This window comes from Myodes glareolus, chromosome 12 (genome assembly GCF_982192425.1).
Source record: "Myodes glareolus chromosome 12, mMyoGla1.1, whole genome shotgun sequence".
Taxonomy (NCBI): domain Eukaryota; kingdom Metazoa; phylum Chordata; class Mammalia; order Rodentia; family Cricetidae; genus Myodes; species Myodes glareolus.
Window position 1 is genome coordinate 13,500,496 of NC_142037.1, and position 70,961 is coordinate 13,571,456.

The window sequence follows — 70,961 nt, forward strand, 5'->3', positions numbered from 1 at the left end:
GTCAAGCTCTCTGAATAGATCCCTCAACCGCTCCTGAGAGAAAGCCTTTTCTTTAGAGACAGAAAGAAGGAGAGGAAGGAGAATGGGAAGGGAGGGAGAAAAGGAGGGGAGGAGGAAGGAAGGAAGGTACAATACTATTTTTAGTATTTAATAAAATTTTATTTAAAATGTATAAAGTAAATAAATAGATAAAAAAAAAACTTCTGATGGTGTTTGTTTCATTCTTGGGTGTGCTAAATCCCAACTTTGAAATCCACTTTTTGGTTTGTGCCCCTCTGCTTTCTCTGGGTTGACTTTTTCTTAAGAGAGCGGCTTCTCCGGCCGTTCACTTCTCATCACAGGTTTCCTTGTTAGTCCAGGCAGGATGGCCTCCCTTGGACCTCAGTACTTACTGAACCCTGGGCTGCTCTTGCAAGAAAACGGAGGATGGGGACCACTGCCAGGGAAGTACAGCGCTAGCATGGAGGTGAGAGGCAAGGCTTCTTCGGATCCTACGTATCATTTTACAGATGCAGGAAGAAAGCTCCAAGGGTGCAGCGCCTTGCTCAAGTGCCCACCACTAGTGCAAGAGTTGGGATTAGAACCTACCTAAGGAGCAAAGGATGCTGGGATGGTGGAGTGGGGATTAGAACCCACCGAAGGAGCCAAGGACGCTGGGATGATAGAGTGGGGATTAGAACCTACCTAAGGAACCAAGGATGCTGGGATGGTGGAGTGGGGATTAGAACCCACCGAAGGAACCAAGGATACTGGGATACAGAGCGTCATGGCAGCAAGTACAGATGAGCTGTAGGCATCAGGCAGAATCTGAGGCCTGAGACTAGTTGGGTTTTATTCCAGAAACTACTGCCATTGGCTTTTTGTTATTTTATTTTCATTCTCCTGCCACAGACAGAGCAATGATACATAGACATGTTTCCCAACTGCAAAGGAGCACAACAGAATGGAGGACATGAAATCAATGTGGAGCCAATGACCCAAGCATCCCAGGGAGGTGGTGGCAACTAGAAGGAGGAGACACCATATCTTAAGGGACCACCACACTAGTCATTATTGCCATCTATAGCGTTTCACCCCAGCATGGTGCAGGAGAATTGTCTGTATTCTGTCAATCATGTTTTGAATAAATGCTGATTGGCCAGACAGGAAGTATAGGCGGGTCAACCAGACAGGAAGTAGAGGCAGGGCAATGAGAACAGGAGAATGCTAGAAAGGAGGAAGCCCATTCCTCCCAGTTCAGCCCAGAGCACTGAAGAAGCAACATGTGACCTGCACCGCTGTGAAAGGTACTGAGCCATGTGGCTAACATAGATAAGAATAATGGGTTAATATAAGCTACAAGAGCTAATAAGAAGACTGAGCTAATGGGCCAATCAGTTTTATAACTTATGGAGATCTCTGTGTGATTTTCTTTGGGGCTTGCCAACTGTGGGGTACCGGGCAGGACAGAAACCCCAAAAAGCAGGCCCCTCATGTTACACTAGCACTGCCAGATCTTAGACTCTACAAGAGAAGCATGAAATCAGGATTTAGAGTGTATGAAATATTCAATTTAAAAATGTTGCTCCAAATTTGCCAATGCACTATTCAAACTTAAAACAAAACAAAATAAAAAACAAACAAAATGCCCCTCAGGATCCAAGAAGTCATGACGCTTAAGGAGGAATGCAATGCCAGCAGAGTAACATAGGAATCTTAGAAGAAGGGAAAATGCTTCGAGACCTCCTCAAAAGGCAGAAAAGACGCTGTCTCCATGGCTGACTCTGCTATCAAGCCAAGAGGTATTCAGTAGCACATGGAGGTACAGGGGGCACTGAACATGCTGGGCATCTAGTCTTCTGTGACTTCTATGTTCTGCCTGGTTTTCTATCTCCTCTTTTCCAAAGGAACATGATTCCAATGGTGGCATCCTTAGCTTATGACCAATATTCCAGCCTTCTACAAAGGCTATATGGTGCAATGTACATGTAACATACATGGGTTCCTAAAATGTGTGATCTGTGCTGTCATGTACAAGAGTGTTCTCACATACCTGTCATTCTCATTTAGGAAAAAGGAAATTGCTGTCCTTAGAAAAGATCTCATCTGTTCATGATGTTAAGTTTCAAACCAGGGCTGAAGGCCGAGGTGCCTAGTTAATATATCAGAGCCTAAACTGGCCTCCGGGTTCTCCCAGCATCCCTTAGTCCCTACCTAGTTCGAGTACCTCTACTCGAACTCTCTAGCCCAAGGCTGGACTGCCCTTCCCCCAGACTTTCTTCTCCATATAAGCCAGACATTTTGGTTACCCACCCTTCTTATACCTTTGGCCTCCAGGTTGCTACAACTGGTTCTCTTCTCTCTCTTCTCCTTCCCTCCCCATCACCACATGGCCCAGCTCAGTATGGTCATGTCCACTGTGGACTCTCCCGGACAGCCCCGCCTCCGACTATGCTCTCCCATTTACCTACAATAAACTTTTTCCTCCCCCACACCTTGGAGCTGTCATGGCCTTTCCTTTCCTTTTTATTTATTTATTTTTTATTCACATTCGTTGTGCCTAAAATTTGGGAAAAAAATCAAAACAAAACCTTTTTGCCACTTTATTTTCTGCTGTTGATTAATTTTTGTGTGTATCTAGAGTATGCATGTGTATGTGCGCATGCGTGTGTGGATACACGTGGAGGCCAGAGGTTGACATCAAGTGCCACCCTCTATTGCTCCCCACCGTTTTACTTTTTTGAGACAATGTCTCTACCGAACCTGGAACTCCCTGCTTGAGTGACAAGGAGAGTGCTGGGGATTTGAACTCAGGTCCCAATGCTTATGTGACAGGCCCTTTGACCACTAAGCCATCTCCCAAGTCATGTATTCCTTTTCTTAGTCCAACTGACAAGATAGGGCATTGCCTTTGAAACAAGGTTTTACTTTGGCAACCTAATCTGTATTTAATGATCAAAGTAAGTAACAAGCAGAAGAACACTTTATTATATTCCTATTGTCTCCCAATTCTCTGCAGGGAGTGTAACCAGCTTGCTTTCTTTGTATTGATTGATTGATTGATTGAGACACTCTTCCTCTGTGTAGCCCTAGCTGTCCCATAACTCACTCTGTAGACCAGGCTGACCTCGAACTCAAAGATCCATCTGCCTCTGCCACCCAAGGATTGGGATTAAAGGTGTGTGTCACCACCTCCCCACAGGTGTAATCATCTCTTTAACAAAAAGGGAAATTAGGCCGGGCAGTGGTGGCACACACCTTTAATCCCAGCACTTGGGAGGCAAAGGCAGGCGGATCTCTATGAGTTTGAGGCCAGCCTGGTCTACAAGAGCTAGTTCCAGGACAGGCTCCAAAGCTACAGAGAAACCCTGTCTTGAAAAACAAACAAACAAAAAAACTTTCATAACCAATGTGGACTTTATGACACCATAAATGTGGATCACGACACTTTTTCCAGCATTCTCCAGTGACCATTGTTAAGCACGACCAGATGCTTGCACTTCTCTGAAAAATATGCCCAGTTTGGCAGAATCCACAGATATCGACTGGATGGAACACCTTGCTTGCCAGACTGGGTTAACTCTACCAATCTCTGGTGGTCTGCAAAGAGTTTGTTAGCATTACCACATTGTAGAATTTGCATTTTTCTTTTCTATGCTGGTTGCATTTTCTTGTTTCTTTTCTAAAAAGAATGTTCAGATTAAGCAAGTTTATGTTCTCAAATTGTGATCTCTTCCAGTATTAAATACATGTATGACTTGCTTTGCTGTTCTGTTCTACAAAAACCACTGCTGTCAAAGATATAAAATAAAAGGATGTTGGAGGGTCTTGAAAAGACAACTAAGCCTATCAAAATCCCAGCAAAATCTTCAAAGGCCTCGAAAGAACGGTACTCAACTTCATTTGGAAAAGCAAAAAACCCAGGACAGCCAAAACAATCCTGGGCAATAAAAGAACTTCTGGAGGCATCACAATCCCTGACTTCAAACTCTACTACAGAGCTACAGTACTGAAAACAGCCTGATATTGGCATAAGAACAGACAGGAGGACCAATGGAACCAAATAGAAGACCCGGATATCAATCCACACATCTTCGAACGCCTGATATTTGATAAAGAAGCAAAAAAAATCAAATGGAAAAAAAGCATATTTAACAAGTGGTGCTGGCATAACTGGATACCAACATGTAGAAATAGAAAATAGACCCATATCTATCAGCACACACAAAACTCAAATCCAAGTGGATCAAAGACCTCAACATAAAACCAGCCACAGCGAACCTTATAGAAGAGAAAGTGGGAAGTACACTTGAATGTATTGGCACAGGAGACCACTTCCTAAATAGAATCCCAATAGCACAGACACTGAGAGAAACAATTAATAAATCAGACTTCCTGAAACTGAAAAGCTTCTGTAAAGCAAAGGACATGGTCAACAAGACAAAATGATAGCCTACAGAATGGGAAAAGATCTTCACTAACTCCACATCAGACAGAGGTCTGATCTCTAAAATATACAAAGAACTCAAGAAATTGGTCACCGAAAGAACATATAATCCAATAAAAAAAAAAATGGAGTACAGACCTAAACAGAGAACTCTCAACAGAGGAATCTAAAATGACTGAAAGACACTTAAGGAAATGTTCAACATCCTTAGTCATCAGAGAGATGCAAATTAAAACAACCCTGAGATTCTATCTTACACCTGTAAGAATGGTCAAGATCAAAAACACTGATGACAACTTATGCTGGAGAGGTTGTGGGGATAAGGGAACACTTCTGCATTGCTGGTGGGAGTGCAAACTGGTACAACTCCTTTGGATATCATGTGTGGCGATTTCTCAGAAAATTAGGAAACAACCTTCTTCAAGACCTAGTAATAACACTTTTGGGTATATATCCAAAGGATGGTCAATCGTGCCACAAGGACATGTGCTCAACTATGTTCATAGCAGCTTTGTTTGTCATAGCCAGAACCTGGAAACAACCTAAATGCCCCTTGATCAAAGAATGGATAAGGAAAATGTGGTACATTTACACAATGGAGTACTACACAGCAGAAAAAAATTAACAACTCGAATTTTGCAGGAAAATGGATGGAACTAGAAAACATTATTTTCAGTGAGGTAACCCAGACACAGAAAGACAATTATCACATGTACTCACTCATAGGTGGTTTTTAAACATAAAGAAAGCCAGCCTACAAACCACAATCCCAGAGAACCTAGACAGCAATGAGGACACTAAGAGAGACTTACATAGATCTAATCTACATGGGAAGTAGAAAGTAGAAAAAGACAAGATCTCTGAGTAAATTGGGAGCATGGGGACCTTGGGGGAGGATTGAAGGGGGGAGGGGAGAGACAGGGAGGGGAGTAATATCAATAAAAAAAGAAAAAAAAGAAAAGACAACTAAAAAAAGAGACGATGGAATGTAGTTCTGTGACTACAGATCTAAGTGCACCCACTGTTGTCAGCGCTCATGCCTCAGCGTCCACTCTGGGCTTTGCTCTCTGGCCAGGCTTGCTCCAGTGTGCTCAGTCTGACTCCCTGCCTCTCACTGTTTGTCCACCCACACCCCGCTCTGATCTTGTGTGGAATGGACTAGATAACAAGTTTTCGGGTTTATTGAGCACTTACTCTCTTTGTGACTGTGCTTAGAGTTCCTTCTCATCCAATACTTGTAAATCCCATGACAGTGGCCCCGTTCTACAGAGAGGCAAGGGGAGCAGGGACCAGAGAAGTTAACTCAATTGCATAAGTTGGTTGCAGTTTGCACTTTGGATTTCATTCATCCACGTAATTAGACAGGTGCCTCCCCCACAGAGTTGTGGAAATGAGAAGTAGAATGCATCATACGTGGTGACACTCGTCGCCTGCTTTCTTCTCTCGGTGCCTTTTTCAGCACTTAGAAGATTCTTCTTTTGTTTGTTTCGTTGTTTATTTGGTTGTTTTTCCCAGCAGGATTTGTCTTGGTAGCCCTGGCTGTCCTGGAACTCACTCTGTAGACCAGGCTGGCCTCAAGCTTACAGATCTGCTTGCCTCTGCCTCCTGAGTGCTGGGATTAAAGGCGAGGGCCACCATGTCCAACTCAGAAGGTTCTTTTCATTGTGCACGCGTCCAGGACAGCCATTCAATAGTCCCCACATTTCTCCAGCAGTCTTTGCTGTGGACACTTCACTCCTGTTACTTTAACTGTCTTTCTTTTATCAAATGTCTTGAGGGCTGGGAGTCAGCCCTATTATGTGTGCAGGGACACAAAGCCCGGCTAGCAGTAGCCACGCAGCAAATATTTACAAATGAATGGACTAACTGGGAGGTCCTCAAGTGCATCTCCCTATTCTTCCCTGTCCCACCGTGTAAAGTAATGGGCTAATCTCTCCCTCCCTCCCTCCCTCCCTCCCTCTCTCCCTCCCTCCCTCCCTCCCCCCCCCCTCTCTCTGTGTGTGTGTGTGTGTGTGTGTGTGTGTTGCATGTCAGTGGGGATACTAGAGGTCCATGCCCACCTTCCACTATTGTTTTTCACTTGATTGATGTATGTAGTGAAACAGATCTCACTGCCCCTGGTGCCCACTGACTGAGCTAGGTGGGCTGCCCAGTGAGTACAGTCGACCCCGGACCTGCCTGTCTTGGCAGGTCTAGGATTATAGGCAAGTGCATCTTGACTCGACTTTTGTGAGGGTGCTGGGAACCAGAGCTCAGCCTCTCAGGCACATGCAGCATTTGGCCACCAAGCCACCTCTCCAGGCCTTGGTGTGGTCCAACACGTCAGCTCTGACAACCAATGCTGTAAGAAGTCCAGGGTTTTGCACCACTCTGCACCCGAACCTACCCCTTCCTCACGCTGTTCATTCTCTGTTTGAGCTTCCCAGTGACAAAGCCTTGTTATAGAGTTATCTCTCGCTGATTCTACTGCCCCTTGTTCCCAGCATGACTAAATTCTCACTCCGACCTGTCAGTTTCCCCAGGCAGGCCTCCCCTGCCTCCTCCCCTCACTGCTGCTATTCTCCTGGGATGCAGCTCTTCACATGTTTTGGATTTTTTTCGTTTTTTTGTTTGTTTTGTTTTGCTTTGTTTTGAGGCAGGGTTTCTCTGTGTAACTGCTCTGGTTGCCCTGGAAACCTCTGTTTAGGCCATGCTGGCCTCGAACTCACAGAGATCTGCCGCATCCAGTTAGCGCTTCAGATTTTAAAGAAGGAAAAATTTGGGAGAAGGAACCAGAGTCTGTATGCAAAGGCTTTTAAGGAAACCATTTTTGAAGCAGAAAAAAAACATCATTTGATTAAATTTTTATATTATCTGTGAGTAACACAGGAAAAATTTTTGAATAGCTTTTAATTAACTGAGAAAATATTGTATATATCAAATCATACATGTATATGTATGCATTAGAGGAGAACATTACAGCAGACCATACTTCACATGGCAGTCACTGTTCCGAGGCCAGGTGCTTTTTCTTCCTTTGCTGACTATGTCTCCCTGACACACAACTTCCATATTAACAGAACTGTCAGATCTTTACCATTCCACATTTCCTACTAAATAAGAAGTAGGTGTTGGCTTCATTTTCTGGTGATGCTGGGGATGGAGACCAAGGCCTTCCGCATGCTAAACATGTACTCCGCTGCTGAGCTGGACCGCTAGAGTTCTCACGGGAAACAGAGGTCATTCTTGTTTGGTGTTTCTTTTCTTTGTAGGGTCTCAGTGTGTATCCCTGGCTGTCCTGGAACTCACACTGTAGACTAGGCTGGCCTCGAACTAACAGAGATCCACCTTCCTCTGCCACCCCAGACCTGGGACTAAAGAAGTGCACCACCATGCCTGGCATTTGTGTTTCATGTTTTGAGTTAAGACCGCACTCTAACTCAACCGAAGTTGGCCTGGAACTCAAGATGTTCCTTGTCGGGTCCCAAAGAAATCCTGAACAAATCAGGACCAGTGGCTCCACCCAGTACTTCCCACCCCACCCCACCCCAGACCTCTCCAGCCGAGGGATTGGACTTCTCTTCCTTCAGCTTCTGATTTCTGTGTAACTCAAACACATGCTCTCTTGGCTCTGCTTTTGGTTCCCATGTGCTTTCTTGATCTTCTCGCCTCCTCTCTCCTCTGTATTCTCCTTTTCTCCCTCTCTTCCTCTCCTCTCATGGATGTTAGGTCTCAGAAACCTGGAGCAAAGGGTGTCTAATAACTTAACAAAGCAGATGCTGACCAGTTCTCCCAGCATCATTCAGGATCTGTGGCTTCACCCAACCCTCCCAGCATCACTCTGTGCCTGTGGCTCCTCCCAGTCCTCCCAGCATCACTCTGTGCCTGTGGCTCCTCCCAACTTTCCCAGCATCACTCTGTGCCTGTGGCTCCTCCCAGTCCTCCCAGCATCACTCTGTGCCTGTGGCTCCTCCCAGTCCTCCCAGCATCACTCTGTGCCTGTGGCTCCTCCCAGCTTTCCCAGCATCACTCTGTGCCTGTGGCTCCTCCCAGTCCTCCCAGCATCACTCTGTGCCTGTGGCTCCTCCCAGTCCTCCCAGCATCACTCTGTGCCTGTGGCTCCTCCCAGTCCTCCCAGCATCACTCTGTGCCTGTGGCTCCTCCCAGATCTCCCAGCATCACTCTGTGCCTGTGGCTCCTCCCTGCCTGTGGCTCCTCCCAACCCTCTCAGCATCACTAAGTACTGGTGGCTCCTCCCATCACTTTTCACTTCCCCTCACCCTAAGACCCCACCCCCACCCAGGGCAAAGCTTCAGCTTCCCCACCTCAAGCATGATGCCTATATAACTCAGACATTTTGGCTGTGCTGCTGTCTTGACCTCTTGGCCTAAGCCGTCTATCTTAGTCTGTGGCCCCTCTTGCTCCCCACCCCTTGCTCTCCCTCCCAGTCTTGCTCTCTCTCTCTCTCCCCCTCTTGCTCTCTCTCCCTCTCTTGCTTTCCTTCCCAGTCCTTCTTACTCCCCCCCCCCCACACACTTCCTTGCTCTCCCTCCCTGTCTGTTCTCTCATGGTCAGATTTAGTCTGCAGCCATGGTCAGCCTGGACTCTTCTTCTGCCTTCTTTCTCCCTTGAATCTACAAGAAAAATCTTCTCCACACTTCAGGAGTAATCTTGTCTTTTTTTTTCTTTTCTCTTTCTTTCTTTCTTCCTTTTTTTTTTTTTAATTCAGTGGTCTGGAATGTTCTGCTGCTCCAGTTCACTCTGGATCCTTCCAGAAGCCTCTGGCTATTCTCTCCCTCATATCCACAATAAAAGCCTTCTCCTCAAATGCGGCCTAGGAGTAACCATCTCCTTAGTTTAATTCAGTCCTCCCATCTCAGTTCCCCACTACCAGTGCTAGGATTATAGGTGTGAGCCATCATGACAGGCTAGGAACAGGCCTTCATGCTATAGTTTCTACTTCCCACACTGTATTCCAGGAGTTACTACTGCTACTAATTCTACTAATTAGAAATGCTTTTGACTGTTAGCAAGATCATGTCCAATGCAGAGTGGTTTAGGCATAGAGTTATGTTTATTACGTTGTAAACAGTTAAGAGGTCTGAAGCCCCAAACTGGAGCTGCTACTGCAAAAGGGGCCCATACTGCTTCTATTTTTCTATGGCTTTCTTATTATCACCCCATGACCTTGAGATTCACTTCTAGGAATCCAATCCATACTCTCAGAAGAAAAGGAAGACATCAACACGTGAAAAGATGGGAGGAAAATGCACAGGACCAAGCCTGACCTATTGGTGTGGGTGAAGGCCTTGCCAGCGTCCTCACCCAGCAATCTACTCAGGATTTGGCTCCTAAAGGAAGGCTGCAGGTGGGCAGTGACTGCCTGAGGCGAAACTGTGGGGAGTGGGGGTGGGAGAGCCATGCATACTCGTGGTCCACCCTCACCTCATTGTCTTCTCAACTCTGCGGACCTGGGTTCTTCGATCTCTGTTGAGTAAAGTCCCTTCTTTGTTTACAGTCCCCAGAAGACTCTACATGTCGAACACAGTCTTCGTCTTCCTCCAGGGCTCTCCGACAGAAACATCCCCTGAGATCAAGCACTGTTTCTGCCACACAGAACTCTTCAGTCTGCTGTGGTAACTATGTGTGTTGTCTTCTCATGTGTACTTCAGTGTCTGAGGGGACAAGGAACGTGACCCATTCATCTTTGTAGTTAGAAAGCACAGAGTAGGTATTCAGTGAACGCTGGATGGAGCCGTGCATACTCTGCAGTGTCCCATTTAAAACACAAAAGGTCTGCAGAGCCCACGCTGTCCATAATGGACCCTCTGATCCGCGTGACAGGGAAACATCTGCAGGCCACTGTGAATATTGGCTGCTGCCTTGTGTCCTCAGCCAAGGCAGGGACATCTGTGGTGGCGGCATGACTCTCGGCCATGCTTTTTATGTCTCGCTGCTCAAATATGCAGCTGTTCCTTGGGTGGGAAAGAAAGAACCCTGGAAATCGGACAGAACAACGAGTTCAGTGCGGGATTCCAGGCTCAAGAGCCTCAAAATTGTGTTACAACATAAAACACAATGCTACCAATGCCAACTAATAGCATGAATCACAGCTCTGAGTGCCAGACACTGTACTCTCTATGCATAGCTGCCTGCCAACTCCTTATGAAAGTACACTACACTCATGTATGACATTACAGAAAAAGGCATGTCTCAAAGAGTTAACACAAGACCTGCAAGGTTACATGGCTTCTTAGAAGCCTGTGAAGAAAGGGTATGAGCTCTTATTTCTAGATAGGGAACCTGTAACCTGGAGAAGCCAAGTACTTTGCTCAAAGTAGAGCATTTGGCCATTAAAGAGATGGGCTCTTGGGTGGACGTGAGTGGCTGGGACCCAGGGCTACCGTTTGTCTACGTGCTGGGAGAAGTTGTTCGTCTGTAAAAAAGAGACAACCATTGCTTTAGAGAGTTCGTGAAAACATGTTGAAATGTAGTTACAGAGTCCTGCCTAGCAACAGCTCCAGAAAAACACCAAATATCTCTTAGTCAGGGCTGCTACTTGCCCCTCTGACAGGGCAGCCATAGCATAGGCCAGCATACACTTGGGGCTGAACAGAAACTAGTGGGTGATCAGATTTATTGTGGTCATTCTGGAGACAAGGAAAAAATACTGCTTTCTCATCCCAGTGATGACAAAGAACCCCTAGGTTCTCCAGCCCCGCCCATCGGACCATTGGAGAGAATACTTTGGAGGACACAATGGCTCTACCGGCTTTTCTTCCCTCTTCCGACCTTAACAGGATTGCAACTCCAGAGCCATTTCTGTGAAGAGCCTTTAGTGATGAGTTCTGTGAAAGGCCATTGCAATTTTAAATTCATTTTGCCTAGGACACATTTCCCCATTGTGGTACCATCTTTAAAGGAATAACCTAACGCAGGATCCTTGGTCCTTCTACACTAAGTCTAAATGGTCTCTGCACAACCTGTAAAACCCAGTGGAAGTGACATCCTGTGATTGCTGAGGCAAGGTCAGAGGTAGTCCAGTAGCCTCTACCCTGCATCCTTAGAAAGTTGTCTTGGTGAACCAGATGTGGTGGTACATACCTTTAATCCCAGGCAGATGCAAGTTGACCTCTGAGATCCAGGACAGCCTGGTCAACAGAGTGAGTTTCAGGATAGCCAGGGATACATAGAGAAACCCTAACTGGAAAAAAAAAGTTCTCCTTTTCTGTGCCAGTTCCTGTGCCAACAGTTTGCTGCTCTGCGGCTACCAGACTGTGGGAAGTTCCAAGCTACCAAAGTTGAGAAAAGAAGCACCTGGCACCTTCTGGCAATCCAGCCATCCAAGGCTTCCAAACACATGAAGAAGGACATTCAATCCAGGTGTGCAATAGATGTCTGTCACCCCAGTCACTGTCTGATCACAAATGCCCAGCTGTGCCCCGTCAATCTGCAGACCCATGAGAGGTGGTTATTTTATTTTATTGTTGTTTTAACCCCGTCTATTGGAGGACTGTACGGCTGGCTCCCTGAGGCTGTTGGTGCAGTTACAGCACAGCCAAATCCAACTCTGGGGGGACAGGAAGCTGTCCATGCCATTCAGTTAGATTTGGCGGTGAATAGGCAAACCAAACTCAGTAGGAGATGGCACACAAACTGTTCACAATTCTGTCCACTTTTCTTAAATAACAGAAGGAAAACTACGGCTATGTTACCACCTGAGGTCATATTACTGTTTTGTTTCATTACCTAACTTGCCAGTTCTGTGTGTATATTAAATGAGAGCAATGATTTTGCTTGTTTGTTTGTTTGTTTGTTTGTTTTCTCTGTAGTCCCAGCTGATCTGGCATTCTCTCTGTAGACCAGACTGGTTTCAAACTCAGAGATCCACCTGCCTCTGCTTCCCAAGTGCTGGGACTCAAGGCATGAACCACCACCGCTGTGCTTTAAAAAGCTAGTTAAAAAAAATCAGGTCGGGGGCTGGAGAGATGGCTCAGTGGTTAAAAGCATTGCCTGCTCTTCCAAAGGTCCTGAGTTCAATTCCCAGCAACCACATGGTGGCTCACAACCATCTGAGCTGATATCTGATGCCCTCTTCTCTTCTGGCCTGCAGACAGACACACAGACAAAATATTGTATACATAATAAATAAATAAATAAATATTTTTTTAAAAAAAGAAAAAAATCAGGTCGTAAATCATCAAATTCTGTTTAAGTGTCTACGAAGGAAACTTTTTACCTGGAGCTAGCACATCATGGGGAGCAGCCATACTCTGAAAGCTTTCTTAGCCCCTCTACTTGTCAGGTCTTTCTAGAAGAACAGAACTGATAGAATGCATGCATAACAAAGGGAGGATTCATTAGATTGGCCTACATGATATGGTGACCAGTCAAAAAAAAGACTGGAGAGGCTGAGAACCCAGGCCCTGCCCAGCCCACTGAGGCCTGAAGGACTCTTGGAGAGTTTAAAGAGCCTACGTTTGGACACACCCAAGAATGGAAGTGGTAGTAATGAGGGTGCCAGCAACAACAGAGAAGACAAACTAGACTGCAGATACAAACAGGGCAAAAGAACTTGACCAGTAAGCTACGAAAGTATTGTGAAGGCAAGCAAGCAAGAAGCCTTTTCCTCTGCCCCCCCTTTAAAGATGCTCCCCACATTTAAGGTAAGTCTTCCATTTATGTAACGCAGTCAAGAAAATCCTTTACAGATATACCCAGTGGCATATCTCTTAGGAGATTTCAGATCAGTCAAATTGGCAGCCAGGATTAACCATCACATCCTCTACGACTCACTCTGGTGAGCAAAGGCTGCCGGTGCCTATGAAACTGTCTGGCCATGACCTATGAGACTGAACAGCATAGATGCTTATGGGAATGAATGGTAGGAACTCCAGTGTCTTCAAATGTGTTAGTGTTCTGCCACTGTGACCAAACTCCTCACGAAATCAGCTTTAGAAAAGTATTTCTCCACCTCGGTTCAGTGATTTCAGACCATGGTTGGTTGGTGTGGTTTTGGTGCCTGTGGCAACACAGAGCACTATGGAATGGACCGTGTGGCAGGATAACACTGCTCACTACATTGTACTGTAAAGCAAACAGGAAATAACGGAAAGAACCACCCTGATAGTGTCCCAAAGAGGACATCCTCCATGGCCTAACTTTCTTCCACCAGGTGCTAACCCCTAAAAAACATCCCACCATCTTCCAATAGAGCCACCGGCTGGGGACCAAGCCTTAGCACAGGTCTTCGGGGACATTTATGGGTTATTCTATTATGTCTAATTTGTCACCTGAGCTTTGAACACAGTGCAGCAAAGGCACTTCCATTTCTTTCGCAATGTCTAGGGCCTCCCACACTTGAAAGCTGGGAGGACGTGAAAGCTATGTCCACTCAAATGAGTGGTGTTATCTGCTGAGGTCACTTGGCTACTGACCAGATCTTAGGAACACATGGCCTCTCAAGGGAGACTTTGTTCTTGGGCTGTCTTGGGACTCTTGATACCATGGAGAGGCCAGTGGGATCTAAAAGCAAATGAGTTAAGATAACCAGTTGGAAGCAAGCACATTCATGATCTAGCCCCGGGTATTATACACCATTGACTTTTTTGCAGTCAGGTGTTTTCTCTGAAGGTCAGGCAGGATTAATGGTCCCCTACAAAGTCCTCATCTTCATTGCTGAGCCTGTGAATATGTTACCTCACCTGAGAAAAAGAATTCTATAGATGTGACAGAGTTTAGTACCAAGGTATAGGGAGATTATCCTGGGTTATCTAGGTGGACACAGTATAACCCCAGCGTTCTTATCGCAAGTACCCAAAGGGGTCAGAATCAGAAAAGGAGAGGGTGAAACAGGCCTGAGGATGATCTTGGCCATGAGCCTAGGAATGCAGGCAGCCACTCAAAGCTGGAAAAAGCAAGGGAACAGACACCCTTGGAGATTCTATAAGGAATCTTAGCTCTATCAGCACCCTGGTTTTGTTCTACTAAAACCTACTTTGGAAGTTTGACTTTCAAAACTGTAAGAAATCTGTAGCATTTCAAGAAGTGCTGATCATTCGATTCAGCGGCTATGGGGAGCTGATGTACCCAGGCTCAAGCAGAGGAGCACAGACCCCTGTCTCTGGAGAGGAAAAGAGCCAGAGTTGCATTTAAGAACACGTGGGAGGCCAGGATCTGGGGTTTGCACCCGAAATTCCAGTATTTTGGGAAGCTAAAGCAGGAAGACTGCAGTGAGTTCGAGCCCAGTCCAGGGCACACACTGAGACTCTTTGTTTTAATGTATGAACTTGGGTGATATAGTAAACATGTTGTACCAAAGATGGCAAGTATGCTCGTAGCAAGGCATACGTTCATAGTTCTGACCGTGGACACCAAGTTCTCACACCCCTGGCTTCCAAACAGGCACAATATACATTGCTGTTTACACCATCCATGTGCGATAGTTTGTTATGGTAACCGTAGAAAACTAACACAAATGGCCTATGTATCTGAGAGCTGTCGTCGAAGAAGAAGAAGAGGAAGGAAAGAGAAGGGAGAGGTAATGAAGAGGATGGTATGCGCCTCTCAGAGCCTAAGCCAACAGTTCTCAACCTGTGGATCAGCACCCATTTTCTGCTGAACAACTCTTTTGCATGGGTCATCATAGACCATCAGGAAACACAGACATGTACATTACAGCTCACAACAGTAGCAAAATTACGGTTATGAAGTAGCAACGAAAATACTTGTATGGTTGAGGGTCACCACAACATAAGGAATGTTATCTAAGGGCCGCAGCATTAGGAAGGCTGAAAACCACTGGCCTAAACATATAGTGCCCAGTCTTTTCTAGAAAAAGTTTACCAACACTTGAAGTTCTGGACTCACAGAGTTCATGGAACCTAGAAAGAAATAGAAGTCTCCAGAACTACAGTCATGCCTAGTCATCTAACAAAACTATAGCTGGAATGTGCCCCTGAAGACCATGTATGGGAAGTGTGATGCCCAGTGGAGCAATCTGGGGCATGGTAGGTTACAAGGCCTGTGTGCTCACAAGTGAGTGAACGCTACTATGGATGGAACAGTGGTGCCCTCATAAACGACCAGGTCAGTCTCCTTCCCCCTCTCAAGTGGCCTCCACTTGAGACCTTCAGTGCTGCAGCAGGCTGAATGGACCTCGCCAGACATGGTCCCTCCATCTTGGATTCACCAGCTTCCATAACTGAGAGTCAAATGGACTTGTGGTTTATCACTAACCCAGGCTATGGTATTCCTGCGTAGCAACACAAAACAGACAAAGACATTGTAGTGTGGTCTGGTTTCAGCTAAACACTAAACCTAAGACACCTGCTTTCAATTCTATTTTTCTTAAAAAACAAATATAGATGACAGTTCTTTAAAAGCTCATTTCATCAGTCTGTCCACATCTAAGTTCCAGAAGATAAAGAAGAAGCCCATTCTCTCTGGTTCTGAGAAAAGGCCATGCCATGCCCCACAGTTTTTGTTGCGGTCTGTTTTGCTTCTTACTTTGCCCCCCAGAAGCTCCTTCTCTGTGATACTCCTTCAGCAGACATAATCACAGCCTAATTCAAGGTCAAAACAAAGGTTGGCTCTCTTTCTGGAGCTTCCACAAACTGTGTTATACCAGGTTTGTGTTGTGTGTTTATACCAAAGAGCTAGAACTGGAGAACCGCCCATTGAACAAGTCCACATTGCAACATTAAAGTCACAGGAGAGATTTTAAGAAGAGTAGACAGAGCTTAATCGGTTCCTTCAACAGGCTCCAGATTCAGAGAAGAGCAAAAGGAACAGGATTTTTTTTTTTCCATTCTGCAACTTGATGTTGTAGACTGTTGGTTCTCAACCTGTGGGTCACAATTCTGTCACCAAATCTTTATCTCCAAAAAATGTCTACATTATGATTCATAACAGTAGCAAAATTACAGTTATGAAGTAGCAACAAAAATAACTTTATGGTGGGGGTCGCCCAACATGAGGAAGTGTATTAAAGGGTTGCAGCATTAGGGAGGCTAAGGACCGCTGTTGTAGACCGAAAGGGATCGTCCCCTTGTTAACTGGGAGTGGAATGGCTAGCTCTGTCAAGAGCCCTCAGCTTGAGCATCCAATAGTTGCTGGAGAGGACAGCCACGGCTGTAAAGGGCTCCTCGAAGGGTTTGTGGGAATGGAGGACAGGGATTCAGATGGTGGCTTTTAAAGGACCTTGTGAGTGTAGTTCAGTATTAGTTAGAGAAACTAGCTGCTCCCAATAGGGAACTCTGTATATAAATTTGAGGGAAGGTGCAAGTGACCTGAACCACAGAGAAACTGAAAAGAAAGAGAAGGGGTTAAAGAACTTTCTGGCAAAGTTATGAGAAGATTGGAAGTCCCAAGGCAGGTACTTTATTCTAAACTCCTGTATTGTGAGCAAACCATGAAAATTAAATCTACTCAAATCTGAAGTCAGTGCCCTCCTTTCCTAATATTCGCCTTCAAAGAAGGGACTTCTCTTACCAAAAAAAAACAAACACAAAAAAAAAAAACTATAGATTCAATGCAATGCCCAGCAAAGTCACAGCAAAATTCTTCAAGACCTCGAAAGAACAGTACTCAACTTCGTTTGGAAAAGCAAAAAATCCAGGATAGCCAAAACAATCCTGGGCAATAAAAAAACTTCTGGAGGCATCACAATCCCTGACTTCAAACTCTACTACAGAGCTACAGTACTGAAAATAGCCTGGTATTGGCATAAAAACAGTCAGGAGGACCAATGGAACCAAATAGAAGACCCAGATATTAATCTACACTCCTTCAAACACCTGTTGTTTTTTTTTTGACAAAGAAGCAAAAAAATATCAAATGGAAAAAAGAAAGCATATTTAACAAGTGGTGCTGGCATAACTGAATATCAATATGTAGAAAAATGAAAATAGATCCATATATATCACCATGCACAAAACTCAAGTCCAAATGGATCAAAGATCACAACATAAAGCCAGCCACACTGAACCTTATAGAATAGAAAGTGGGAAGTACACTTGAACACATTGGCACAGGGAACCACTTCCTAAATAGAACCCCAGCAGTACAGACACTGAGAGAAACAATTAATAAATGGGACCTCCTGAAACTGAAAAGTCTCTGTAAAGCGAAGGACACAGTCAACAAGACAAAATGACAGTCTATAGAATGGGAAAAGATCTTCACCAACCTCACATCGGACAGAGATCTGATCTCTAAAATATACAAAGAAGACAAGAAATTGGTCACCAAAAGAACACATAATCCAATTAAGACATGAGGTACAAACCTAAACAAAGAACTCTCAACAGAGGAATTTAAAATGACTGAAAGACACTTAAGGAAATATTCAACATTTTTAGCCATCAGAGAAATGCAAATCAAAACAACTCTGAGATTCCATCTTACACCTGTAAGAATGGCCAAGATCAAAAACACTGATGACAACTTATGCTGGAGAGGTTGTGGGGAGAAGGGAACACTCCTGCATTGCTGGTGGGAGTGCAAACTGGTACAGCCACTTTGGATGTCAGTGTGGTGATTTCTCAGAAAATTAGGAAACAACCTTCTTCAAGACCCAGTAATACCACTTTTGGGTATATATCCAAAGGATGCTCAATTGTACCACAAAGACACATACTCAACTATGTTCATAGCAGCATTGTTTGTCATAGACAGAACCTGGAAACAACCTAATTGCCCCTTGACTGAAGAATGGATAGGGAAAAATGTGGTACATTTACACAATGGAGTACTACACAGAAAAAAAATGACATCTTGAAATTTGTGGGCAAATTTCAAGTCATGTTGAAATCAAGATCTAATCTACATGGAAAGTAGGAAAAGACAAGATCTCCTGAGTAAACTGGGAGCATGGGGACCATGGAAGAGGGTAGAAGGGGAGGGGAGAGAAAGTGGAGGGAGTTGAGAAAAATGCGTAGCTCAATAAAAGCAATAAAAATATATTAAAAGGAAGAGAAACATATTCAAAAGCTTGGTCTATAGACAGAGCACGGGTCTTTGAGGAAACAAAACATGTTCTACTAAACCTAAAACTGGATTTCTAAGAGAAGGGTAGTGAGGGTGGGCTCTGTAGGAGCCCAATCACTGTGTAGATCACCACCACCACCACCACCACCACAACAGCAAAAACAACCCTGGTGTTTGTTAGCTGGGTGGCCTTAGACATTTGAATCTCTCTGTATTTCTTCCCTCAGAAACTGAGAAGGTGTATGCTGGAAGCAGTGGTTGAGGGTGGTGGTGGTAACTATAGCATTAAATATAAAGCCATACGTTTTTTCAGGGATTAAGTGAGATAATGAAACACAAAAATGTCTGATAATTGTCAGGGATCCAAAGTATGCTGAATTTTCTTTGTAAGTATATGGTTGGAGAAAACATGCAAATACTCATATAATTATAATTATTCCCATAATTGTTCATTTAATTGTAACTAGCTTGTGGAAGCCCATCAGCATTTCTTCTCCTAGGTGCCACGAGCCATGTGTTTTGTGACTGTGAACTGGTTAAACATACTCTCTAGCATCTGATCTCTTCGCTGGCAGCCTGCATGGATTAGTGGATGACCCAGTTAACAGAGCCTTGAGCTGAGTGATCCTGGGGTCCTTCCTTCTGGGAGGACATGCTGAGAGTGAGAGCTACCTGCCCCTGTGTGTGACCTACCCTACAGGTGTGACCAAGAGGCAGAGCCCTTATGCTGTCAACCGGAATAGACTGACTGCCAGTGTTTGTTTTGGTGAGCTTGTATTTCCTAGTTCCCAATTCACTTGTGGAAGGATTTTATGCACTTTTATACTTGCAATAAAAATTATATGTATCATTGTGAATGTTATTACAGATAATCCCTGAAATCCATCTGAATTATTGAGACAGCATAGCAGGATAATAATAAATATATAAATAATAATAATTTATTAGTAACTATTACAAGTATAAAAGTGTCCTCAAGTCACTTCTGGGATCGCCAGCATATTCTACCATGCCTGGCTTTATGCAAGGCTGAGAGAATCAGTCTATCAACTGAACACATCCCCAACCAGACATAAGAATCTCTAATATAAGAGACTGACATTTAATTAAAATGTAACAAAGAAAACCAACATCCATTATTATTGCTCCTTAAGACTGATCGTTCAGGACTGGAGTTTGATGGCATATCCCTTTTATCCCAGGAGAGGCAGATGAATCTTTATGACTTCAGGTCAGCCTGGTGAGCTCAGGACACTCAGGCCTTTGAAGAGAGGCCCTGTTTTAAACAAAGCAAAACAACAATAACAACAAAAACCTAAGTAAAACTTAAAAGAAAAAAAGGCTACTCCTTTTGCCATGCGGAGTGTCACAGGCTCCTAACTCTAAAGCTGGAGATGGTGGAGCTCGTCCAACTGGTCCCTATGAAAACTATTGAGAGTGGAGGAAGATGGTGCGTTGAAACTGCTCACTTGTTGCTCTGGTCAACACCCTCTTATGCAGAAAAGGAGAAAGGACAAAACTCAGATTTTCAGACAGAAATCAGAGTTAGGATTCATACCCTAGAATGAAGTAGTTTGCTTGTTAGGTTTCATTAACCAGCTCAAAAGAAGGCTCGGGTCTCTAAGAGTCAGCCAGGGGCTGTCTGAAAAGGCCTCTCAACCTCTCTTCTCATCTCTCTGCTTCATGTCGGGTTCCTCCAACAACTTCCTCCAGGCCTTCCAAATCCCACTTTCTAGGAAGGCCTCGAGGCAGGGCTGCTGCTGGTCTTGGTAAATAGAGAGGAGAAGAAGGGGCGCTTTTTTCTTCACTGATGGGAAAACCTCCTGGTTAACCTGTCACAAGGTGGAATTAGCAGTGAAGGGCGGGTACTACCCCTGGCCCCTGTACCCTGTAGTCCAGCCTCCTAGGAGACCCTTCTCTGAGCGAGCAAAATCGGTTCAGGAGCAGTTCCCTCTACGAGAAAGGAGTCTCACCTTAGGTCTTTCTTTCCATTTTATTTATTTATGACTCTGGGAGACCAGTCTCGGTTTCCAAGTGGCGGCGACTTCAAGGAGGTGGGAACGCCCATGTGTAGGTAGCCTCCCCTCTGCGGTGGATGCAGGTTCAGTGCGGGTGGTTCAGCGGTATCGCCCCCCAGCTTACAGTTTGCTCAAGTGTGGGTCAGGTTAGCCTCCTGGGGCACAAATCCTGCAAAACGAGTCTGAGAGCGGGGCGAGCTCTTGCAGGTAGGAGGGTGCAGCCGCAGAGCTAAAAATAACCGGGGCAGAGAGGCGGGCGTGCCCAGGTCGCTAGGGCCGCTTGCTGGAGGTGTCAGAGAATTGGTTTGCTCCCCAGCCTGTGGTGCAGAGCCGTGGAGGTGACCCTGCACCCATCTGCCACACCCTGTGCGGAAATGGAGTGTCTTGGTAGAGACCCAGAATCAGTGTTCAAGGAGTGGGAGCGGCAGCCTCCAGAGAGCCTGGGAACAGGAGCAATGCAAGCGCCACTAAGCTGCTAAGCTGCTGTGGCATCCCTGGCGACTGGTGTTCAGACGGGTTGGTTTCTTTGTTAGCGAAGTTCAGCTGGAAGTCTAATCAGGGAAAGTCATGAAGATAAAGGATGGAAAAAAAAAATGGCCAGGTCAATTAGCGGAGGCGGGACTGGGGAGGCTCTGGACCCGGTGTGCCCGATGATATCCCGGATTTGCTAGTTCACCTGCCATCTGAGAAGGAGTGCGGACATTTCTGGCAGCCTGCTCCATCCGGAGGGTGAGCACTGCGGGCCTTGGGTCTGCTCCCAACTGCTCCTAAAGAGCAGGGTTCTTTGCTCGTTTTCATTCCTCCCTCGTTTTTCTTTACTGGCAGCCCAGGCTCTCGCAACACTTTCTTTCAATTATTTTCAGAACGCTATGAAGTAAAAGTTACTCTTGGGTCCTACACACTTAAGGAAAGATGAGAGATGTGACCACGGTTTCGCTTGTAAAGGTATTGTCTATATATTCTTGCGGCCGGAGAAACACCCCCCCACCCCCACCCCCCCCCACTCCCCGCCCAGCTAAAGAGAGTTAGTGTCTTTATTCAGATCACAACCTTTCTTTGCCCTGGGAGGTCACAGAAAGTCTTACTTCGGAAAAGAATGAAGAGAATGATTTCTTCACAATCCCATTTTCTGTTACTGTCCTCCCCTCCAACCTGTTTCCCCAGCCCAGGGCTCCCAGGATCCGGAGGTGGGTTCATGTCCGCCTCTTTAGCTGTTACCTGCATGCCCTTTTGGCTTTGTACTTGACTATCTGAGGACATGCAAACCCGCCATTTGCCTCCAGACATGTTGCAATGCCCTGCTAGAATCTTTGTGCCAAGAGAAGCCACGGAGGGAAAGAGCCAAACCGAATCTGATTCCCGCACCAGCTTTCCTGGCCCAGCTGGCAGCCGGTCCTCCTGAATTTGAAAAAGAATGAGGGACACCGTCAGGCGTGTGTCATTTATCACAAAATGTTCTAGGGCCCAGAAGTCAGGTGTTGGTGGTGTAACCAACTTTCCTCCACAGAGAGACCTCAGTCTAGATTCCCTGGAGACTCAGGAATGTGGCTTGGATGGATTTCTCAAATGTTACAGCCACCAGGGGATCAGTGGTAGTAGGATCAGGCAATCCTACTACCTTGGGCAGGTAAAGCCGAGGGCTGATTTTGTGGCATATTCTGTGCCTTGCCGGTGGGTTTCAGAGGATGACCAAAGATACTTTTGAAACAGAGGCCATTGCAAGGGCTGGAGATGTATTCAGTCAGTAGAACACTTGCCTCACTTGAGCCGAACCCTGGGTTCTGTCTCCAGCACCTCATAAACGTGGCATGGTGACACACACCTGTTATCCCAGCACTTAGAAGTAAAGACAGCAGGGTCAGGAGTTTGAAGCCAACCTCCCATGGCAGCTTGGACTACAGAAGAACTAGTCTTTAAAAAAAAAAAAAAAAAAAGCCAACCCTACCCAAAGCAAATCAAGCAACCTAATCAAATCAAAGCAAACTAATAAAGGAACAAACACTAGAATTATATAAAATATAGAATTAAAGTAAATAAAAAGTAAAAGAAAAATGAGAAGAGAATTTTGCAGATCTCAGATATTCAGTTTGACAGACTATCACAGAACAAACATCAACAAGTATTTTTGAGTTACTTTTGCTGTGCAGAGGCCCAGGAGAAATTACAAACAACATGGAACTATCCTTCAACAGGACCCCATCGAAAACCCTATCCCCTATCCCCACAGTAAAATACTTGCCCTACCAGTAAAATTGTCCAAGTTTTATTTACATGTTAAAAACATTCTTGGATCACATATCCCTTTGGACAAAGTTTTTCTTGGGTAAGGTTAGGACACTTTTAAGTCTAAATTGAGGAGAGAATGTAAGTTAGTTTGGCCCAGTTGGTGTGTAATTGAGAAGGCAGGATAATTCACTCGGTAGTCAGGCTTCCCCATCGGAACGGGCGTGTCTGGCTCCCAGAACTTCTTCTCTAGTGATACTGCATTCTTGTCCAGGTCACGCTGTTCATGCACACCAAGGAGAGAAGGAGAATGAGAAGGACGTGTGCGCTGAGAACAAACACATTCCAGAGTTTTAAACATTCTCATACACTTGCTGACAAGAAGTTCTTTCTTAACAACGTGTTTGCTATAGAAGTAGGTAGGTGCAGATGACCACGTCAGAGGAGAAGCCGCCTCAGAACCCTTCATTGTGTGAGGAGGGCCTGTTTTGGAAAATAAAGAGCTCCCAAATTTGTACCCTGTCTGTCATCAATGTATACATGTTAACATTTTGTCTTGTCTTAGGTCTGAAATCCCTGGGGCTCAAGTTAGAATTCCTTATCATTTTTGTTTTGTTTTGTTTTTGAAGACAGGATTTCTGTGTGTAGTTCTGGCTGTCCTAGAACTCATTCTGTAGACCAGACTGGTCCTTGAACTCAGACATCCACCTGCCTCTGCCTGGGATTAAAGGTATGCACCACCAACCAGCTGTTTTAAAGGGTTTTTTGTGTTTGTTTGTTTGTTTTGTTATTTTTAAGAAAGAACCATAAAGCACAGGGCTGAAATACTATTGCATTTTCTTTTCTTTCTTTCTTATGGTGGTGGGGATCAAAGCCAGAACTTAGAAGATGCCAGACTTATCTCCTGAGTTATATGTCCAGCCCTAGTTATTTATTTTGACTGAAGTAAATCAAGGTTGATAGTGATCTTAAATGTTGAGAGAAGAAAAACAATGGACAACCGAATTTAAACTCTCCTTGGGGCCAGGGATGTAGTTCAGAGGTAGGGTGCTCATCTAGCATGTGCAAGACCCTGGATTTAATTCCCAGCACTTCAATATGTATTTTTTCAGACCAGGAAACAGAAACAAACAAACAAATAAAAGAAAACAAAACAGAAACAACTTTCATGGGAGAGAGAGAGAGAGAGAGAGAGAGAGAGAGAGAGAGAGAGAGAGAATCCTTAACCGAGAATTCTTAAAAATCAGAAAATCAGAAGCGGCTCCTTTGGACATTGGTCCTTCTTGGTAGGCATGACTCACAGTTATGAATTATCTTAGCAGAGATACATTCATAGATCAAATCTACATGGACATGCCGTCTTAAGAGTTACTTAGTGAGGGCTAGTCATGCAAGCAACAGCTTTTATTCAGTAAGGACCCTCGATGTCTGCAAGGCCAGAAAGACAAAGTATATATGAGAGATCAGACCCCTTCCTTCAAGAGCTTCTCTCCAGCTTCTTTTTAGTTATGATTGTTGTCATATTAATTGTACGAACTCATGAGTTTCATGGTGATTTTGGCACACATGCATATATCCTTTAGTAAATTTCAATACGTTTTTAAAACTCAAGATCAATCTTCATGTCGAAGTGCCTCTTTATGTTCTTTTTGTTCAGTTACTCAGTGCCATTGTAAGGAATAATACAAGCCAATATTTATTGAGCCATGTTGTGCCTGACATTTTATTTTATGAATTCACTTAATGCTTATAAGAACGCTATGAAATAAAAATTATCCTCAGTCTATGAAGGGGGAAACTGAGGCACTGGAGAACAAGCGGCTTACTGTGGCCTGAGAAACTTGTAAGGAACTTGCTGGTCCCTACATTCTTATGAGGAAACCTTGAGTTCTTTCTCAAGACCACAGCCTGTTTTCCGGCAATGCTGCAGGGGAGTCTTGTTCTGAGACAGGCTGTATGTGAGGAGGAATTTGGTTTTCTCAGTCTCTGTTTTGTTCTGTCATTTAAGAACTTGCGAGCCAGGCAGTGTGATTTATGCCTACAATCCCAGCAACTGAAGCTGAGTTGGGGGGAATTCTGTAGGTCTGATATCACCAGTGGCTACAGGAACAGTGTAGCAACTGTTGCTTTGACCTGGAAAAATCCTACAGACCTGTCCATTTTTTGAGACTGTGTCATGGTGTTGTTACCTGCAATGTTCTTGTTTGAGAATCACATAATCAAAGTAGGATAAAGGGAAAAAAAATGCAAGGGGAAATCCCATAATATTTTATGCAAGTTTATGATCTTTTGTTTTGCTGTGCTCATAGTTGCCCTGGATGCATGCACCCCACAGGCTGCAGGTAGAATGCACCCTCTGGGACAAGTCTAATCACCCTGGGTGTATGCAGCCCACAGGCTGCAGGTAGAATGCACCCTTTGGGACAAGTCTTATCACCCTGGATGCATGCAGCCCACAGGCTGCAGGTCAGATGCACCTTCTGGACAAGTCTTGTTTAGCTGAAGTTGTGGTCACAGGCATCCACATTCCTGCAGGACCTGTTCAAGGCTTGTGGAGGAAGAGGCTGATTGACCTGGTCAGGATTTGGGAGCACTTATAAGCTCTGTGACCTTAAGAATTTACACAATCTTCTAAGTTTTACATTCTCATCTGCAGAAAAGGGATTTGATGTGGGTTTTTATGAGGGCTAGAGAGCAAATGAGAAAATATGGTAATATTCATGCAAGAAAACCAACCATCTAGGTTTTGGGGTGTGTGTGTGTGTGTGTGTGTGTGTGTGTGTGTGTGTGTGTGTGTGTGTGATGGAGGGAGCAGGATATTCAACATAGGATTTCTCTGTGTAACAGGCAGGCAGATCTCTGTAAATTTGAGGCCAGCCTGTCTACAGATCAAGTTCCAAGACGGCCAAACAAAAAGGAACTCTCTTTGCTGGTACAGACCTACTTGGTGTGTTCCGATCATACTACAATTGCTTATAAAGCTTCAACAACACAACAACAACAACAAAAATCCCTTATTTATTTAGGAATGTCTTTGTATCTATTTTTTATTTTTTATTTATTTTTTATTTTTTTTAGCAGCATCTATCAGTTCTGGCCAGGCATGGTGGTGTATATATGCAATCTTAGCTGAGGCCAGAAAAGATCTTTAATTCAGCATAGCCTGGACTACCCAGTGACACCTTGTTTCAAAAACAACAAAGCCAAACAAACAAACAACCCCCCCAAACAAAAACAAAAGTAATTTGTTGTTTGGCATAGTGCCCAGTCAAGGAGAATTGGGTCATGGAAGTTGGTGATGGATAGGTTGTTTTGAGACAGTTTCTCTACATTATCCTGGGTGTCCTAGAACTCACCAGGTAAACCAAACTGACCTTGGACTCCCAGAAATCTGTCTGCCTCTGACTACACACCCCTCCACCCAGTGTTGGGACTAAAGGCATGCACCACCTTACCTAGCACCTAATAGGTAGTTTTATCTAAAATGGCAGAAAAGAAGTCCAGCTGTCCCAAGAAATTGCAGCTGAGTTTTCCCATCACTCACCTAGAAATTCGTATTAGTTTCTAAATAAGGTTTGTCTGGTGACTTAATCAAAAACTCCCAGGCAGGGTTTCCCAGACCGACGGCCAATTTGTTGTCTGGGTTTCAGCAAACTGAGATAATAGCTGTCCAACAACGTTTAGGAGGGAAAAAAAAAGCCCACACAATTCATTAATGCTGAAGTCCAGCGAATCACTGCCGTTTGTGAGTTTAAATATTAAAGAAAACCTTGTGTTAACCATGGAAGCAATAATGATTGACGTAGGGGCCTCAGTGAGTACTGAACCTGTCTTTCACTCTGCCCAGAGCCTGATGCCCCAGGAGAGACATTAGTAACCATGTAATGGACTTTTAATTTTGTGTTGTTATTTTAAATAATTAATTGTGATTTTGGCTGTGTTAGCAGCTGTGGGTCCTGTTCTCAGTCATCTTTTCTGGATGGTGTTATTGCCCTACCTTCATTAATCAGAGGTTTTGAGAGAAGGTATACTTAGAAATGATTTCAAACGCAGGGAGGTAGATGTTCACTAAAATTACAATAACATTGTCTTCTAATAGAAAGGAATCACGGAGATTATCTGACCTGACCCTTTTGTTCTGTGAATGAGAAAGTTGGTAACTACTGGAATGAAAGGACTTGACCAGGGGCATAGGGTTTGCTCCAGGCCAGGGAGGGTCAGGGTGTTGTCTTCCTCTCTAACAGTCCTTCCTGAGACCTGACATTCCTTCCCACCCTTTGTCTCTGGTCCGGAGAATACAGGAACTGGTTCCTGTTTTCTAAATGCTGAAGGTGTTTAAGTGCAGAGGTCAGAGGAGCTGAACTAGGTCACGATCTTGTGACAGAGGAGTACAACACCCATCTTAGGGAGCGGAAGCCAAGAACCGGAAATTGCCATCTTCCACCCCTTTGGGAGCTACCTGGTGCTCAGAGCTGCTGGCCTCACCCCTACCCTGCAGCCTTAGCTGAGAGCTCCAAAGCAGAGGCTGTTATTTCCTCCAGACCTGGGGGCAAGTGCTCTTAACCTGGCAGTCCTTCCCCATCCTTGTTTGTAAAACAGAGATAAAACTGATAGTTCCCTCACACCTCCGTCAGAGGCAGTGTGTGAAATTAGTTCCTGTTTGGGAAGGCCTAAAAGCTGCCACATTCCACCTCCCAGCGAGTACAGATTACCAGCCCTGGTTCTTACTGTTATTATTATGAAAGTATCAATTCCTCATCTCCTTTTAAAAACAGACCAAAGGGCACCTTTTCTCTTTTCTACTTTTTCTCTTTTCTACAGGGCCTGAAAGGCAGCTGCTTCGACCTTCCTCGAAGGCCCCAATCAAACACAAAAATAAGTGGGGCGGGGCTTCAGAGTTATAAACACACTTTAAATCGTTAAACACGGCCTAGACCTGTGTGCCTGCTAAAAGGCCTGCAAGTCACCTCTGTCCTCTGAAAGGGCACGGGGAACTGATGGTAGGCACCCAGTTGGGGGGGGGGGGCGCTGTATTTCAGAGTGTCTGCATCAAGAGTTTCCGGGAGAGGCACCGTAAGAAACGTTTAGAGAGGAAACTCAGCACCTAATAGTTGAAGAAAGAAGTATCTCCTTTGGGCACAGAGCCCTGTTCACAGCTTTTTTCTCAACGTTTGGGAATCCTTTAACAGTTTACGGAAGGCCACCCTTTAAACCAATCCCACAGCGCTCCTCTCCATAACCTGATTTTAGAGGTGTTTCATTATCTCTAATTACTCGGGGTAAATGGTGATTACTCAGTGTTTTAATCACCAGTTTGGGCAGCAGTTACTCCAAACTCAGGGAAGCCCAGACTCCCATGGGTATTTTTGGAAGGTACAGAGACTAGTTGGTGCATGCTTTCTAGTACCTCTTGCACATGGTCCCCAGGTGAGCCCAGCCGCTTCCCGAGCTGGAGGCATTGGTGTCCCAGCCAAAGTGGCAACTGAGGGCTGGGGCGTTGTGTAGGCTTCCAGACCCAGGCCTGCCAGGCGAGGCAAGGCCCGGTGGCTGGATGGGAGGATGTGGGCGGGGCTCCCATCCCGAGAAGGGGAGGCGATTAAGGGAGGAGGGAAGAAGGGAGGGGCTGCTGGGGAAGACTGAGGAGGAAGGAAAGAAAGAGAGGGAGGGAAAGAGAAGGAAGAAGTAGACGTGAGAGGGTGGTGTTGGAGGGTGGGAAGGTAGGAGCGCGAGGCCTGGCCCGGAAGCTAGGTGAGTTCGGCGTCCGAGCCGAGGGGACCCTAGCCAAAGACGGCACTGCTACCCAGCCTAAGTATCTGGTCTCCGTCCCTGATGGGATTCGCATCCGAGCCGTCTGGAGTCTGCAGCGACCCAGTCTCTGGCCCTCGCCCAGGTTCCCTGCAGCTGTCTAGAGGTCCCCAGGAGCAGCTGCTGGCGAGACCGCTTCTTCAGCAACCTATGGTGAGTTGGATAATCTGGCGAGGGTTTTCGAGGTGTTATCAGTAGTGGAGAAGTTGGTGGGGGTTTCAGGCTGTAACCGAGGCAAAAGGTGGTCTGTTTCTCCTTCCTTCTCCAACAGTGGTGTTGCAGATGGGCTTGATGGAGCTGAAAGGCTCCTCCATATATGTTACTACGGCTACCCATCTCATTTTGAGGAGGTGCGGGCTTGGAGAGGCGGAATCGAGAAAAGGCTTTGGTAGGAGGTCATTTGGAAGGACTGTGGGTTTGGGATGAAGGTTTGCCGCTGGCCTGGGGGTTTTGATCCCCTGGGACCTAAAGGGAAGGAGAGGAGGGAATCAACTCTGTTTCACCACAAGTAGGGAACTGAGGGACTGCGACAACGGGAGAGAAAACTTAGCCAGAGCTAGTTCTGCAAGAGACGTTAGTCCTGCTTCGCTCTAAAGCGCGACCTGGGATAGAGGGGCTTCGTCGAGGGGAGTGCCACCTAACTTGATTCCCTGAGTGGGGTGCCCCCGAGAGCTTAACTGCAGCTACAGAATTCGAACCCACCTCTAGGAGCTATTTTCTTAGACGTAGGCACCCATGCATCCTGCTTTCTGTCTCTCTGTGTCTTTCTCTCTGTACATCTCCTCTCTCTCTCTCTCTCTCTCTCTCTCTCTCTCTCTCTCTCTCTCTCTCTCACACACACACACACACACACACACACACACACACACACACACACACTGGGGAGGGTATGTAAGGTTAAGGTTCTACGGACCATGGCGGGGATGCCAACAGGCTACCTGTGTCGGTCTTCTACCGTGTTGTGTCTGATGGGGAGGAGCCGGCAAGGCAAATGAAGAGCTTCTTGACTCCCGATGTCCTAAATCAACCCCCAAAGAGTCCGGAATTTCGGGGTCCTAACAAACACTTACCCAGCAGAATTGGACCCCCGAGACTCAGAAAGTTTCCCGCCAAGGCTGTGATTGATGGTTTTGAGTATCTGGGTTTATGAACTGAAGGTTTTGTGAGAAGCTGACTCACACCAATAGGGACATATTCAGTAAACTGAGGCTATCAATTACATTTTGGAGAAGATTCTGGGAAGAAAGTGAAGCCTTAAGAAAGTGAAGCCTAATTGCCTACCACGAGCTGCACCATCCCCATTAAGTCCGGGAGATGAAAATTTTCTTTGGTTAATTTTTTTTAAATTAAAAAACCAGGGGAGGAAAGCGTGATTAGAGAGGAATCCTTGTGAACTTGAAATTGAAACAATTCCTTCGCCTTTTTTCTTGGTTTTAACGTCGGGAGGGCTTCTTTGCCAGAGAGTCCCAAGGGCAGGATTGTCCTGGGATCTCCATCGTCCGCCCCTTCCACTCTCTCCTTGTTCCGCATGAGCCAGTCACCAGCACCTCTATCTCCTTTCCCCCTAAAAATCAAATAAATAAATCAACAGTAAGCTATTTGCTCCCTCCAGCCTGTTCTCAGTTCGTCCCACCAGCAACGCCGGTCGGAAGGGTGAAATCGGCTCAAAAAGCTGTGTGGTTGGTGGTGAGAGCGGCTGTCGCTCAGGGGCGCCCGCGTCCTCCGCACCCAGGCCAGCGGTGTGGGTTGGCGCCAGGCAGCTAGGGCCACCAGGAAGGACATGACTCTATCCTTTACGTTTCTTTCTCAAAGGTTTCCCGCAAGTGACCCCCACATCCCGAAAACCGAGTTTCTGGGGGGGGGGGGTAGTAAGGAAACCAACCAGGCACGTCGGGTTCCCTAAGCGAGAAACAGAACGGCCTCCGCAAAGAGGTCGGGTGGAGCGGACTCTGGGGCGGGAGTCCTCGGACTCGGGTCCTCGGTTGGACTCGCGCTACGACCTGCCCGAACAGGAGAGTTGCGCTTCCCGAGGTTCGAACAGGCCTACGCGTGTGGCATCTTAGAATAGTCAGGTCACCCTAGTCATCGCCTGGGCTGTTTTGGTGAACTTCAAGAAGGAATCTTTGCTGCGATTCTGTAGCTGGTGCAAAGGAGGAAAGGGGTGGGGGAAGGAAGTGGCGTGCGGGGTGTGTGTGGGGGGGCTGGGGGTGGTGGTTTAAAAAGTAAGCCAAGCCGGAGAGAGAGGGACTCGTTCGCAGAGGTCGAGAGCAGGCCGAAAGCTTTTCCCGGTTTTGTAGACTCTTGGGATCGCGCTGGGGTTTCCTTTCCGCGCCGGGTCGGAGTTGTAAAGCCTTTGGAACTCCGAGATCTGAAAATGGGATGCGCTCTTTCTTCGGTGACGCCTGTTTTGGAATCTGTCTGGAGCTAGAAGCCCAGACGTCCGCCCCTCCGCCTTGAATGGCACCGCCGACCGGTTTCTGAAGGATCTGCTTGGCTGGAGCGGACGCTGCGGTCGGCCGACACCGTGCGGGAACTCTGGCGGTGCTATTAGAGAGTGCTTCAGTAGCCGCTCCCTCTAACTTTCCCACACCGCTCACACCCTGACACCCCCGCGGCAGGTCTGCGTTGCTGAAGGGGGTCAGCTACTTTTGGCTGGGAGCTAGATCCGCTAGGGGTCGGATGCCTGTAGCTAGAAGCATTATTTGGCCTCTCGGAGACCCTGTGGAGGAAGCGCCGGAGTATGCAAGTGTGTTTGCGTGTGTGTGCGCGCGCGCTTGGAGGGTCGCCACGCGCTTTCCTTTTCAAGTAACTCTGTCGTGGGGCTTTGGAAAGCTGTCTCTGCGGTCCCTCTCCCGGCCACATTTAAGCTGTGTCGGCGCTGCAAAGTGCAGCGTCTTCCTTGCACCCTGATCCTCCAGCTTCAGATAATCAGCGTCCCGGTCTGGCCAGATGGCACTGAGCACCGCAGGTATAGACGTGTTCCAGGTCCCCTGAGCGCAGCGCCTACGATCGCGGATCGCGCTAGCGGCGGGTGTCCCGCCGTGGGCTCCGCAGAGCAGGCGGGGACGACTCCCAGACGGCTGGGGCTCCAGCTGCGGGCGCGGAGGTTGGCTTCGCTCGCAGGGGCTGGACCCAGCCGGGGTGGGAGGATGGAGGAGGGGCGGGCGGGCTCCTCGGTGAGCGGGGCGGGGCCTCTGGGTCCACGTGACTCCAAGGGGCTGGAAGAAAAACAGAGCCTGTCTGCTCCAGAGTCTCATTATATTCAAATATTCATTTTAGGAGCCATTCCGTAGTGCCATTCCGAGCAACGCACTGCCGCAGCTTCTCTGAGCCTTTTCAGCAAGTTTGTTCAAGATTGGCTCCCAAGAATCATGGACTGTTATTATATGCCTTGTTTTCTGTCAGTGAGTAGACACCTCTTCTTTCCCCTTTTCGGAATTTCACTCTGTTCTCCCATCCCTGATCGCTGTCTGTCCCTCCCGTCGAATTTCCTTTCCAGTGTCCACGCTCTGCTCTCAGGCAGCGCTGTCGCTCTCTTCCTGGCCTCTGCAAGTCAGACGCACGAAGCGTGCGGGTGCCTTTTAAAGCGCACCCACTGTCTTCTCAGATCCGCTGCCTTGCAAGAAAGGGGGAGCTCGAGGGGACCAAAGAGACGAAAGGTCCGCAGGTCTGGGCTGTCTCTCGAGGACTAACCACTCCCTCCCCCGTCCGGTCCCACTCGACTGGGAAGCCAGTTCCTTGCCTCCTCATGTCAAAAAGACTGTTCGCTTCGGAATCACCCCCACCCTTTCCCTGGGAGCAAGACTTTACTGACCATTTTCAACGTATCGACCACAATGAAATAAATCAAAAGTCACGGGGGCAGCCCTCTGACTCCTTTCTCAGTCACTGGACTCTGCCGCCCTGTCCAAGCCCGGTCGGCGCTGCTCTGTTCTCCCTCCCTCCTGCTCTTAACCAGCTGGAAGTTCTGGAAATTGGGCTGGAGGGCGGAGGAAGGGCGGGAGGTGGTGGTGGAGGAGAAGGGGGGGGCTGAAGGTCTGAAGAGAGGAGCGGTGGCATTTTAATTCTCCCTCCCCCACCCCCTGTTACCCCCTCGATGTTAACTGTTTATCCTTGAAGAAGCCACGCTGAGATCATGGCTCAGATAGCAGTTGGGACAGGATGGAGGCTATCTGATTTGGGGTTATTTGAGTGTAAACAAGTTAGACCAAGTAATTACAGGGCGATTCTTACTTTCGGGCCGTGCATGGCTGCAGCTGGTGTGTGTGTGTGGTGGGGGGGGAGGGTGTGAGGGAGAAAACACAAACTTGATCTTTCGGACCTGTTTTACATCTTGACCGTCTGTTGCTACCCCTATATTCATATGCAGAGACATATCTATTTCTCGCTATTGATCGGTGTTTATTTATTCTTTAACCTTCCACCCCCTCCCCCTCCCCAGAGACACCATGATTCCTGGTAACCGAATGCTGATGGTCGTTTTATTATGCCAAGTCCTGCTAGGAGGCGCGAGCCATGCTAGTTTGATACCTGAGACCGGGAAGAAAAAAGTCGCCGAGATTCAGGGCCACGCGGGAGGACGCCGCTCAGGGCAGAGCCATGAGCTCCTGCGGGACTTCGAGGCGACACTTCTCCAGATGTTTGGGCTGCGCCGCCGTCCGCAGCCGAGCAAGAGCGCCGTCATCCCGGATTACATGAGGGATCTTTACCGACTCCAGTCTGGGGAAGAGGAGGAGGAAGAGCAGAACCAGGGAGCCGGACTGGAGTACCCCGAGCGTCCAGCCAGCCGGGCCAACACCGTGAGGAGTTTCCATCACGAAGGTCAGTTTCTGCTCCTGGTCCTGGCGGCCTGGGGTTGGGGTTGAGGGGCTGGGAGCTGGCAGGGAGTGCTGAAGTGGCTGTGGAAGCCCCAGGGGAAGAAGAGTTCAGGTTACATCAAAGCTCCAAGTCCAGGAGGCTGAGAAACAGGGCTGCTTTACCTCCAAATTTCCAGAGCGGCCCCTGAAGGTACTTTTCTGGAGCCCGTGGCGGGGGTGGGGTAGGGGTGTGGGGAGCTTTGGGGAGAGGCGAATGACACCACTCAGACGTGGACTAGCCCCAGTGGTATGCTTTAGCTATATCAAAGCCGGGTTTTCTGCCCGTTTTATTCAAAGCACCTACTGAATTTAATATTACAGCTGTGTGTTTGTCAGGTTTATTCAATAGGGGCCTTGTAATACGATCTGAATGTTTCCTAGCGGATGTTTCTTTTCCAAAGTAAATCTGAGTTATTAATCCTCCAGCATCATTACTGTGTTGGAATTTATTTTCCCTTCTGTAACATGATCAACAAGGCATGCTCTGTGTTTCCAGGATCACTGGGGAAATGTTTGGTAACATACTCGAAAGTGGAGAGAGAGAGAGGGTGGCCCCTCTTTTTCTTTACAGCCACTTGTAAAGAAAACTGTACACAAAGCCAAGAGGGGGTTTTAAAAGGGGAGCCCGAGGGTGGTGGAGTAAGGGTTGACACATGGAAATTATTAGGCATTTAAAGGAGGCTGGGAGATACTTTCTGTCTTTGGTGCTTGACAAATGCAAGCTAAGTTGCTGGTTTGCTAAGCTGCCCCACTTCTCAGCTCCTCCAAATTAAAAGGCACGGCTATTTCCTCCCCTTAGGCTTCCACTATAATCAGAATTTACCCAATTCCGCTATTTTTTTTAATTTTTTTTTCTTTTGCTTTTCTGTCTCAGAAAAGTTCATGGGCCTTTTCTTTTTCCTTTTCAACCGTGCCTAGAACATCTGGAGAACATTCCAGGGACCAGTGAGAACTCTGCTTTTCGTTTCGTCTTCAACCTCAGCAGCATCCCAGAGAATGAGGCGATCTCCTCTGCAGAGCTCCGGCTGTTTCGGGAGCAGGTGGACCAGGGTCCTGACTGGGAACGGGGCTTCCACCGGATAAACATTTATGAGGTTATGAAACCCCCAGCAGAAATAGAGCCTGGACACCTCATCACACGACTACTGGACACCAGATTAGTCCACCACAATGTGACACGGTGGGAAACTTTCGATGTGAGCCCTGCAGTCCTTCGCTGGACCCGGGAAAAGCAGCCCAATTATGGGCTAGCCATTGAGGTGACTCACCTCCACCAGACACGGACCCACCAGGGCCAGCATGTCAGGATTAGCCGATCGTTACCTCAAGGGAGTGGAGATTGGGCCCAGCTCCGGCCCCTCCTGGTCACTTTTGGCCATGATGGCCGGGGCCATACCTTGACCCGCCGCCGGAGGGCCAAGCGTAGTCCCAAGCATCACCCACAGCGGTCCAGGAAGAAGAATAAGAACTGCCGTCGCCATTCACTCTATGTCGACTTCAGTGACGTGGGCTGGAACGACTGGATTGTGGCCCCACCGGGCTACCAGGCCTTCTACTGCCATGGGGACTGTCCCTTTCCCCTGGCGGATCACCTCAACTCAACCAACCATGCCATTGTGCAGACCCTGGTCAATTCTGTTAACTCGAGCATTCCCAAGGCCTGTTGTGTCCCCACTGAACTGAGTGCTATCTCCATGCTCTACCTGGATGAGTATGACAAGGTGGTTCTGAAAAATTATCAGGAGATGGTGGTAGAGGGATGTGGGTGCCGCTGAAATCAGGCATCCCTGAGGACACACACACACACACACACACACACACGTTCCCATCCAACCACTCACAGACCACACAGACTGCTTCCTTATAGCTGGACTTTTATCTTTAAGAAAAAAAAGAAAAAAAAAGAAAAAAACCTAAACATTCACCTTGACCTTATTTATGACTTTACGTGCAAATGTTTTGACCATATTGATCATATATTTTGACAAAATATATTTATAACTACATATTAAAAGAAAATAAAATAAGTCATTATTTTAAAGATAGACTACGGCCTTTTCATCTAATTTCCTGTTCCATTCCTTTCTCTTGAGATGGGGCAGAGGACAGGGCGGAAGTCAGGTGGTAACTGGAGGTGGCTAAATTGTAGGGACAGGAGCACAGTGAAAGCAGAGAGACATGGCAATTGTCGGGATGAGTTGCTGGCCGTTTGTATTTAATGTTAACAAAGATGTTAACAAAGATGCAGTACCCTCCCCCATATGGATGACACATGCCCTGCAGAAACAGTGGGATGAAAGGACTAGTCAGGATTGAAAGACTTCAACTTGGGATCCCTGGCACAGCTTGGCCTTGCCCACCTGTTGAGTGTGTCAGAGCTGCGTCCCAGTGTGAGAAAAAGGTCTCAACTCCAGTGTCCCCAGCCCCGGCAGGCATCTATGTATTATTGAACCAAATCCATCCACACACTCATGAATGTGGATGTATATGTGTGTCTCCTTTCAAATAGGAACTTGTTTTTTGTCCCCTCTCCCATCCAGACAGAGACTTGCTACGCAGTCCTGGCTGTCCTGGAGCTTGCTCTGGACCAGGCTGGCCTCAATCCTCCTGCCTCCACCTCCCGAGTGCTGGGATTAAAGCTGTCTTTCTTTTTTTGAACTGGATCTTATCCAGTAGAACAAACAATGGGCCCTGCTGTGAAAAGCTTTGTAAGCACTCAGAGAAAATGTAGGATTCTCCAATGCTCAGTGATTGGTTACCTTTGCTCCACATTCTTCACAGGAAGGAAGGCTTTTCTCAAGTTCAGAACCCTAACATTGTGCTGTGGGAAGGGACATGGCAATTGGATGAGACACTGAAGGGCCAGAGTTTTTAAGTGGGCCCCATGGCAATTGGATGAGACACTGAAGGGCCAGAGTTTTTAAGTGGGCCCCATGAAAGTGTTACGAGTCTGCTGAGTCAAGAATCTCTTGACTTCTGTTTTTCCACCGTCTCCTCTACCACCCTCCGAAACAAGACAGAATATGATCTGTCCAGTGGACCTGAAATTTGCAGAAGGGGTTCTTCAAGGAGAAAGGACTAATTTGGTGGCACAGGAAAAAGAATGACCTTAGCTGGAGCCCCATGGGCCAAGGGCTTGCAGGAAACATTGAGATGATCCCAGACTTGAGGCCGGGCATGGTGGTGGAGGTGATGCACATGCCTGTAATCTTAGCTCTCCCAGAGGTAGAGGCTAAAGGATCAGAAGTTCAAGGTCATGCGCAGTTACGTAGCAAGGTTTCTGAACAGTCTGGGTCAGGAAGACATAAGACCTTGTCTTTAAGTAAAAGGGGTGTGGGGGAAGATGGGGAGAAGACCTCAGTGTGCTTAGAGGTGGATAAGCTAAGGATAAGGACAGGAAGAAACAAGGGAAAGAATGGACAGACATACCTTGGTCTGTCCTCATTACTCAGCTCATTAAGTCCTGGTCTTCTGAGGCTCTGGCAGGCTTGACTGGATTTGGGGTAGAAACAGTGGAGGTCTTTATCCTCTGGCAAGGGCCAGGTGAAGCGCCTTTCTACATTTGTCTTTGAAGGTGAAGCTCTGGGTGATGTCAAGCACACAACACAGGGGCAGCTTGCTTTCTCTGTGTCACGTGTGCACATCCTGAATTCTTTCACACGTAGTGTTGCATATGCTCCTGGGAGTCCAGTGGATAAACCAGGACTCATTTTTGTGTTTAATTATTGAAGCTCTACAGTCCTGCACAAGGAGCAGCTTAGTGGGAACCAATATAAATAGAAGTGGAGTGGTTGCCAAAGCCCCAGCTCCCTGGAGAGCACAGGTGGAGAGAGGAGATCAGAGCCCCGGGCAAAGGCAACCAGACTCCGTAGCTCCTAACTCCTTCCTAGGAGGTTTCTTTCCTTTTGCTCCACCCTCCCTAGCCACTGCCCCCTCGATGAGAAGTATGGGGCCTGAATCAAGCATTTGAGGCAAGTCCATTGTGGGTTCCCCTTTGGGAGACCTCATTTTGCTTTGCCTGGTCTTGAGAAACTGTCTTGAGAAGTCTGGGTCATTGAAAGAAAGACCCGGATCTCCGGTTCCAATGGCCCTAGCCTGGTGTCTGTTGAGTTCAGGTTATATTCAAACAAGCTCTCCCCACCCCCACCCCTTCCACTGGCTTATTTTCAGGAATGGATAATGTTGTTTATTTGTTCAGCCAAATATTTGGTCTGGGGAATTTACCGTGAAATTCTGTGAATTGCATATACCTAGTTAGCAAAATAGTCCAAGTGCCACAAATGTCAGCATGGAAAACAAGGCACCATGATGGCTTTAACCCTTCAGACTCCTGCTTGAAACACTGTGCTAAGAAGGCATAGGAGGGGAGTGGACTTGATTGTGAGGAGAGTCCCTAAATTAGGTTTTGCTTTAGACCAGGCCCAGGACCTTATAAGGGTTTGGATCTAGCTTGGCATCTCTCCGTTTATAGGTCCCTACCCCCAGAGAGTTGATTCTATTACTTGAAGAATGGGAGGAAGAATCGCCCTCGAGGAGTTCAGCAAAGTCTTTACCACATTAGAAGAGCTGCTGACTCGATCCCTGCCCGCCCTTACACTGGAACCGGCTTCCTTGGAACTTGGTGGGGGAGGGGGGCGTTTGTGTGGGGGCTTTCGTTGCGTAATTCACTTAGAACCTGCCAGGTGACCTGCTGACTTTGTTTTCTGTCGTGACGGTGCTTCATTCCACCGTCCCCTTTGCCCTGGAGCAGCGTCCAAGGGCCCCGCGCGGCCCCGGAGCTGGCAGACCCCACTGGTCACCTCAGGCATTGGAGGAACTTCAAGATCCGACCCCTGAGGTCGCCTCCCTCCAGCTCCTGCTGCAGATCGCCCGCAGCAGGGGCACCAGGGGGCGTCCTTCCCACCGGCCCCGCCCCGCCTCGCCCCTCCCTGCGCGAGCGTGCACCTGGTGGCACCACCCCTAGCCCGGACTGCGGTTTCAGGTCCCAAATTCCAGCCCACCGCGCTTCTAGATCTTCCAACGCCGCGCCGCAGCCTAGGTGAAGCTTGCAAGGACAGACGGTTCTGATTAGCGCACTCAGGTCCTTAGGGCGACTGCTTGGCATATTTAACGTGAAATGGGGTCACTCGGCCGCGTAGGGGCGCAGAGTCTGGGGATCGGAAAAGAGGAGGTTCAGCATGTGGAGAAATGGGAACGGGTCGAGATCTTTAAGAGATCTCAGTGGGAGCAGAGAGCGGGAATTGGAAGTGAGCTCTTGACATTAAATTCACAATAGCTGAACACACTACAGTGACTTAATAGGGACCTGCATGGCCTTGGGAACAAGCCTGCTAGCTGAGGATCCCATGCGGCCGGCCCCTGAAGCTGGCCTCAGCCTCCAGCGGCCATACAGAACTTCGGGTCCTGGCTGAACTTCCTGGAGAGCCTGACTTTTCTCTTCATCAATGTAACTGGTGAGAAGGGGAAAGGTGAAGGCTTAGGGTGTGTAATAGTACAGTGGATCGATTTCCTTCCCGCTAACTCCATCATGCGTGATGCCAGAACTTCCACTGAAGGCCTCTAGAAGCCACGGTACCAGCCAGCTTTCCTCTCCAAAGGTGAGCCTGGGAAAGAGAAGAAATCTCACGCCGAGGCCCAGGTGTGCAAACAAACAATATTTGCTCTCAATGATCTTCTGCCTCTACCCGGCACAAATCTTACACTCTGCACACATTCTCTTTCAGAGTGAAAGAAATAAAGCCACAGCAACAAAAATGACCCAGCCTTAGAAGGCCGTCGGCACGCCCCAGAGGAACTCAGGATGACTTGCGGGAGTGCCTAATTAGAACTGATGGACAGTGTGTACAGTATGAGGGTTACCACGTGGTGCAAACTGGCACAATTCAGAAAATGACAGCTAGAGATGAACTCTAGGTGAAGAAGAGCCCAGGTCTGAGTGGGAGGGTCCCATTCACCTTTGCGCTCAGCGGCTCCTGACCAGTGACAGAGCAAGCCTTCATGTCTGTGACTCTTACCGGTGGGAAAAGTGCCTGGCTTTAGGAAAGATGTTTGCAGGGCCCTAAGGTGACAAAAATTAACATATATGGATAAAAACCGTGAGAAGTCAGAAGTTTAAGGTGTGCAATGTTTAACCAAATCTTGTGCATAATCTTGCGGTCCGGAAGATGGTGAACATCCTTGTGTACCTTAAAGTTCTATGGAAGTTTCCGGTTACCTTTGCCTTTTCGTTCTTCAAAAGACCCCTTGAAAATGCTGACTGCGAATCCACATGCTGTGTAGTAGGCTGCTCAGATCGAAGCATTCAGAAAATATAAGGTTATTCAATCCAGCAATGTTTACCTCTAAAATGTTAAAAAAAAAAAAAAGGAGATTGTTTGGTGAGGAAAGGGGAGACAGGATGAGGCAGTGATCTGCTGAGGTGTTCCTAGCCAGAGTCTCTCAAGCCTAGTTTTCAGTGAGTCTCACCAGTTTCTGAGGAAATCCCGATTTCGTTTCACTTTGTATAACCTGATTTCTACCTAAAACATTTAAGACAATGAAGGCCCTCTGTCCCAAACCCTTGAACTCCTAAGCCAAGGTACTTTGGCAACATTTTGGGACCATAATTTAGCAACATTTTGGGACCATAATTTTATTATAACTTTAGTGTGTGACCTCTCTCTCCCCCTCAGTTTTATTAACGATGCGTTGGCCAACACATGGTTTTCTTAAGGGCTTAAGCCATCCTTACTAATGCTTCCCCGGAGTCATTTCTCTCCTGTCAAGGTAGCAGCTACTGATGTCCTGTTCATAGCTTCCCAGGTTCAGCAAAGAACATGCTACGCGTTCAGCTCAAGCTTCATGCTGATTTAATCTTTTAGTCCTTGTCACTTGGTTTTCAAAGCAGTTTGTTCAGTAGAAAGGCCTGAGGGAACGGTCCAAGCACAGGTTTGGGGGCAGGGAGGTGAGAGGAGATTTTTCAAGCCGACTTACTTCAATTTTATATTAGTTGTTATGGGAAAATTATTGAATGTTCTTTTTTTTTCTTTTTTCTTTTTTGTTTTTTTGAGACAGGGTTTCTTTGTAACTTTGGAGCCTGTCCTGGAACTAGCTCTTGTAGACCAGGTTGGCCTTGAACTCACAGAGATCGGCTTGGCTCTGCCTCCCAGGCTCTGGGATTAGGGCTGGAGAGATGGCTCAGCTGTTAAAGGCTAGGTTCACACCAAAAATATTAAATGCTCTTTTTAAGGATAGCAGCAGCGGCTACCGTCAACATTCTACCCAGTACCCTTGAATTCAGCTATAATTCAGAAGTAGGAAAATGCATCTCCTCTGGAAACTGCCTTATAATGTCCTTTAATTTCTCAGTGAAGGCTATGAAACCTAAAGCGTTCACCCCAGAAGCCTCAGATTGAATGAAGCACATAATGAATGGGTCAGCCTGCTGTTCCTCAGTCCGGCTGGTCAGTTGCAACTGTCTTGTTTTGCCTTTTATGTTTCTAGTTTTTATTTTAAAATGATACTTTAGAAAAACTTGATGAGAAAGCAAATTTCCTTAAAGCAATTATTTAGACTTTCTGGTTTTCTTTTTTGTTTGTATGTTCATGTGTTTTCAGTGCAGTGTTTATTTTGTATTGTTTTTCTTAATTTTTGATCAGGGTCATAACCTTTACATATTTTAAATCCAACTGTGTGATTGACACCTGTGTTAATGTAGGTAATCTCTGCTCCTTTGTGAGTGTAGAATTTAAATTTCTAAACTTTGGCATTTTTAAAGTATCCCAACATCTTATTAGGGCCGTGCACATCATCTCCAAATCTTAATAAAATTCCTACTGACTTCTCAAGGCTTAGCTTGTTCACTGCGTGTCTGGTAATTAAATGCTCTTCTGTGTCTTAAGTATCCCAAAAGTGGGCCTATGAGGTTCAGGTGTTTTTGTTGGCCCATTTTGTATCCACATGATTTGATCTTCATAGTGCATTCTTTCTCTGGACCAAGTCCACCATTAACTGAGAGGAAGACACACGCTAAGAAGTCCATCTCAAGCTGTGGTCACCAACCTCATCCTCATCCTTCATGCTCTTGACTTCACTTGAGGGCGGTGAAAACAGAAGCCAGAGTTATAGAAATGTACTAATTACCAGATTGCAACTTATTGAAATGGGTCGGCTCTTAGTTTCAGTGACCTTGACAATGTCAGCTTTCAGATTCCGGTTGGTTGGGGTCAGACACCAAGGTTCAGTGGTGACTGCTTTCCACCAGCTTCTTTTGTGCGCCTTTATAAGGGCAAACAAAAGATGTTTTCCCAATGGGACTCGCTCTTTAGGAGGCCTGACCCTCACAGAAGCAAGCTAATCTCAGGTGACTGGGGGTTAGTGCATTAAGAGACTTGCCTTGCAGGTGAAATCATTTGTTCAATGGTACCTCAGAAGAATTCATTTACCTTCAAAAAGTAAGCTCTTTTCATTAAATTCTCCCTCTGCTTCCCCTCAGACCAGATTTGTTTGCAAAGTGAAGCATTCCATTTAGCTGGAAAGTGGGCAGTGGGGCTGTTAGCAGTGACAGTTGCTTTTCCCAGGTTTTCAAAAATTAGCAGTGTAGTAAATGAGCTTTATCAAACTTCTCACTCCCCTAACATCCTCCCCCACTCCTCCCAAGACCCCTCAGGCTCCTTAGCTTATTTTGAAAGCAACACGCTTTTCAGGATGCAAGAGCTGTAGGATTTAGCATCTAGCTGTTAAGAGGACGGTTTTGCTAACATGGTTTATTTTGGCAAGTTGTGTAGACTTGCAGGTGAGGCTGGGAAACAAACAGCGACTTCACCGGACTTCACCAGCGCCCTCTTCCTTTCTACCCACTTGTGATTTGATTTAATAACCCAATAGACCAGGAGGGAGCTTTTCACTGGTTGGTGCCACTTTGTATGGGAAGGGGTGAGGTTTATCTTGAAAGTCTGCTTGCCATTTGGCTCCACGGCTTATTCTAGCAGAACTCCTCTACCCGCTCCAGTCCTGGTCTCTGGGGTCCTATGCTGAGTGTAGGCTATGGTTTGCTTGCTTGTCACTTAGAAAGTCTCCAGAAATAGCTCATAACTTGTTTTCATTAAATATGCCCCACCTTACAGACTCCAAAGCTTGATTAAATGGTGCTTTTCAACATTCTAGAAGACTCTACACTCCTGGAGTCTAGTAGGTGTGGGGTTTTACGGGTAGACCTTTGAATGTCTGTTCTTTCCAACCTGGGAGCTTAGAAATTGGGAAATCGGAAGGAAAATACAAACCTTTAATAACTTCTGTAGACAAGAAGGAGCAACTGCAAGAGCAGGAGACTGTTAACCTTTGGAGTATCTGTGGAAGAATCTGCTTCTAGCAATGTCACCTAAACTCTCTAGTGTTAGATGACCAGCCGGGCTTAGTGACACGAAGGAAAGGACACTGAAAAAAATGCTGGAGGAGGAGAATGTCAAACTGGATAAGGCGGCGGCTGCTGCTGCTGCTGCTGGTGGTGGTGATGGTTGGTGGAGGGGGGATCCCTGCTCTATTTGATCCAGGAGAGAGGACTTGACTTGGAGCAGAGTCTCCAAGAACTGCTGCTTTCCTGAGAGGAGTTCATGATGAGACTGTGCTCCAGTTGGGTGTTTGAACCTATCTGAAACTTTAACAGATGTATAATGTTTTTATATATAAAAGTGATTGAATATCTGTGGTTTAATGTTGAGACCTCCCTCCCTCCCTCTCTCCTTCTTTCTTTTTCTTCCTCCCTTCCTCATTCTCTCCCTCCCTCCTTCCCTCCCTTCTTTCCAAGTGGATTTGGAATTAATAGAAGTGTGGCTATTGCTAGGGAAAAACAGCTTTCATAAATGAAAATGCTCCCTACCTTAATTTTATGAGACACTAATTAAAATCTTAAAATATTTCACAGAGCATGAAAGATGCTCAGATAGGCCAACAGAGTGGGGAAGAACAGACTGGCCTTAGAAGACATAAACTTATAATTAAAGGCATCTCTGCTATTGAAGCTGGAGAGATGAACGCACCAGTGCAGAAGCAGAGAGCTGAGAGGTGGGAGGTGTTTTAGATCATCAACAGACAAGCTAGAAGAAAACCACAGACCAGGAGCTACTAAGAAGGGCTACTTGGTCAAAGTGTTCTATGTAGATCTTCATGTTACACTAAACTCAAGAAGTGTCTGAACAGACTAAAGAAGGTCAGATGAAAATCACATTTGGGGGCATGGATAAGATGAATTGCCTATTATCCATTCATTCAGCCTTGTTAGAGAGGTAAAGAGCTAGACAGCATATTTAAATGTTTAAAATGTATAGTGAAATATAATAAGAGTAATACACACAAAAAGGCAAAATCCAAAGTCCAAAATATGATAAAATGAACAAGTATTGACCATGACAGGAGCACATTGCAGTCACAGTGAGGAAGGCTTTGTTGTCAAGGTAACCGAAGAGATGTTTTAGAGCAGAGGGTGGCCAAGGTCCGCAAAGCCCAGGTGTCTCCAGCTTTGTGGATTGAAGGTCTTAGTCTGAGCCAACTGTTTGCTTCTGTGGTTAAAGCATAAAAGCAGCCACAGAACAGCGATTGAGTGCACATGACTTCATCTCATTAGTTAGGAAACATGAAAATTTGAATTTCAGGCACTTTTGCTTTTTGTGAAATGGTCCTCTTGATTTTTAAAAACTCTTTTAACTTCCTAGCCCATGGGCTGCACAGTGGTAGGTCCCCAGCACCATAAAATAAAGGACAAACCAACCAACCGAATGAACAAATGACGGGTTGGGTTTGAAAACAACTCGTTCCTTGAAATAGTAGTCTCAGAAACCCTTCGATGGGAAAGGGATGCATGGTACCTGCTTGGAAGATCCTGAAATCAGCATTACCCATCTACATATTTACAATTAAACATCCGCATTTTCAAGGCTTTGAGAAGTCCTACAGTGAGAACCCAGTACAAACTGCTCAGCCCAGGCTCACCTGTCTTAGGTAGGGTTTCGATTGCTGTGAAGAGACTCCATGGCCATGGCAAGTCTTATAAAGGAAAAACCTTTAGTTTGGGTAGCGTACATTCCCAGCGGCTTAGTCCATTGTCATCGTGGTGCAACATGGTGGTGGGCAGACAGACATGGTGCTGGAAAAGTAGCTGAGTTCCTACATCGTGGCTTGTAGGCAACAGGAAGTGATCTGTCTCACTGGGTGTGGCCTGAACATATATGAGACTTCAAAACCTGCCTGCACAGTGACCCACTTCCTCCTCCAAGACCACACCTACTCCAACCAGACCACACTTCCTAACATTGACACTCCCTTTGGGGGCTATTTTCTTTTGAAGCACCACAAAACCTTAACTCATTTGTCCCTGGAACCCCCTTTGTTCCCCAAATTTTCAATTCTACAAGGTCAGTGAAGTCTGGCTAATCGCTGTCTCTCTGAGAGGATCCCATGCCACTGTTCTCATGTCCAGATGCACATCTGTCTGTCTTTCAAAGAACCTGCTACAGAAAATGAATATAATTTAGTTCAGAGAGAGAGAGAGAGAGAGAGAGAGAGAGAGAGAGAGAGAGAGAGAGGAGAGAAAGGGAGGTAGCAGAAGAAGAGATGAAGAAAGAAAATGAGAGAGTATATTATAGACCACATTTTTCATATTTTGGGAGATACTGTGTTATGCCAAAGAAAAGAACAAATGCTAAATGATCTAATTATCTCCTGAAGAAAACCCACATGATGTCATGAGCCGTTTAGTAGGCACCACGTGGATTAGCACTTTAAGTTTGCAGTACAACTAAAGCAAAGGCTATGCAACACACTCATGCTACAACCACCACCAGTTGTTGATATTTCAGTAAATGGTTTCACTTATTTGTTTTCTGGAACATAGGCAACTTGAAATGAGAACTATAAAATTGCTCATGTGCCTGGACATCTGACGGGTGTAAATTTTTCTCAAGAAATTGATATCATAGCCAACGATTGAAACCAGTTTTGCTGTGCTCCTAAAAATGGCCAGAGAGAAACGGTGTTAACACCTGGATGTGTGTTTATCAAGCCACGCTAAGAGAAAAGAGCAGAAAACCAAGAGCATACCGTCTGATTCTCTCTATAAAAACTCACATTCGTTCACTAAACAGCTAAACAAGAAATTACGTTAGTGCAAATCTCACCTATGGTAGTGTCTGCTTGAGCAAGGTACAGAAATTGACAAACGAGAGAAGAGGGGAGGTTGTGGGCTCTGGGGAGAGAAAACCGGTTTTGGACATGCTCTAATTTATCTGAGGTCAAAGATAACTATCCTAAATTAAAGGTGGTAGGGCCTGCCTCGTTTGACTTCCAGCTGAGTCCGTGCCTGGCGTTCCAAAGGCATGCCTATTTCTCAGCAAATTTCACTTTGTTGTATTCAAGGTCTTTCTTAAAGCCCAAGGGGCTTTAACATAAATGACATAGAAGACATTAGTGCCTAGACCTTGAAATTATTAGCTATGTTCTATTAGTTATAAATGGTTAACACACACACACGCACAAAAATAAAAATTATTAAATAAATAATGGTTAACAAACTACCCGCTTTTTGAAAGATTAATTCAAGGGTGAGAGATTGGCCTCTTATTTGCAGATGCTCTGTCGGCCCACTGCAATCAGGAACATCGTAGTCCTGCAGACAGGGCTGTTTGATCTGCAGGGTGAGCAGCCATTGTGTGTACGTGAGCTTGGTGGCAGATCCATGGTAAAAGAAGGACTGTTATGTAATTATAGCATCCATAGCGTCTGACGCGCCTCCTAGCCCAGCCTAATAGTTTGGACTGTGAAGTGGGCGTCATAAGGATAGTGAGAATTAATTAATGTTTATGAAGACTTGTCTAGATTCATGGGCGGAAAGTACTCTACGGGCAAAGTGGTGCAGTGTTTGGGAAAAGATGTCCTCTTTCTCCTAAGCTACAGGTCACAGCTGGCCAGATAGAAGTCTTGCCATTTCAAAGTAAACATTTATAGAAATTTTTTTTTTAAAAAAATTTGGGTAGATTACTTACCTTATGAGTCAGATTTATCTGGAGTGTTTGGTCCTCATAAAACTTAAAGATTTGATGTTTGACAGGACTTAATACATGCCAGATACTGTAATTCTCATCCATGATACATACTGTTGACTGCCCAGTACATACTTGCTATCACACCACTTTACAATGTATATAGTAAATGAATTATAGTATACAAATACAATTGTTTATAGTTCAGAGTAACTTATACCTGAACGCAAAACAGTATATTAGGTAAAAATTCACATTTGAATTAGTCAAGCATAATTTTTTATCTTGTCTTATGAAATTAAAACATTTTGTGCCATTGAGATAGCTCAGTATGTAAAGGCACTAATGATCTGAATTTAATCTTTGGGACCCACGTGTAGGTGGGAGGAGATCAACTCCAAAAAGTTGTCCTGTGTCCTTCACACTTTAGTTATGGTGTGGAGTATAGGTGACTCCCACACCTCCTGCACAAACATGCACACAACAGTTAAAAATGAAACATTTTATATTTGAAGTATTATTAGTGTACTTACACATAATTTCAATAGAAAAGCAATCTCTGTTTACAGTCTTATATAAGAAGATTTGGATTCTGAAGGCAGAAAAAAGCATGCCATTAGAATTGTGATGTCATTGACTCCCCTACATGATGTTACAAATAGAAACCTTTTTCTTTAAACTTCTCAATGTAACGTAGGCTGAAAGCTGTCAGGACAGTCCTCCCCCTGTGTTCTAAGGGAGACAGGGTGCAGGCAGCACAATCCGCTGTCCTTTGTTGCTCTAGTCTCTTAGAAAAACATTGTTAGGCAGACACAGAAGCTCCACCCTGCTTTTTATTCATTTGAGAATGCCCCTTCTTTGTATTTAAAAGACAGACTTGGAGTAACCTTAATATGCTGTTGTGATTTTCCTGTAAAATATGCTTACGTTGGCGGTTTATTATTCACACGTGTTTCATTAGGATAAACCTCTTTAATCGTGGGCCTGCAAAGCGAGGGGTCTTGCTCCAAGACGGACGATTGGCAGCATCAAACACATTTGCACCAATCTTCGAATCCGCTGACGTATTGTTTGAATTTCTTGACAGCTCTTTACACGTCCTTTTCAGCTGCGTCAGTTATTTCCCTTTAAAGTGCACTTTCAGTATAAATGCTCTGGCTCGCCGTGCAGCTAGAGAAATGTAAAATCATTAGAGTCTTGAGTCATCTACTTACAAAGTTATCGAACGAGGCACAGAGTCCTTGAAAGTGTGTTCGCGCTACTCTTTAATTAAGTGCATGTGTGCTCCTGAGGATTCTACCTAGGATTTATGAATTCTGGACTAGCCCTTTACCACTGAGCTACATGTCCAGCCCTATCATATTTCTTTACATTAATTAGAACATTAATCTATGGTATTTATATGTTTTAAAATTAAGGCATACTTTGAAATATTATCATTGGAATGTCTCAAAATGGAAGACTAGGCCAAATTAAGCAGAAGGGAAATTCATTAAAACCTTGATTCTTTTAGGTGTGAAGTCAAAATATTCCTAGGAGAGAGAAGATCAAACCAAGAGAAAATCCAGATGCTACCTTTAATGTGATAGAGTTAAGTTATGACAAATAACTAGGCTGCTTGTTTTAACCTTAGGTTTTATGTATATATTTATTTATTTTTACACTTGGTCAGTGTGATGTAGAAACCAGGAAAGATAATAAATATGATGGGAGATGTCAGAAAAGCAAACTGACATAAATAAGAATTTGTGTATGATTGATGTGGCAGATCCAAATTTGCTGGTTCTGATTATGAGAAGCCTAGGGTTGAAGTATTAGGGGATGCCACCCCAAATGTAAAGCATACCTTTGGAGAAATCAAGAGTTGGAAGACAAAACATTTAAACAAGATAATGAATGCATCTTTAAGTAGGAAATGAACGAGGCTGGCAGCTCAGCTTTAGTATGCAGAAATCTTCAAGTTTCCCATACAGGGTCTCCAATCTGCAGTTCTGTTGAGCAAGTGAAACCTGAGTTTGCCTTTGAAGGTCACAGATTAATCCTGTGTGGGCTTCAAGCTTGTCTGCCTTCTGTTTGTAAATTTTGAGTCCTAACCCTTCATGGTCATTGTTAATAAGGGTCAGTTGGCGTTAGTGTGGGGCCTCCTCAGTAAGAATGAGGTTAGTAATTTTTGAAAAAGAAAAAGAGATTATAGGCCCTTCCCTCCCCCTTCCCTTCTCTTCCATCTCCCTCTTCCTTTCCTCTCCTTCCAATCTCCTCCCTCTCCCTTTCTCCCTCCACTCCTTTTCTCTCACCTGTCCTTCTTTCCTTCCTCTTGGTCACATGAAGCCCTAATAAAAATGCTTGTCAGAAAACCCGGAAGATGGTCTTCTCTAGACACCAGATCTGCTGGGGTCTTGATCTTTAACTTTCTAGCTTCTAGACCTGCAAACCACTCACCACTCTCCCACAAGTATATGGTAGTCTGTTATGACAGTGCAGGCTCACCAGGACTGGCCTTCTCAGAAGCTTCCAACATGTTAGACCTGGCACAGAGGCAAGAAAAGTATCTTCATCAGCATCCTTGGCTCGCATCAGAACATCCTCATCAGCACCCTCGGGTCAGAACATCTCCACCAGCATCCTCGGATCAGAACATCCCCACCAGCATCCTCGGCTCACATCAGAACATCTCACCAGCATCCTCGGAGCAGAGCATCTCCACCAGCATCCTCGGATCAGAACATCTCCACCAGCATCCTCGGCTCACAACAGAACATCTCCACCAGCATCCTTGGCTCACAGTGCTTCTTCCAGATGAATTTGTTTTCCAGGTTCCTCCCGACATCCAAATAATACTGAATTATTAGGGCAGTAGTCAGAGACTGCCACAGAGAAAGGAACAGATTTTGTAAATCGACACCTTGACCTTGACCCTGAACAGACAATGCTAAAACCAACTTAACTAACTGGTCACAGACCTAAGCAGATGAGCTTGGCTGACTGAGAGGAAGCAATAAATTATGTTTGTATTGACCTTAGTAAACCTTTTAATTCTTTCCCACATGATGTAGTTCTCAACAAATTGGGAAAATATGGCATAGCGTCTAGGTAATTGTGCAACGGCAGCTCAATGACTGAGGCCTGCAGCGTGCGTTTCATGCCTTGGCATACTTGAACAATTTCTTCACCTATAGGTAATGAGGGGAGCCTTCAAATCTAGAGAGCATGCTGGCTTTTTCTCCCCCACCATGCTGAGGGAGACATAGTTGCTCCCAATGTGGCATGAGCCAATGTGGCATGAGGAGACCTGAAACAACATTCTCCTAGGAGCTGGTCTGCACGGCAAAATTGGATATACTTTTCCCTCTGCACCGTTCAAGTGGCTCATGACTGTATGTAGTCAGTGCAAGGTGAATCTTCTAAATGACTTTGCCTTTTGTCTGCACCTGACTAGCTGATGAGTCTCTTGTTCAGCCTCTTAGTTGTGAAGAGGAATACCCTAAAATGTATTGGTTGCCAAGAGAGAACACCTGAACAGTGGCAGAAAGCTCATTCACTCCCTCCATGCTGTAGTGCATGCTGGCCCTGCATTACATTGAGCACACTGATGAAAGCTCAGACGGAAGGTCTGAGGGCACTGACTGCATTACCTCGAGATCTGTGCTCTGTAGATGAGCCAGGTGGTGGTGACAGACTCCTTTAATCCCAGCACTGGGGAGGCAGAGAGTTCCAGGCCAGCCTGTTCTATAGAGCGAGTTCCAGGATAGGCTCCAAAGCTACAGAGAGAAACCCTGTCTTGAAGAACAAAAACAAAAACAAACAAAAAGAATACATTCGATTAGTGCCTACCCTAAAGACTTTGTTTCTGCTTCCTCCTCATGCTCCTCTTCCTGCTCCTCCCCTTTCTCTTCCTGCTACTCCTCTTGCTTCCCCCTTTTCTTGTTCTCCCCCCTCCTTCTCTTCCTGCTCTTTCTAATCAATCATTCTCTTCATTCTCCCTCCTCCCCTTCTTTTCTTCTTCTTCTTCTTCTTCTTCTTCTTCTTCTTCTTCTTCTTCTTCTTCTTCTTCTTCTTCTTCTTCTTCTTCTTCTTCTTCTTCTTCTCCTCCTCCTCCTCCTCCTCCTCCTCCTCCTCCTCCTTCTTTTCTTTTCTTTCTATTTCTTTTTCTTTTCTTTCTTTTTTTTTTTGAACCAGAGTTTCTCTGTAGGTTTGCAGCTTGTCCTGGAACTTGTGCTGTAGAGTAGGCTGGCCTTGAACTCACAGAGATCTGCCTGTCTCTGCCTCCTGAGTGCTGGGATTAAAGGCCTGCATGACCACTGCCAGGCCCTCCTCTTTTTTTGTATAGCTGTGGACTAATCTGTGGGCCCTGCAAATGCTAATCAAGTGCTCTATTCTGAGTTTTATTCACAGTCTCTAAAAATGTCACTTTAACTTAACTGCCTCTTTAGAGTTCAAACAGAGCCCAAACAGAGCCCTATTCTGAGGTGCTTGGTCTGAGGGCTTCAGCACATGAACTTTGGGAGGGACCTAACCCAGTCCACAGGAAAGACACAGTGGTGGAGATGAGTGCCCATAGAGGAATGGAAGCTTCATGTGTGTTCAGACATCTCCTTGGGACCAGAGCAAGCATCAGTTCTCTGTTCTACCCAGAGTAGTAAAGCAGGTGAACTTTGCCAAGTCAGAGGTAGAAACGGGCCTTAAAGACGCGATCTGTCTGAGAAACTGCTAACACTGACGACTTTTAAGGTGGGACACCATTTGCACCTTTGGATTTACTATATCTGCTTGACTCTTAAAAGAATCCATGTTTGCAATTCTTAGCTAAATCTATCAGTAGGAAAAGAAACACTTTGTAAGCCATCCCACTGTTTTTCAGGCCTCCCAGCCCACAGAATCAGTAAGCCATGTTATGCGTGGCACACCCAAACATTATTATCCAAATGTTACTTGTTCGTATCTTTCTCCCTGGCTGTTTTCATCTAGTTGCTCTCTTGCTCAACCAAAATTAAGTGGGCTCACATTTGACTCCAGCTGTTCCTTTCACTACTTTAAGACTTAGCCGGCTTTGAAACCTGCACTTCATATCTTCTTGTTCTTTGTAAACTCAGGTGTATTTATTTTGTTTTGTGTGAGAGTGCTCCATGCAGTTATATATGCCACATGATGATGGTAGTGGTGGTGGTGATGGTGATGGTAATGGTCATATATGTCAGAAGAGGACATTGGAGTCCCTGGAACCATCATGGAAGTGCTGGGGATTGGACCCGGTTCCTCTTGGCGGAGCCAGAGCTCTTAACCTCTGAGTCATTTCTGTAGCCACCCCCATCTTTCTTAAACAAAGCTTTTTCTTGCTGATGTGAACTTGTATCTATCTTCTTATATCTTTAATGTTTATGATGATAGTAGTGGTGGTAGTGATGGTGATGATGGTGGTGGTGGTGATGGTGATGACGGTGGTGGTAGTGATGGTGGTGATGATGGTGTTGGTGGTGGTAGTGATGGTGGTGATGGTGGTGGTAGTGGTAGTGATGGTGGTGGTGGTGGTGGTAGTGGTAGTGATGGTGGTGGTGGTGGTGGTGGTAGTGATGGTAGTGGTGGTGGTGGTGGTGGTGATGGTGATGACGGTGGTGATGATGGTGGTGGTGTTGGTACTGGGAATCAAACTCTGAACTTTACACATGCTAGGTATTGACTTTTTCCAAAGAAAATTTTCTTTGCCCCTTTTCTCCCAATTGTATAAAGTGTAAAAAAGGTGGAGACTGTCAACAATAAACAAAGAAATGCCAGCAATGAGAATGTGAGTTGTTGAAACTGAACTTGTTTTAGCAAAGATTAAAGACTGGTGGTCTGTTTTCAGGAGTGTGGCTAGATGGACATAGTCACATGATTGATGTGGTATAAAATGATACAGTGTTTGGTGGGCAGCCTGATGTGAATTATCACAATTTAAAATTCTACTTCCAGCAATTTATCTCAAATCCACTCATGCATATATTGCTAGGGATTATCATAACATCAATGATGTTTGAAGACAAAAGTAAGTAGAGAGTTAAAAAGCCTGGTTCAAAGTCAGCATTGTGTGTTCATACAACAGAACTGTATGTTGCCATGTGAAAATGGGTTTAGTCATGACTATACATCAGCATGGAAAGGTATTTCAACAAGTGTATTGTCTAGTGGATAAGGCCATTGTTGAAAATTGCTATGTAAAATAAATCCCATCCACATTAAGTTGTGTCTTTGTGTGCATACATGTGTGTGTATGGTGTGTTTGTGTGCATACATGTGATGCATGATATGTGCATGTGTGTGCACCGGGAGATGATTTAGCTCAATGCTCAGCATATTCACAATGATAATGGCTGGAAGAAGGGACTTGAGGTAATTTTTTGCTGATTTAGAGGTTCTTTTAATGTAGAGACTAAATATTCTCATTGTGCTGTCGTTATAACCAGAGAAAGTCATCCTAAAAAGTTTGGGTAAATTGTGCTTCTGAGATATTTACCAAGAATCCCATTTAATACCTGAGTTCGTGAACTTACTTAAATATATTGACTTTGTGTATAGGATGATTTTTTTCATTTAGGATATTAATATATAGGAAATTTCCTCTCAATAAGTATTTAACACTTCAATAGTGGTCAATACTCCAATAAATTAAGAATCTCTCTGCTGGGTGGTGGTGGCGCATGCCTTTAACCACAGCACTTAGGAGGCACAGTCAGGAAGATATCTGTGAGTTCAAGGCCAGTTAGGTCTACAAAACAAGTTCCAGGACAGTCAGAGCTACATAGTGAAAGCCCATCTTGAAAAATAATAAAAAAAACACAAAAGAATATGTCACAAATTCATCAAAGACAAGTGTAATTATAGATCCCCAAATTCATCTGTGTGGTTATTAACCTCCAATATCTCAAATGTGACTTACTTAGACAAAGAATCTTTAAGTAAATTAAAATAATGTCTTCAGCTGTGTTTACAGCTAGAGTTAGCCTAACATATATGGGAACCTAGGTTCAACCCCCAGAACGCTTAATTAATTAAGATAAAATGGTATCCTATAGTTGACAAATGCAAATGGCTGACATTTTTATAGTGCGGGAAGTTTGAACAAAGTTGTATGCAGTGGGGAAGTTAGGTATGGCTGAGGAGAAGACCACACACAGGGAAAGAGGGAAGCCCCAGAAAAAGCTGCGCTGTCTGCTGACACATTGACCTTAGGCTCTTGGCCTTTAGGATTGTGAGAAAGTAAAATTCTGTTATTTAACCACTATGTAGTACTTTCTTAGCGAAGCCGTAGAAGGCCACACAGCAAACAAGCCTACTCAGAGCCAGGTGTGATGGTGCATGATTTTGAGGCAGAGGCAGGTAGATCTCTGTGAATTTAAGGCTAACCTGGTCTACATAGTCAGTCTTAGGCCAGTCAGGGCTACCTAGTAAGAAAAGTCTCAAACCAAACAAAAACCATAGAACCTTCCAACAAAAACATAGACTAATCTCATCTACAATCCCCATTGGAATTCTTACCTCAATTTAGGAATATTTTAAAGTTACTGAAGTATTTTTTATATGAACAATCTTGAAAATTTTTATTAAGTTATTCAAATTAGCAATAGGATATATATGTGCATATATGTGTATGTATACGTGAGAGTGTGTATGTATGCATGTGAATATGTGCATGTGTTTATGTGTGTATGTGTGCATGTGTGTATGTGTGTACGTGTGCATGTGTGTTAGTGTGTATGTGTGTGTATGTGTATCAAGTTATACCTGTAAATGATGATCAAGGGTAGAATCCTAAAATTAACCCTGAAGAAATGACCTAGGGCCACCCATAGAGTACGCGGGATTGAGCAAGGCAAGGTCCGCAGGCAGTCAGGTTGTTCAGCAGTGTTAATTAGATGAAAGTATTTGGAATACCAACAGCCTCATCATGGTCACCCCCACAAAACTAAAGAACTGCTTGATTCTATGCATTTTTGCAAATGTACATGACTCACAAGAGAAGGGAATTTGAAAACTGAGACGAGAGCAAAGTGCCCTAAAGTCTGAGGGTCTTTGAAGACTTGGGGTGACGACCAAAGTTTGTGCAGTGTTTTTTATTTAACAATATCAGAAAGTTTTAGACAAAGGTTTCTAGGTTTTGGGTTATAAAGGCTTATTGAGAGTTGAAGTGCTTGCTGAAGTTATGGTTAGCTACTTGATAGTTACAAAGTATCAGATGCTTTGAGGAGGGGAAGTGATTTTTAGTTAACTGGGTTGGATCTTACGTATTTATAGGAAATGTTTTCATTTAAGACCATTGATACATTAATAGTTTCCAGGCACATTTTATGGCAGGGCCTAAGTTTGTTCTCTTTTGAACATCTAGGAAAGGATGTTTTTAAAGTAAGCACTTAGATTTGCCTGGATTTCATTTATAAAGCAAGGGTCTTAACTCTAAATGCTTCTGAAATCAGGCTATGCCCAGGAGTAGCGAATTTCCCAGAGATGACCATCATATCTTCCACTGAGTTTCTTCCTAAATCCCTGTACTTTGCCTGCGTTTGTCTTTTCGAAAAGCAGGAATGGGTACAGCTCCCGACTGCCCCTCCACATCCTCGGATTTGTTCCTACGAAGCCTGTGATTTTCCTCCTGTATTTCCTTGGAGATGTTCGTCATAATCCTTAGGGCATACTGCTGTACAGCTCCATGGTAACATCAAAGCTGAGGCTGGACTGCTGTCTTTAGTGGGCGTGATGAGACATACAGAAACTAAATTCCATTAGGTGGAGAAACAAAATATATTTTTAAGCGGGTGAGCATGCCTGTCTTGTTCCAGCTTACAGGTAGAATTCACTGGAGTCTTTTGCCTGACAGTGTGTCTCTAAAGCCCCCTAGTGGCCAGGTGACCCCAGTCAGGTGTGGCTTGCCCCCTCCTTTAGAAGAGGATCCTATTTAAAGTCCTTTCCCTCTCTTTAGACCTTTCTGAGTTCCCATAAAACTGATTCCCCATAACTGATTCCAAGTTAATCTGATTCCCTAGTTTCAGGAAATCTCCAGAAACACTGTCTTTAAGCTCCCCACACTTCCGGGAGAAGGAAAGGCCAGAGCTTTCCCCAGCTGCCGGCAAGTTGGGTCTCTGAAGCCACTATTTGTACAGAGGGGTTCTGGGAACTGTCCTGCAGACTGGAGATCTTGCTAAGAAGTCAGGCTGTGGGCTGAGTCCTGAGGTAGCTCCATCGTTTGGGTGTCTTATCTTATCTGTGTGACTTCAGGAGAGGACGGAGCTACATCTCTAGACAGGAACCATGAGAAAGCTCAGAAGATCCTTGGTACAATTATACCCACGCGTCATGCTAAAACAAGTGATCTACAGTTCAGACCCTTGAGACATTCCACTTCTACCAAGAATTCACAGTGCCATTAGGACCCCACCGGTCACAGCCATTTAATAAGCACGTGGCTGCACAATCAGCGGTGGGCAGTTGTACTGTAAGGGCATGCTTTGAATTTGGGGGACTAATGATGTGATTCAATCTTGGTGATGTCTGTTTTAAAGGAGGTTATTCTGAAGCTGTGAAAGATGCACTTTTTAGTGTTTAAATTAAGATGCTATTGGCTGTGAGTATGGTGTGTAGGTGGCAGTGTGGTGGGCGTTAAGGGTGGTGGATTAGCTTCTCTGGGAGTTCTAGCTACAATTGCCTCCTTCTCTCAGAGAAGAAACTGGTGCACTGGAGACCACACGCCTCTTAACCCTGCCCTCTTCAAGCTCTGCTTTACTCTTCTATACTCCTGTCTTCTCTCTGCATCTGAACCACTGTGGAATCAGTCCTTGCTGAAATCATCCTGGAGTGAATTCTGTTTTTAGTCTGCTGCATCTTAATGACCTCCTGAGTACCACCAGGCACCCTGAGTACCACCGGGCTCCCCAAGTACCACCAGGTACCCTGAGTACCAACGGGAACCCCGAGTATCACCGGGCACCCCGAGTACCACCGGGCACCCTTATTACCACTGAGCTCCCTGAGTACCACTGGGCACCCTGAGTACCACTGGGCTCCCCGAGTACCACTGTGCATGAGCATCCACTTCCTGATGGCTCTTTCTCTCTCACTTTTTCCAACTCTTTCAAATCTGTGTCGATATTTCCTGATTTATCTTGGGATCTTCGTTTATGCTTCTTCTCAGGTTACTTTAATCATGGATACAAATTGGAATGGTAGAATGTATCTTTTTAAGGCACATATATCTAAACTCCAGAAATTTATTGGGTTACTGGTTTGCTGTATTTTGAAAAAAACAGAAAATTCCATAGGTGATTTTCTCAAAAAAGGAAATTTATTTATTTATTTATTTATTTATTTGTGTGTGTGTGTGTGTGTATGTGCGCGCACGCGTGTGTGTGTGTGATGTGTGCCGTGCCATGCATGTATGGTGGCGAGAGGACAGCCTGCGTGAGTCACTTTCCTGCTCTCACCATGGAAGCTCTGGGGACTGGACTCAGGTCATCAGATTTAGAGGCAATCACCCTTATCTATTGAGATGAATCTTTCTTTTTTCAAGAGTTACTTATTTTACATGAGTGAATGTTTCTCCTACATGTGTGTATGCATACCACATATGTGTCTGGCATCCAGGAGGATAAAAGAGAGCACTTGATCTCCTGGAACTGGAGTTAGGGTAGCAGGGAGCTGCCGGGTGGATGCTGGAACCAAGTCTGGTCGTCTGCAAGAGCAGCAGGTGCTCTAAACCACAGGGCTGTCTCCTGCCCTCCAAAGTGCTTCCCATTAACGCTACCTCTCAAGTTGTCCACCTCGCATCTACTCCATCTCTGTCTTCTATGGCTTCTGTATGTGCTCACTTCCAAGTAGAAATGTCTAGCCTCGAGCTACCTTTCAATTCCAGATCGCTGTTGTCTCGAGAGGAATGCAGAGGCCGTGTGTGAACCCATCCTGTCTTAAACAGTCATTCTCCAGAGCTGCTCTCTTCCGCCATTTTCATCCCCGTGAGTGGCTCAGTCCTTTGCACGTGCAGACACAGGACTGTCTTCTTTCCTCCCGCTCCCTCATTCACATTCCCAGAGGAGCACCAAATCTCAATTGCTGACAGGTGTCATGTGTTATTATAGATTTACTATAAACATCCATGTTAAATGATTAAATCCAGCAGCCAGCAACTCACGCTCTACTCAGTGGCAATGCACTGGTCCAAGTGTTGGCTCTTTCCTCCTGGCCTTTCGGCATCTTCTCTGTCTGCTCTTTCATTGTCTTCAGGGTGATTTCTAAAGAAACAACCAGGTGCACAACACCTTCACATATAACCCTTTGATAGGCTCTCAGTACACTTGGAATAAATGCTCCAAGCACCTGGAACACCTGGTTCCTTCTCCTCTAGAATTTTACTCTAAGTAATTTTCCCTCTTCTACTTCTTTATGTGGTCAAATCTCACTGGGCTTCTTAAGGCTCCTTCAGATTCAAAGATTTTTTACACTCAAATTTCTTGGCCCAGTATACTTTATCTTTTTAAAGTTTCTTTTTATCTTTCTTCTTCCTTCTGTCCTTGTTTCTTTCTTTTATTCTAGTGCTTCAGATTGATCTCTGGGCTTTTATATCCTAGGTAAGTGTTCGATGACTGCCCAGTACCGTCAACACCTTCAGCCCTTCATCCGCATCTTCTTTGGGTAGCACTTGCAAATTCATCTGTGGCACCCTGACTATTCCCTCCTCTGGGAAGGTTTGCTTCTTTGCAGAGGGCCCTGACACCATGATACTATCTGCCACTATTGCCCATATAAACTTTTCTCCTAATAAATAATCCACTTGTCTCCCCGTGGGACAAGAGCTCCATGTTTGTTTCATTTCCCCAGCATCTTGGCCTTTTCACACTTGGCAAGTGTGCCATGTGTAACGCACTGAATGCATGAGTAAGACTGGATTTCCTACAGGACTGAGATAGCGCACTTACAGGGCACTTGCCCTGCAGGAATGAGGGCTTCAATTCAGCCCTAGCTCTCACATACAAAGTCAGGCACAGTGAGGGTGTGCTGGAACCCCAGTGCTGAGGAGCCAGTAACGAACGGACCTCTCCAGTGTGCTGACCGATTGTTAAGAGCCAGGTCTCTGGGAAACACTCTTCAACAAAAACCAAATCGCCAAAACAAGGATGAATGAGCCCCGAGTTCTGCATGCACACCCATACACACATCCTGGCCGCACAACATGAGTATAAAACCAAATACCAGAATAAACTTTTGCATCATCATAACTAGAAGATGAATAATGCCCAGTGGATGTTGGAAGAGAAGGGACTGTCAGTGAATTTTTTTTTTCCTGGAAAATTTCACACAGAAACAGTAGTAAGTTTCAGATACAAAGTGGCCCTCTGCAAGGCTCATGTATTCAAGACCCCTCCAGACTCACTTTCTGAAGTTACCCTCCCCAGGCTCATGTGCTTAAGGTCCCTCACAAGGCTTATATACTGAAGACCCCCTGCCCACCACCACACAAATCTCATGTACTAAAGGCTTAGTTCACTGCTGATGATCGCAGATTTGATTGGTTGGCTCCATCAGTGGATTCATAACTTGAATGGCATCATTGGGCTATTCTGAAAGGTAGGAAGTGGGGCCTAGTGATGAAAACAGGCCTTGTGGTTTGTGGCAGCAAGGCCTTGGGTAGTCGGTGTCTTATCTTAGCCTCTTTGTCCTGCCCCATTCGGGGCTATTCCTCTGCAGTAGACACAGACTCAGGAAGCTGAGCGAGAACAGACTGAGGTCTCTTAGGCCATGAACCAAGGAGAATCTTCTCCCCCTTTAAGTTGTTTTCTTAGGTATTTTTGGTCACAATGACGAAAGTAATTAGTCCTTCATAGATGGTGACATTTTCATAGATAGGGAATAATATCCCAGGCTGTGGGGGAACCAGGAACGATAGCTTCTAGGCAGAAAAAGAAAGGGTCAGTTTGAGGACTAGCTAGTAATGCTTTCCAGGAAGGAGAAAGCGAGAAAAGGGAGACAATCTTTAGAGACCTTCAGTGTTGTGACGTGAGCCGTATTCTGAGAGAATTCATCTGGATGTGGCACACAGGGGAAGCACGGGCATCTCAAAGCCAGCTGGAAAGTGGGCATAGATTTCGCCAGTGATCCAAAGAGCTAGGACTCCCTTCACAGCAGTGAGAAAAGGAGGAAGCTAGACCCACGGCTAAGATGACTGGAGCAGCAGTGCTGGGGGTTTGGAGACTCATTCCATGCAATGGTTACGGAAAGAGGCTGGGTCCACATGACCCCCACACATCCAGATACCCAGGAAAGGCAAGGCGACAGAGCCACAGCAATCCGATCCAGAGTGATTGGAGTTCTAGGGGAGACCAGGCTACACTGTATCCTTTCTGCAGAACCACAGCTGTTCATTCATGGGGCAGAATCTATCTCTACAAGTGGGGGACCCTCAGGATGGTTTCTCAGCTGATTTTCGGATGGAAAGATTTAAATATGGGGGTTTCTTTTCTGCTTTAATTTTTTTTTTCTCTTCTTCTTTTCCCAGATGGCTGTTATGGTTCAGGCCACTTCACAGGTGCGCTCCAGGGCTGCCAATGACTATTTCACATTTGCTGTGTAAACCAGTGACTCAGTGTGCTGCTTTAGAACTAGATACGTGCGGTTTTGCTTCACTTGAGGAATTCAGTAAAGAACATACTTCATGTCAGCAGAAAGTCTCGTAAATCCACGTGAAGGACAGGACCAGACTCCCCTGCTAATCATGCAGCTGCACGGAACCTGGTTTCCCTTCCTGATGGGAGCTCCTCAAGGCTTCCCCCACGGCCCCAGAAAGATGAAGAGCAGCAGTGGTGTCTTTTTCTCAGATCTGCTCTTCAAGGTTAAAAAATAACTGAAGGAGAAAGTAAAATTGAAGAAGAATGTTTTTTTCCCCTCTATATATAAGAACTATGCATGCGTTCCCCTCCAGATGGGTCCTCCAGGGATGCCTGCCAGAAAAAACAAACAAGGCGACATGGCCCTAGACAACTTCTCTTCCATAAAGGAGAGCTTCTGTACTGGCTGTGTCTATAGACGGTGTGTCCGGGGAGAGAAAGCGTCCCAGAAGCAGACAGCGTGGACGGGAGAGGTAGGAAACAGTTACAAGTTTGAGACATCAGCGTTTTAGTTCGGGCAGAGCATCAGAGAGCTCACCTGCATAGCACCTCCTGATTGTGTTTGGCAATGAGATGTTGGGATTACGAGATGAAGCAAAAGGAGACAAACGCTACAAGGATGGAAGCATTCATTTCTGCAGAGCTGGGTATGCTGGGTAGAGAGACCTGGCAGAAGCTCTGTTGGAACACAGGGGTTGGGCTGCTGACCTTTCATGGCCTTTGTGGCCTGGGTAAACCATGTGGTATAGTGTTCTTTTTCCCAAGTGGTAGGTTTGATGTCTCTCTAGATTTCTTGATATTCTCTTAGAAATTTTCCGGATATGCATGAGGCCTGACACTCACTTAGAGTTTTTAGTATTCAATATTGTAGACTTTTTTTTGGTAACAAATTTCTTCTAGGAAGTTGATACATTACTTATCAAAATTTATATCTCTGAAACAAAGCCCTTCATATTATTTATTTTATGGATGTCTAAAGCCTGATTTTGCTACATTTTTGGCTTCAGTAACATCGTTCTTTCTGTACATGTGTACATATGGTACACACGCACCCACACACCACTGACACTTATTTATTTTGTGTGATGTTAGAGGATTTTTGTGAAACTTGAGACTATTCACACCTTGTGACCTGTGCAAGGACCACGTGTCCCAGGGTGGACAGAGTTGCCACCTTGGTTCACAGTGGCCTGAGCATTCCTCATAGCAGGCAAGCCTCTCTTGAAGGGGTATCCTAACAAACACTGCCCCTCCAATTTATAGTGGACACTGTCTTGGAAGGAAAAGTTGAAAGTGTACATTGGAAGTCAGAATTCAAAGTTGAGGAATCAGTAGGGGCAAAACTTTATCTCATGGCAAATTTATTCTCAGGGTCATAGCCGGCTCTTCGCCTCCTGCTTTAACTCAGAGCTGGCTGCTCCCCAGGACTCCTTCTGCCGGGGGCTCCCCAGTGCAGGCTGCTGTCCAGGTTCCTGTCTGTTCCACTTCTCCTTACACTTGCCAAAAGCACTGAGGTCACTCCACCATGCTGCCTTCTGCTGACCGCTCTGACCGCTCTGTTCATGTCCACATCCGTTGGTGGCTTTGGCAAGCCCCTTCTTCACTGCCTGTTTCTCTCGCTCCTGCCCTGACTGAAAAACATGGCTTTTCCACCTAAGTTTGAGCTTGACTTCTGGGCCCTGTGTCCCATGCTCCTAGTCTCCTTTTAGCTCTAAGATTCTTTTCTTTAATGTCTTTCCTTTCCTCTCCTTTGCTGTCCTCTCCTCTCCTGTCCTTCCTCTCTCTCGCTCCTTCCCCTCCCTTTCCCTTTCTTTTCCTTTCCTTTCCTTTTCTTTTATGGGGGGGTATTCAAGACAGGAGTTCTCCGTGTTGTCCTGGAACTCAGTCTGTAGACCAGGCTGGTATAAAATTCAAAGATCTGTCTGTCTCTGCCTCTGCCTCCCAAGTGCTGGGCTTAAAGGTGTGCACCACCATCACTCGGCCCAAGGATTTTTTTGTACTAATATTGCTTGAAGTTTGAAAGTATATATCTGTTTTCACTGCTCTGTCTTAATACTAGACTGGTGTGGGATTCTCCTCAGTATGCTGTGAATACCATTGGCTAGTAAAGAAACTGTCTTGGCCTGTGATAAGGCAAAAGAGTAGAGCTAGGCAGAGAAAACTAAACTGAATGCTGGGAGAAGGAAGGTGGAGTTTAGAGAAGCCATGTAGCCCCACCAGAAACAGGTACCAGAGGGAACCTTGCCGGTAAGCCACAGCCACATGGCATACACAGATTAATAAAAATGGGTTAAATTAAGATGTAAGAGGTAGCTACTAAGAAGCTAGAGCTAATAGATCAAGCAGTGATTTAATTAATACAGTTTCTGTCCAGTTATTTCAGGTCTGAGCAGCCAGGAACAAACGAGCAGCCTTCTTACAACACTAGACAGCACACTCATTTCCAGTTTCTCTGCCTTTCATTCATTCTCTTGCACAAAGCATGGCTGCGAGTAGAATATTCAGACTGTAGATGCTAGCATTTGTCTAAGTTCCTTTCGCTTCCACGCTGGGCTCCTGGTGGTTATTAGAATAAAGTTCCAGCTCCCCCCACCAAACACTGATGACTGTTCACGGTCTGGCTTTTGTTCACAGATGAAAGTCAGTGTCTGACGAGGTCATCAGCAGTGCAGATACGTTAATCTCTAATATTAATTGATTAATTAATCCACCAATCAGTTAATTGTTGAGTGTGTCTCTCTATGTGTGTACTCAAACGCCATGGCACAGATGTGAAGATCAGAGGGACAACTTCTGGAAGCCAGTTCTTGCCTCCCACCATGAGTTCTAGGAACGGAGCTCAGGACCCCAGGCTTGCAGGGTTCTCTCATGCACGGAGCCATCCCACCGGCCCTCAGGTATTGCTTTTTTTTTTAAAGCACATTTGTCTTCATAGGCTAAAGTTGTTTCTAGAAGTTGAAGTCTCTAAAAGTCATGATTCCTCCCACTTTTTTAGAAAATATTTTTATGGTTCATTTAACTTTATTTTATGTGCATTGGTGTGAGGGTGTTATATCCCCTGGAACTGGATCTTCAGACAGCTGTGAGCTGCCATGTGGGTGCTGGGAATTGTACCGGGTCTTCTGGAAGAACAGTCAGTGCTCTTAAACACTGAACCATCTCTCCAGCCCCTCCTCCCACTTTTTAACTGTCCATGAATGCATGTTTACACAGTCTCTTTTATATGTATGCTATGATGATTCATGGGAGATTGATGGGGGATTCAGAGAGCACAACTTTTAATTCTGAAAATTGTCTGTACAAAGTGTTTCTTGAGTCTTTACTTATTTCGTAAGGAGTAAGATGGTGACAAAACAGATATGTCACCTCTGTGTATGTTTGTGGATTAACTAGTAGGAATACAGCATTTTTACTAGGAAACTAATATGCCTTGGAAATGTTGAACTCATTTCCTGAATAAACTCTGGTGATTTTTGAGCCCCTAGCAACTGTTTGGAATCCCTGACACTAGCTTTTATGTAATTTAAGGAAGAATCATTAGAGATACGTTGGTGACATTCTTTGCTCAATGGACATAATATGATACAAGATGACAACAGGAAGCCACGGCATCGAGGAGAAGAAAATCAGCAACTGTGTAGTGTTTCCAGATAGCACTTGGCTTGTGTGACCCTGCCCAAATCTCAGCTGATTAACCTATAAATGTCTTCAGGGGAAGGCAGGGTGTGCAAGGACACTGAGTGGTTCATTCTTAGGGTCTGAAAGTGAAAGGTCCCTCCCCTCTGGTTCCTGCGTTTGAACCCTTGGTTCCCAGATGAGAGTGCTCTTTGGAGAGGTTGTGGAGACTTGGAGAGGCTGGGCCTGGCTAGAGGAGGTGGACCCACCACTGCAGGGGTGGGCTTTTGATAGCATTGTACTCTCCATTCCTGTTCTGGCCCAGACGTCTCAGCTCCTCCATGCCCTCCTACTGTGACGGACTGCATGAGCTCCATGAGCCCTTCTCCCTAATGTTGCTTCTTAGGTGTGTTGTGGCAGTGAGAAGAAAACCAGCCAGCAGTCACTAAACAGCTTACCCAAGGGTGTAAGGAGGTCTGGCGTGTGCCCGACCCAGCCTTTGTCACATCTATCATACGTGGTCTGAATTCGCTTCCTTCCTCTCAATGGTTGAGATAACGTTATTGTTGAGAGAACAGGCCTCTGTATTCATTTTCTCTGCCTGAGAAGCTGGATCTAATAGGCCTGTGATCCGTGTAGAACTTCCTGTCGCTGTCTATACTCAGTTAATAAAACCTTACTCTTGCCGGATGGTGGTGGCGCATGCCGCTAATTCCATCACTCAGAAGGCGGAGACAGGTGGATTTCTGCGAGTTTGAGGCCAGCCTGGTCTATAAAGTGAGTTCCACAAGAGCTCAGGCCACATAGAGAAACCCTGTCTTGAAACAAACCAAACAAAACCAAACAAAAGAGAGAGAGGGAGGAGAAAAATAAAACCTTGTTCTTTCTCGAGACTCAGAACATTAAAGGAACCAGTGAAAACACAGTCCATCAGGGAATCTGTGTGCTTTGACATGCGAATGAATGGCAACTGAAGGCCTGCACAGCTTCCGGTGATGAAACCGAAGCATTTGGTGTTAACCGGTAACAGGGAGGGCACTCGGCCTACCTGGTGTGAGGCGATGATTTGGAAACTTCTAGAGAGCAGGGATGAGGGGCAGTTCCTTTGTTCTTGCAAATTGTGGATGACAGGCTAGACAGGGTGTTCACCGTGCTCTTTGGAAAGGGGATGCCAGAGGTCTGTGGGGCTCACATTCCTTGACTGACATAGCAGATCCGTTCCCCTGAAGTTTGTGTAAGTGGTGATGTGTTTCCAGGGCACCAGAGGATTTCAGCCACTAAAATATCCCGATGGTAGATCCCTTTGGAACTGTCCAAATATTCCGTGCTTCAGAGAATGTGAAAGCAGCCTCCTGTGCAGATGTGGATTTTCTAATAAAATACGTGTTAGATGTAGAGACTTCCTGTGACCGTGTCAGGGAAATCCAGCCACGCCTCCAGAACCCAGTGGGAAGCAGCAAGTCTGAAAGAACACTGTGGGTACAGACGGAGTCCGGGCTTTCAGGATTGCTGGATGCCCTTTGGTAAGAGTCCTTTGGCTGGTTTTACAAAAATAAAAATAAAACAAATCACTTTTTTCTTTTTCTTTCTTTCTTTTTTTTTCTTTCTTGAGACAGGGTTTCTCTGTAGTTTTGGAGCCTGTCCTGGAACTAGCTCTTGTAGACCAGGCTGGTGTCAAACTCACAGAGATCCTCCTGCCTCTGCCTCCCGAGTGCTGGGATTAAAGGCATGAGCCACCACTGCCTGGCTCAATAAATCACTTTTATATATTTTAATTTAACCAAACAATGGGCAGCTTCAAGGCATGAAGTGAAGCAATTTCAATTAAAAGGTAGCTAAGGCAAATCGTCCATTCATTTGTCTTCCCATGCTTTCCAGTGCAAAGATTTGTGGTAATCTTTTTCTTCATGCTCCGATGGATAACCAGATGGGGTTTCTCCAGTTTTTATTTTAAAGCAAAGGTTTTAAGGAACTTCACGTGTTTATGTTCCTATCACGGCAGATTTCTGCCAAGCAGTGACTAGGTACCTTCAACTTTGTAGATCCTGAGATTATACGCTCTTCATAGTCTAGTGAACAGTGAGTGTGCACATTCTAGCAACATTGCTTTTTATTTGTGTGTGTGCACACGATGTATATGTACGATACATGTGTATGTGCATGGGACTGCTGCCGTGTATGAGTAGTTGGTCCTTGTTTTCCACCTTGCTCTCTGGTGCTGTGTAAGCCAGGCTAGCTGGCCTGAGGGTTTCTAGGGATCCTCACAGCCCTGTCAATTCCACCAAACTCTGAAGCTACGAATGTCCTTGTGGTCTTTGTTGTAACTGTCAAAGGTCCCTGCAGGATTATAACTGGACCTATCCAGCCCCGACATTCGGGGAAGACACAGAGAAACCATTGAAAGGCGTTCCTAAGTTAGCTCTGGCTTCAGACTCCTGATGTTAGATAAGCATTTGAGTCCCAGGAGCTGAAATCACTAGGACGGCATTTGTGAAAACAGAAAATAATCCCAAAAGCACGAGACCGAGAGTTTGCAGGGAGACATATTAGCATCCAATAGAAAAAATGATTTTGTTTTCCTGAGCCCAGACTCTCAGCTGTTATAGTTGCTGTAGCTATGGGCTTAGTCTCTTTAATTTATGTTATAATAACCCACAGAAGTTTGGCCTGTAGCTGTTTTAAGACAGCACTTATATGTATTACTGTTGTAAAAAAGAATCAACCTTAACTATGAAAATAGCAAGTCTTCAACATACCAATCCTTAGCACTTTCCTTGCAATATTCCCTACCTCTCTCCATCAATCAAAGTTTTTGTTCCCTCCCCAAGACTTGCTTTTTGTCATCTTATAAAGAAGGGGTGAAGGGAAGAAGGGAAGGAGGAGGGAGAATCAGGGAGGAAAAGAAAGAGGAAAGAATACTAGAATATAAATCCCCCCCTTTTTGATAGACAGAAGGCTACACAATATTTATTGCAATGAAAATTTCTAGGTGTGCTTGGCCATCACCACCTTTGGGTTGTCGCAACTTTTCCAAGCCTGGCACATTACCTAGAAAATCCCACTGTGCCTCAGGGAGAGTGAGCAGAAACAAGCAGGGTGCCAAGGGCACATATGAACTATGCTTCTTCTGACTCCTCTGGTTGGCATCTCTGATACCGTGTGAGGTAAGTGTAGTTCAAGCTCATCTTCAGACACACAATAGTAGCTGATGGATTTTTTTCTAGATGACATGATTGATACTCAAAATGCAAAGGAATCTATGATAGTTTTCTGAGAAAATCTGTGCGTTAGGCAAGCTTGAAGAAGATCAATACATGAATATACTTAGTTATACTGTATTTTATAGTAGCAAATAATTGAACTGAAAAACTCAATATTGTGAAATTTGAGTAGACCCGATCCATAGATACAGCAACATGCCAATCAACAGTTTGGTAAGTTTTTTTATTTTGTCAAAATTAAAACTTGTGAGAAGCTTACATGCTGACTAATACTTTGTATAAAAATTCAGGCACTACAGTGCTGAATGAAGAACAGCAACAAACCAAAACTCATTGCTCTGTGAAAGGAAAGCAGTTAGAGAACTCATACTGCCGGATTCAAGGGCAAGTTTATGCTGAGCTTTGTAGAGCATGCTTTAATCCCAGAACTCTGAGTTGGAGGCCAGCCTGGTCTGCAGAGTGAGTCCCAAGACAGCCAGGGCTACCCAGAAAAACTGTCTTGAAACACTGAAAAATAAAAAATAGAAGGATTAGTTTAAGACTACCGACCACCAGAGTGTGATATTGCTGAGAGGCACACCTATAAATGAACAGAACACAGTCTGATTCTAGCAACAGATGCCATACATACATGGTTGGGAGATTCTTTGAAAAGGACTTATGGTGAAAAATCATAGATTCATATACAACTTTAAGAAATACATAAGATTTCATTCATCCAGTTTCTTTCAGTAACATCTTGGAAAACTATAGTATGGTATTATTGATTTGATGACATTTTTTTCCATGAGTTATACCCAAACTTCCCTAGTGTTACCTACACATATTTTTGTGTATGTTTATGTGTACATTATATATATTTGATTCCATGCAATATTATCATATATATAGGTTCATGTATTTACCGCCATCTATATTCAAAAACTTAAAAATAGAGTTCTCTTACATGTGTGCATGCACACATTCACCATTCACACACATGTACATTCACACATATGAGTGCTCACACACATGCATATACAGATTCAAACACAGGCATGAGTGCACACACACACACACACAAAAAAAAACAAAACTCATGATTGAACTATCTGTAGTAAGTCACATCCAGTACCAAGTATCATTGGCAATATCGCTCATAGATATAAACTGTCAGGTATGAACATTATGAAGGGACGTTAAAGTTAGCTTTGGATCATCATTTTTACACACATGAAGAAACAAAATCACATAGTAGTCAGGTGTGAACAGTCTCAGCCATATTACATGAGCTGTGACACCCCAGTGGAGCCCTCAACTTCTCTGTGCCTTGATTGTCACACCGACGACACAAGGATTGTAATGGTATCTATTTCATTATGTTACTGTGAAGGTTAAATTGGTTTTATAGAAAGTATGGGGAAAGGTGCCTGGCTTAAAGTTAAGTGTCCTTGCTTAAAACTAGATCTTCTGATTATCTGAAAGGTTTTCCTCTGTAGGCCAGAAATACAAAGGCAGCTACAGGTGTTAACTTCAAATGGGAAGTATCACTTAGGGCTTGAACTGGTTCCCAGAGGCTCCCTGGACAGTTGTCGGGACAGAGGGACCACTAAGAGAACTCAGGTGGTGACAGCAGACGGAATAGTGTCACAGCACTTTGACCTTGGTGAGAAGTGGGGAATCAGGAAGTTGGAAAGCTTTTAATTCTCCTTGAGCTTTGCCCGTGCTTGTGAAAAGGAGGGCACGTGAGGATAACAGGTGGATATGAGTGTGAGAACGTGCGTGCCGAGAGCATGTGCCAGCCTGATGGGGTTTGAGCTATCAGTGGCTGAGAGTGCCGGGGTACGTGAGTCTGTGGGTGTGCACAGGTACAGGTGGGGTGTGGGAATGGCGGAGGATGAGGTGTGCTCAGGTACAGGGGGGGGGTGTGGGAATGGAGGAGGATGAGGTGTGAATAGGTGGGGAGTGGGAATGGCGGAGGATGAGGTGTGCACAGGTACAGGTGGGGTGTGGTGACGGAGGAGGATGAGGTGTGCACAGGTACAAGTGGGGTGTGGGAATGGAGGAGGATGAGGTGTGCACAGGTACAGGTGGGGTGTGGGGACGGAAGATGAGGTGTGCTCAGGAACAGGTGGGGTGTGGTGACAGAGGAGGATGAGGTGTGCACAGGTACAGGTGGGGTGTGGTGACAGAGGAGGATGAGGTGTGCACAGGTACAGGTGGGGAGTGGGGACGCAGGAAGGTGAGGAGGAGGCTATGGCAGTTGGAGGAAAGCAGGAACTGATACCAGGGGCCTTGCTTTGGTTCTGTGGTAGCTCCTTTTCTGAACTGGGAGAAAGGTGAATTACCTGGGAAAAGAAAGAGAACAAATCTTTTGTTGGCTTTTGAGCTGCAAACTTAAGACGTCAAGAGTGCCAGTCGACCTTTGTATTTTGTGCTGTTCTATCTGGTTAACGCTTGAGGCTGGGATGCAGTGTTGTACCGTCATCATTTCTGAAACAAAGAGAGAGGGGCAGCCTTGGAGCACGACCAGGGCACTCTTGGGTGGGAGATAGGTTCTGTCTACAACATGCACTGTGGCCAATGCAGGACCTTCCTCCTTCCACACTCTAGGATAGTGCACTTGTAAGGGCACTGGGTCTATGCATAGAAACATTTCCCCAATCACGGTGCATTCTGCACTTCTTTTCACGTGGCTTGAGGGTCCCGGCTAACAAAGGTTCGACAGAACAAGGCCAAGCAGTGGGCAGCAGACGGGAGGAAGGGGATCTGATCAACAAAATGTGGCCCGAAGAGGACTGAGCTGCAGGCAGAGGAGGGAAATGGGACTGAGATGCTGGGTAGAAAGCAATAATCAAGTAGTCAACAGAGACGCCTCAAAGGCAGAGAAAGTGCCTGGCTTAGTGATCACAAAGGGTCCATGGGCTTGAGACCTTCCAGGCAAACACGTGGACAGACAAACTTCAGAGACTCTGTTACTGCATCCTCAAAACCCAGGAGGCCTACCAAGAGGCAGGCAAGGTTTTTCACAAGGAGATCCACAAACTGTGGCTGAGAACAAGAGAAGGAGATCCGGTTAAGGGGAGAGAGGTGCGAGGCCAAAGCTTTGGTGTTGTAAGTCCCAGATAGATCCATGCCAGCAATGTAAGCCCTATGTTCCAACAGGACTCCTAATCTTGTTTCTTAAAATTGACATGTTGACTATAAAATTGATACTTAAAAGCACAGGTGCTTGGATATCCCAGCCAGATCGGAAGAGAAAAATATTTTGTATAGTGTAAATACTGGTGGCTAAGCCGCTGTTTAGTTTAGTGATTTAAGTCAGGAGGTGTTTGCTTGCTTGCTTGCTTCATTCATCCACCCTTCTGCTTGGGGTTGCAGGGCTTCCTGTGTCCTCCCAGGCACGCTGTTGACTGAGCTACATCTGCAGTCCTTGTTTTTCTGTGTGTCTGTCACTGTCATTGGCTCGGGAAGCTACTGCTGGGATAACATGGTATTTGATTGCTGGGTGGGCTGGTTCTAATGTAAAAAATTTAGAACGGGGAGTAGTAGCCACAAGTTGGGCTGCTTCCCTGCGTGCTTCTGTTAGTTTCTGCATACCCAGCAAAAATTCTGTCCCAGCATATACAAGCCTCTGAATTTACTAACAAAATCTCCTTGTTAAGTCCAGAAAGGTGGTTTCTATTTACAGGAGCTTCCTAACCTTTCCCCTTCTTTGGCTTCTCTTTTAGACATGTTAACCAGAGGGTTTAGAAAACAGGACACTCGGAAAACGTTAGAGAATATTGGAATTAAGCCAGCTTGGGTTCAGCTTCTCAATGTAAATATGTACTCGAAGGCCTCGGTGAGCGGGAGCACAGCTAGGGGCTCCCATAAATCCTCATTAGCCGCCGGCAAAGTTCATCTGGATACACATGTGAATGGCGCCCCTTTACTCGGCACGGTCCATGAGTGGATGTGAGTGGTGGTGGCAGCTCCCAGACGAGTAAAATTGAGCAGAGGGGAAGAGAGATAGCAGCACTCTCACCCTGAGCTTAGTTGTAGCTGATTGGAAGACCAGGTCCCATCTCCAGGCGGATTGCTCAGGACTCGAATGGCAGACAGATGCTTGAAGCCCTTGGGCTCAGGTATCTCACAGTTGTGGACTGAACCAAGGCCAAATTTGATTTGTAGCCCACATTTTGACCTTTCTCCGGCGGGAAGTGCTGGGACTTGTTCCCA

At 45.5% G+C, this 70,961-nt stretch overlaps 1 protein-coding gene and 3 long non-coding RNA genes across 6 annotated transcripts; 3 read left to right on the forward strand and 1 right to left on the reverse strand.

Annotated features, from left to right (window-relative positions):
* Positions 1–9,460: 9,460 nt before the first annotated feature.
* On the reverse strand, positions 9,461–20,733 carry LOC146892222 (uncharacterized). The gene is made up of 2 exons (XR_015004676.2): positions 20,368–20,733; positions 9,461–10,402 (listed from the first exon to the last, which is right to left on the reverse strand). It is a non-coding gene; the product is annotated as an uncharacterized LOC146892222 (long non-coding RNA).
* LOC146892221 (uncharacterized) lies at positions 20,716–23,150 on the forward strand. Its single transcript, XR_015004675.2, has 3 exons — positions 20,716–21,141; positions 21,276–21,357; positions 22,910–23,150. It is a non-coding gene; the product is annotated as an uncharacterized LOC146892221 (long non-coding RNA).
* A 5,157-nt stretch (positions 23,151–28,307) lies between these two features.
* Bmp4 (bone morphogenetic protein 4) lies at positions 28,308–35,341 on the forward strand. Of its 3 annotated transcripts, none has more exons than XM_087911992.1 (4): positions 28,308–28,593; positions 31,720–31,844; positions 32,882–33,261; positions 34,215–35,341. In XM_087911992.1, exons 3-4 carry the CDS (start codon positions 32,889–32,891, stop codon positions 35,069–35,071), a joined length of 1,230 nt encoding a protein of 409 aa, XP_087768118.1. In that variant the 5' UTR covers positions 28,308–28,593; positions 31,720–31,844; positions 32,882–32,888; the 3' UTR covers positions 35,072–35,341. The 3 variants fall into 3 exon arrangements, with proteins under 3 accessions (XP_087768118.1, XP_087768119.1, XP_087768120.1); XM_087911993.1 differs by lacking the exon at positions 28,308–28,593 and adding an exon at positions 31,147–31,408 and having other exon boundaries at positions 32,935–33,261; XM_087911994.1 differs by lacking the exons at positions 28,308–28,593; positions 31,720–31,844 and adding an exon at positions 32,521–32,651 and having other exon boundaries at positions 32,935–33,261.
* A 2,928-nt stretch (positions 35,342–38,269) lies between these two features.
* On the forward strand, positions 38,270–41,122 carry LOC148120121 (uncharacterized). Its single transcript, XR_015739377.1, has 2 exons — positions 38,270–38,934; positions 39,020–41,122. It is a non-coding gene; the product is annotated as an uncharacterized LOC148120121 (long non-coding RNA).
* The last annotated feature ends 29,839 nt before the right edge of the window (positions 41,123–70,961 follow it).

Coding starts and splice junctions, on each gene's coding strand:
- Bmp4 (XM_087911994.1), top strand. CDS start 32,576: ATGGCTCAGATAGCAGTTGGGACAGGATGGAGGCTATCTGATTTGGGG. Junction 32,652..32,934: donor GTGTAAACAAGTTAGACCAA/GTAATTACAGGG, acceptor TATTATGCCAAG/TCCTGCTAGGAGGCGCGAGC. Junction 33,262..34,214: donor GAGGAGTTTCCATCACGAAG/GTCAGTTTCTGC, acceptor AACCGTGCCTAG/AACATCTGGAGAACATTCCA.